The sequence below is a fragment of the Pseudophryne corroboree genome (genome assembly GCF_028390025.1).
Source record: "Pseudophryne corroboree isolate aPseCor3 chromosome 3 unlocalized genomic scaffold, aPseCor3.hap2 SUPER_3_unloc_54, whole genome shotgun sequence".
Classification (NCBI taxonomy): Eukaryota; Metazoa; Chordata; class Amphibia; order Anura; family Myobatrachidae; genus Pseudophryne; species Pseudophryne corroboree.
Genome location: NW_026967546.1, coordinates 724,066 through 796,154, shown reverse-complemented (window position 1 = coordinate 796,154; position 72,089 = coordinate 724,066). Strand labels below are relative to the sequence as shown.

Here is a 72,089-nt window from a genome sequence, read left to right as displayed (position 1 = left end):
CCACCACAGAAGAGACACCCTTGTCCTCGGAGACAGGGTTATCCGCTGATGCATCTGAAGATGCGATCCGGACTATTTGTCCAGCAGATCCCACTGAAAAGTTCTTGCGTGAAATCTGCCGAATGGAATCGCTTCGTAAGAAGCCACCATTTTCCCCAGGACCCTTGTGCAATGATGCACTGACACTTTTCCTGGTTTTAGGAGGTTCCTGATTAGCTCGGATAACTCCCTGGCTTTCTCCTCCGGGAGAAACACCTTTTTCTGGACTGTGTCCAGAAACATCCCTAGGAACAGCAGACGTGTCGTTGGGATCAGCTGCGATTTTGGAATATTTAGAATCCAGCCGTGCTGTTGTAGCAGTACCCGAGGTAGTGCTACTCCGACCTCCAACTGTTCCCTGGACTTTGCCCTTATCAGGAGATCGTCCAAGTAAGGGATAATTAAGACGCCTTTTCTTTGAAGAAGAATCATCATTTCGGCCATTACCTTGGTAAAGACCCGGGGTGCCGTGGACAATCCAAACGGCAGCGTCTGAAACTGATAATGACAGTCCTGTACTACGAACCTGAGGTACCCTTGGTGAGAAGGGCAAATTGGGACATGAAGGGAAGCAACCTTGATGTCCAGGAACACCATATAGTCCCCTTCTTCCAGGTTCGCTATCACTGCTCTGAGTGACTCCATCTTGAATTTGAACCTTTGTATGTAAGTGTTCAAAGATTTCAGATTTAGAATAGGTCTCACCGAGCCGTCTGGCTTCGGTACCACAAATAGTGTGTAATAATACCCCTTTCCCTGTTGTAGGAGGGGTACTTTGATTATCACCTGCTGGGAATACAGCTTGTGAATTTCTTCCAATACGCCTCCCTGTCGGAGGGAGACGTTGGTAAAGCAGACTTCAGGAACCTGCGAGGGGGAGACGTCTCGAATTCCAATCTGTACCCATGGGATACTACCTGTAGGATCCAGGGGTCTACTTGCGAGTGAGCCCACTGCGCGCAGAAACTCTTGAGACGACCCCCCACCGCACCTGAGTCCGCTTGTAAGGCCCCAGCGTCATGCTGAGGACTTGGCAGAAGCGGTGGAGGGCTTCTGTTCCTGGGAAGAGGCTGTCTGCTGCAGTCTTTTTCCCTTTCCTCTACCCCGGGGCAGATATGACTGGCCTTTTGCCCGCTTGCCCTTATGGGGACGAAAGGACTGAGGCTGAAAAGACGGTGTCTTTTTCTGCTGAGAGGTGAGTTGGGGTAAAAAGGTGGATTTTCCAGCTGTGTCCACCAGGTCCGAAAGACCGACCCCAAATAACTCCTCCCCTTTATACGGCAATACTTCCATGTGCCATTTGGAATCCGCATCACCTGACCACTGTCGTGTCCATAAACATCTTCTGGCAGAAATGGACATCGCACTTACTCTTGATGCCAGGGTGCAAATATCCCTCTGTGCATCACGCATATATAGAAACGCATCTTTTAAACGCTCTATAGTCAATAAAATACTGTCCCTGTCAAGGGTATCAATATTTTCAGTCAGGGAATCCGACCAAGCCACCCCAGCGCTGCACATCCAGGCTGAGGCAATCGCTGGTCGCAGTATAACACCAGTATGAGTGTATATACTTTTTAGGACATTTTCCAGCTTCCTATCAGCTGGTTCCTTGAGGGCGGCCGTATCAGGAGACGGTAACGCCACTTGTTTTGATAAGCGTGTGAGTGCCTTATCCACCCTAGGGGGTGTTTCCAAACGCGCCCTAACTTCTGGCGGGACAGGGTATAATGCCAATAATTTCTTAGATATTAGCAGTTTTTTATCGGGGTTAACCCACGCTTCATCACACACTTCAATCAATTTTCTGATTCAGGAAAAACTACGGGTAGTTTTTTCACACCCCACATAATACCCTTTTTTTTTATTTTTGTGGTACTTGTAGTATCAGAAATATGTAACGCCTCCTTCATTGCCGTGATTATGTAACGTGTGGCCCTACTGGAAAATACGTTTGTTTCTTCACCGTCGACACTGGAGTCAGTGTCCGTGTCTGTGTCTATGTCGACCGACTGAGGTAATGGGCGTTTTAAAGCCCCTGACGGTGTTTGAGACGCCTGGACAGGTACTAATTGGTTTGCCGGCCGTCTCATATTGTCAACCGACCTTGTAGCGTGTTGACACTATCACGTAATTCCATAAATAAAGCCATCCATTCCGGTGTCGACTCCCTAGGGGGTGACATCCCATTACAGGCAATTGCTCCGCCTCCACTAACATCGTCCTCATACCTGTCGACACACACGTACCGACACACAGCACACACACAGGGAATGCTCTGATAGAGGACAGGACCCCACTAGCCCTTTGGGGAGACAGAGGGAGAGTTTGCCAGCACACACCAAGGCGCTATAATTATACAGGGACAACCTTATAGTAAGTGTTTTCCCTTATAGCAGCTTAATATATATTAATATCGCCAAAATATGCCCCCCCTCTCTGTTTTAACCCTGTTTCTGTAGTGCAGTGCAGGGGAGAGGCTGGGAGCCTTCCCACCAGCGGATCTGTGTGGGAAAAATGGCGCTGTGTGCTGAGGAGATAGGCCCCGCCCCCTTCACGGCGGGCTCTTCTCCCGGTTTTTTCTGTAATCCTGGCAGGGGTTAAATACATCCATATAGCCCAGGGGCTATATGTGATGTATTTTTAGCCAGTAAAGGTAATTACATTGCTGCCCAGGGCGCCCCCCCCAGCGCCCTGCACCCTCAGTGACCGCGGTGTGAAGTGTGCTGAGAGCAATGGCGCACAGCTGCAGACTGGGAAGTCTTCAGCCGCCGATTTCTGGACCTCTTCTCTCTTCAGCATATGTGATCGTCCCTCTGGAGCTAGTGTCCAGTAGCCTAAGAAGCCCAATCCATCCTGCACGCAGGTGAGTTTGCTTCTTCTCCCCTTAGTCCCGCGTTGCAGTGAGCCTGTTGCCAGCAGGACTCACTGAAAATAAAAAACCTAACAAACTTTTATTCTAAGCAGCTCTTTAGGAGAGCCACCTAGATTGCACCCTTCTCGGCCGGGCACAAAAATCTAACTGAGGCTTGGAGGAGGGTCATAGGGGGAGGAGCCAGTGCACACCACCTAGTGGTCAAACTTTTAATTTTGTGCCCTGTCTCCTGCGGAGCCGCTATTCCCCATGGTCCTGACGGAGTCCCCAGCATCCACTTAGGACGTCAGAGAAATAATAATATCATTACCTGCTGCCAGACACAGCAATGGCTGCTCTCTGCTCCTGCTGCCTTGTGGGAATGATAGAAGGAAGGCAGAGCTCAGACCAGGGGAAAATGGCCGCCGCTTCTGACGTCACTACATGGCCAGGGAACCTATTGCTGCTGCCGAACTGGTCTACAAGAAAATGGCCGCCGGCCTCCTGCACTGAGGTCATAAATGGTAATATTCATTACAGAGGCCAGGGTGTAGGAGGGGAGGAACCAGTCCCTAGGAATCAGCTTGTGCCAATCACTATTTACTTCCGGCCTGTGCGTTCCACCTTATTTCCGGATTGTGCGTTCCACATACAGGAAGTTCGTTTTCATCGACTGCTGCAGCCTCGCAGTGTCCGCGTGGAGATCAGGTAATGGCGTCTTACTATACAGGGGGAGCAGCCTGTGGTGTCCTGTTATTATTACTATACAGGGGGAGCAGCCTGTAGTGTCCTGTTATTATTACTATACAGGGGGAGCAGCCTGTAGTGTCCTGTTATTATTACTATACAGGAGGAGCAGCCTGTGGTGTCCTGTTATTATTACTATACAGGGGGAGCAGCCTGTAGTGTCCTGTTATTATTACTATACAGGGAGAGCAGCCTGTAGTGTCCTGTTATTATTACTATACAGGAGAAGCAGCCTGTGGTGTCCTGTTATTGTTATTATACAGGGGGAGCAGCCTGTGGTGTCCTATTATTATACAGGGGGGAGCAGCCTGTGGTGTGTTGTTGTTGTTATTATTATTATATCAGCTGCAGAGCATTACTCCACCACCGGCAGTGTGACAGCTGCAGAGCATTACTACACCACTGGCAGTGTGACAGCTGCAGAGCATTACTACACCACTGGCAGTGTGACAGCTGCAGAGCATTACTACACCACTGGCAGTGTAACAGCTGCAGAGTATTACTACACCACTGGCAGTGTGACTGCTGCAGAGCATTACTACACCACTGGCAGTGTGACTGCTGCAGAGCATTACTACACCACTGGCAGTGTGACAGCTGCAGAGCATTACTACACCACTGGCAGTGTGTCAGCTGCAGAGCATTACTACACCACTGGCAGTGTGACAGCTGCAGAGCATTACTACACCACTGGCAGTGTGACAGCTGCAGAGCATTACTACACCACTGGCAGTGTGTCAGCTGCAGAGCATTACTACACCACTGGCAGTGTGTCAGCTGCAGAGCATTACTACACCACTGGCAGTGTGACAGCTGCAGAGCATTACTACACCACTGGCAGTGTGTCAGCTGCAGAGCATTACTACACCACTGGCAGTGTGACAGCTGCAGAGCATTACTACACCACTGGCAGTGTGACAGCTGCAGAGCATTACTACACCACTGGCAGTGTGACTGCTGCAGGCTGAGCCCCCTCATTGCCGCCCCCCCAGCAGTCACGTCACTATAATGGTGTAAAATGTGACATTCCCGCTAGGAGGGCGCCACACGTATAACGACGGCCATCTGCTGTAGAGACACCGGGTTGTATTATATAATGCCAGTATCAGAAGAGACTGACGTCACGTATGTAACAAGAGTTTCTGCAGCATCTGTGCCTTGCGTTTACTATTATTCTATAGGCAACCTATTATTTTGTATACGTGCCAGCAGCCGGCTGTTACTGTGCCCCATGCTGTGTGCAAATGTGGGGAATACCAGGGAGGCGCTCTATCCAAATGATGCAACCATAACATAAAAACAATATAAACCGTAATATAGAGCAAAACATATACTAATGGGTGTTACCCTGAGGTGTATGATATCTCTGGTATAAATGATATACACAATGAGTATACACAAAGGTATCACTGATAAAATCAATGTAAAAGGAAAACGCTGATCCTTCTACATAGGAGACTCTCAGAGGTTTTGTCAGTCTCTTATAGTAAATTAGCAGCGCACAGTGTGAGTGAGAAGAAATCCTCCAGCTCTTGGAAAAGCTGCCCGGTGTACCTTGTATCATGTATTTTGTAACCGTTGTAACAACAAAGTGAGTATACATGTGTATAGATGTGATGGTAGTTAGTAGTCACTGCACCAGTTTTGGTAGTCCTTGCGGCACAAAGTTGATAATGCAGACCCGCTGTTGTGTGTAATAAACAGTGTTTTTCATTATTTTTTTGGCTGCATCATTTGGATAGAGCGCCTCCATGGTATTCCCCACATTTGTCTCTGTTTGAGGAGGCCGGCTACCCCTCTCGAGGTGGCTGCTAATCCTAAGGTGTATTCCATCACAGACCTGCCCAGCGCCAACAGACCTTGTTTTTTCATGCTGTGTGCGCTGCCAACATCTGCACCCATGCAGCAAGTAGGGGAGGGCAGCATCTAGAAGCAGGCACAGAGAGAGCGGCACTTACTCCTCCAGGGGGCTTCCTCGCTCACCCGCCTCAGGGGGCTCCCAGCAGCTCATCCTTCCTAGGCTGCAGAGGGTGTGGGTAGGAGGCAGGGGGCTGCGGGTGTAGCATGGCAGGAGCCTCTGGTATGGGAGGGCCGGGTTATAGGCTGCAGGCAGCTGGCACTGTACCCCGCTCGTGGCTGCTGCTGCTGACCCCGTCCGAGCTCCATCTCAAGTTACTCCATGCGGCTGCTCCCCTGTCTGTCTCCTGCCGCCTTTCCCCTGTCCGTCTCCGGCTGCCTTTCCCCTGTCTGTCTCCGGCTGCCTTCCCCCTGTCTGTCTCCGGCTGCCTTCCCCCTGTCTGTCTCCGGCTGCCTTCCCCCTGTCTGTCTCCAGCTGCCTTTCCCCTGCCTGTCTCCTGCCGCCTTTCCCCTGCCTGTCTCCGGCTGCCTTCCCCCTGTCTGTCTCCGGCTGCCTTCCCCCTGTCTGTCTCCGGCTGCCTTCCCCCTGTCTGTCTCCGGCTGCCTTCCCCCTGTCTGTCTCTCCGGCTGCCTTCCCCCTGTCTGTCTCTCCGGCTGCCTTCCCCCTGTCTGTCTCTCCGGCTGCCTTCCCCCTGTCTGTCTCTCCGGCTGCCTTCCCCCTGTCTGTCTCTCCGGCTGCCTTCCCCCTGTCTGTCTCTCCGGCTGCCTTCCCCCTGTCTGTCTCCGGCTGCCTTCCCCCTGTCTGTCTCTCCGGCTGCCTTCCCCCTGTCTGTCTCTCCGGCTGCCTTCCCCCTGTCTGTCTCCGGCTGCCTTCCCCCTGTCTGTCTCCGGCTGCCTTCCCCCTGTCTGTCTCCGGCTGCCTTCCCCCTGTCTGTCTCCGGCTGCCTTCCCCCTGTCTGTCTCCGGCTGCCTTTCCCCAGCCTGTCTCCTGCCGCCTTTCCCCAGCCTGTCTCCTGCCGCCTTTCCCCAGCCTGTCTCCTGCCGCCTTCCCCCTGTCTGTCTCCGGCTGCCTTTCCCCTGCCTGTTTCCTGACACCTTTCCCCTGTCTGTCTCCTGCCGCCTTTCCCCTGTCTATCTCCTGCCGCCTTCCCCCTGCCTGTCTCCAGCTTCCTTCCCCCTGCCTGTCCCCTGCCACCCCTTGCCTATCTCCGGCCGCCTTTCCAGGAGACCCTGTCCCTTCACAATGTACTGCACATCAGTTCATTGTGACTCCACCCACAATAGAGCTACACTCTAGATCAGGCCCACTATGCAATACAGCCTTATGGGGCTGGGTCACAGGAACCTTGGAGACACTGACCAGGACTCTATGGTTGTGGGGAAATAGGAGATTAAGTGACCACTCCATTCCACATTTACTATGTTACATGTGCAATATGTTTTATGTGTTATATTTATTCCAGGAACTCCAGCTGTGGGGAACGGAGTCTTTATTACACATCACACGTTCTGTATTATCTCTGATTGACGGAGCATGGACAAGGACAGTAGTCACAGGACTGAGAGGATAATAAAAATCACCCTGGAGATCATCTACCTGCTTACTGGGGAGGTGAGTGGATCTGGGAGCGTCACAGTGACCTCATATCTATAGTAATAATACAGGGACATGACTGGGGAGGTGAGAGGATGTGGGAGTGTCACAGTGACAGCACTTATATCTATAGTAATAATACAGGGACATGAATGGGGAGGTGATAGGATATGGGAACATCACTGTGACCTTATATCTATAGTAATAACTCAGGGACATGACTGGGGAGGTGAGGGATTCTGGGAGCACTACAGTGACATCACTTATATCTATAGTAATAATACAGGGACATGACTGGGGAGGTGAGGTGATCTGAGAGCGTCACAGTGACATCACTAATATCTATAGTAATAATACAGGGACATAACTGGGGAGATGAGGGGATATGGAAGCGTCACTGTGATGTAACTTATGTCTATAGTAATAATACTATAATAATAATACAGGGACAGGACTGGGGAGGTGATGGGGGGTCTGGGAGTGTATATATTGATATTTGATGTCTCCTCCATTACACAGGATTACACAGTAGTGAAGAAGACATCCAGTGAGTGTGAGATACTCAACAGCCATCCCCGTGTGTCAGGAGGACTGGGTAGAACCCAGAGCCCCATCCCAGTGCCTCACCCTCACTCACTAATACATAAGAGACACAATGACCAAAAGATCCTGGAACTCGCCAACAAGATCATTCAGCTGCTGACTGGAGAGGTGACTTCTGGGAATGGGGCATTATACAGTAACACCAGGGGACGTGTCCGGTGATGACTGGGGAAGTAACTGCTGCGAATAGGACATTATACAGTAACACCAGGGAATGTATCTGGGTGATGACTGGAGAGGTGACTGTTGGGAATGGGGCATTATACAGTAACACCAGGGGATGTGTCTGGGTGATGACTGGAGGGGTGACTGCTGGGAATGGGACATTATACAGTAACACCAGAGGATGTGTCTGGGTGATGACTGGAGAGGTGACTACTGGGAATGGGGCATTATACAGTAACACCAGGGGACGTGTCTGGGTGATGACTGGAGAGGTGACTGCTGGGAATGGGACATTATACAGTAACACCAGGGGACGCGTCTGGGTGATGACTGCAGAGAATGGGACATTATACAGTAACATCAGGGGACGTGTCTGGGTGATGACTGGAGAGGTGACTGCTGGGAATGGGACATTATACAGTAACACCAGGGGACGTGTCTGGGTGATGACTGGAGAGGTGACTTCTGGGAATGGGACATTATACAGTAACACCAGGGGTTGTCTGGGTGATGACTGGAGAGGGGACTGCTGGGAATGGGACATTATACAGTAACACCGGGGGACGTGTCTGGGTGATGACTGGAGGGGTGACTGCTGGGAATGGGACATTATACAGTAACACCAGGGGATGTGTCTAGGTGATGACTGGAGAGGTGACTGCTGGGAATGAGGCATTATACAGTAACACCAGGGGATGTGTCTGGGTGATGACTGGAGAGGGGACTGCTGGGAATGGGACATTATACAGTAACACCAGGGAATGTGTCTGGGTGATGACTGGAGAGGGGACTGCTGGGAATGGGACATTATACAGTAACACCAGGGGATGTGTCTGGGTGATGACTGGAGAGGTGACTGCTGTAAATGGGGCATTATACAGTAACACCAGGGGATGTGTCTGGGTGATGACTGGAGAGGTGACTGCTGGGAATGGGACATTATACAGTAACACCAGGGGGTGTGTCTGGGTGATGACTGGAGAGGTGACTGCTGGGAATGGGACATTATACAGTAACACCAGGGGACGTGTCTGGGTGATGACTGTATCACTGTGTGTGTCAGGTTCCTATAAGTTGTCAGGATGTCACTGTCTATGTCTCCATGCAGGAGGGGGAGTATATAGAGGAACACAGGGGTCTGTACAAGGACGTGATGATGGAGAATCACCGGCCCCACACATCACTGGGTAAGAGGAGACTGTCATGTATTGTACAGGGTAGAGCAGGTATGGGGACCCCCTATATACACACATCATCTGATAATCACATATATACACTGTACTCAGTCACTGTGTGTCTCCTACAGATGGACCCAGTAACAGAGATACCCCAGAGAGATGTCCCCGACCACTGTATTCCCAGGATTGTACAGACGAGAATCACAGGATCCCACAGGAGGATCAGGTAGGAGGGATTTAGGGTCTTCCCAATAAACCAAAGTGACTGTCACTATATTTGTGTAGAGGAGCTGTGTGTCATTATATTTGTCTTGTTTACATAGGGTGAAGCCCAATTAAATAATATTAAAATCAAAGATACAGAGGGAGAAGAAGAGACATATGTGACTGATACAAAGGCAGAAGATACAGAGGGAGAAGAAGAGACGTATGTGACTGATATGAAGGCAGAAGATATAGAGGGAGAAGAAGAGATGTATGTGACTGATATAAAGGCAGAAGATATAGAGGGAGAAGAAGAGACGTATGTGACTGATATAAAGGTAGAAGATATAGATGGAGAAGAAGAGACGTATGTGACTGATATAAAGGCAGAAGATATAGAGGGAGAAGAAGAGATGTATGTGACTGATATAAAGGCAGAAGATATAGAGGGAGAAGAAGAGACGTATGTGACTGATATAAAGGCAGAAGATACAGAGGGAGAAGAAGAGACGTATGTGACTGATATAAAGGCAGAAGATATAGAGGGAGAAGAAGAGATGTATGTGACTGATATGAAGGCAGAAGATACAGAGGGAGAAGAAGAGACGTATGTGACTGATATAAAGGCAGAAGATATAGATGGAGAAGAGGAGACGTATGTGACTGATATAGAGACAGAAGATACTGAGGGAGAAGAAGAGACGTATGTGAGGGGTGATCATCAGTCTAAGGAGGAGGAGATCCCTACAGATATCAGCACAGGTGAGTAATAAACACTTATTACAGGAAAGTGTCACATATTCTCCTTCCTCAGTCACTACAGCAATCTCTTATCCTACACCCTCCTCTGTCAGTAAAAACTAATGAGGAATTTGTTTTTCCCCAGTGTGGAGTCAGGAGCCATCAGCCCCTATTATACTCCTGCTCTCCCCTCACATCATGTCACTGTGTGTTACCAGCCCAGAGATCTGACCAGTCTCCTTCCCACACTCTCTGGTGTATCTTATACATCAGGAGACATCAGCCCCTATTATCCTCCAGCTCTCCGCCTCACATCATGTCACTGTGTATTACCAGCCCAGAGATCTGACCAGTCTCCTCCCCACACTCTCTGGTGTATCATACATCAGGAGCCATCAGCCCCTATTATACTTCTGCTCTCCCACTCACATCATATCACTGTGTGTTACCAGCCCAGAGATCTGACCAGTCTCCTCCCCACACTCTCTGGTGTATCTCATACATCAGGAGCCATCAGCCCCTATTATACTCCAGCTCTCCGCCTCACATCATGTTTGTGTGTTACCAGCCCAGAGATCTGACCAGTCTCCTCCCCACACTCTCTGGTGTATCTCATACATCAGAAGACTTAAGCCCCTATTATACTCCTGCTCTCCCCTTCACATCATGTCACTGTGTTACCAGCCCAGAGATCTGAACAGTCTCCTCCCCACACTCTTTGGTGTATCTCATACATCAGGAGCCTTCAACCCCTATTATACTCCTACTCTCCCCTTCACATAATGTCACTGTGTTACCAGCCCAGAGATCTGACCAGTCTCCTCCCCACACTCTCTGGCATATCTCATACATCAGGAGCCATCAGCCCCTATTATACTCCTGCTCTCTCCCTCACATCATGTCACTGTGTTACCAGCCCAGAGATCTGACCAGTCTCCTCCCCACACTCTCTGGTGTATCATATACATCAGGAGCCATCAGCCCCTATTATACTCCTGCTCTCCCCCTTCACATCATGTCACTGTGTGTTACCAGCCCATAGATCTAACCAGTCTCCTCCCCACACTCTCTGGTGTATCTCATACATCAGGAGCCATCAGCCCCTATTATACTCCTGCTCTCCCCTTCACATCATGTCACTGTGTGTTACCAGCCCAGAGATCTGACCAGTCTCCTCCCCACACTCTCTGGTATATCTCATACATCAGGAGCCATCAGCCCATATTAATCCCATAGTCTTCTTATCATGTCACTGAGGTCAGGTAGGATTTGTTTTCTGTAACTAACATGGTGTTGAGTCTCAGCAATAAGAAGGCAAGCTGAGAACTGAGCTCTCTGCCCTAGAACGCCAGTCTCCTTTTTCGAGTAGGTCGTGACATTGGTCTTCAGCACACGGATGAGTAATGCATAATAGGAAGTCACTGGATTCAGTGAACCATGCTTTAATTAAGAATTGGAACCTCTTAATAGTTATTTTCTAAAGCAGAGTAATGGGAAGTGTATGTGACAGGATGGTCTTCATTCCTTAATATAGGTACTCCATTCCTAGTATGTCTGCAAGTAGAGACCTCATAGATAGAAAAGTTCATACTTCATGAGCAAACAGATTGATTATGGGGAGTGATATTCTGTACAGATGTCCTGGAGAAGGTATCTAGACAATCCCTGTTATACAGAGTGGAGATCATGTAAAGAGGGATAGACACCTTGATAGAAGAATGGTCTGGTTACGCCCCTTGGCTAGAGGATCGGTCCTGTTACGTCCCTTGGCTAGAGGATCGGTCCGGTTTTGCCCCTGGGCTAGAGGATCGTTCCGGTTTTGCCCCTGGGCTAGAGCATCGGTCCGGTTTTGCCCCTGGCTAGAGGATCGTTCCGGTTTTGCCTCTGGGCTAGAGCATGGGGTCCGGTTTTGCCCCTGGCAGGAGGAACGGTCCGGTTTTGCCCCTGGCTAGAGGAACGATCCGGTCAGGCCCCTGGGCAGCAGGTGATCACTAAAAAAGCCTAGTTAATCTCCCATTTATAGCGGATCTTTCGTCTGGAGAAAAATTAAATGATACTAAAATTCTCTGGTGAAAATGTCTGTGTATCTTCATTCTCTATAACGTCCGCAATTTAAAGATCTAAGAAACTGTAGGTTAGTATGACTGTACAACAGGAGATTACGTAGAAAGCCCTTTCGAAACAAGTGTGTCGATCCATCAGTGCATTCGATTGTTGGGGAAAATGGTGGCGGCCTACGAGGCCATACAGTTTGGCAGGTTCCATGCCAGAGTTTTCCAGTAGGACCTGTTGGACAAGTGGTCGGGTTCCCACCTACACATGCACCGAAAGATAATCCTGTCGTCAAAAGCTAGGATTTCACTCCTGTGGTGGTTACACAGCTCTCACCTACTGGAGGTACGCAGATTCGGGATTCAGGACTGGCTCCTGGTGACCACGGATGCAAGTCTCCGAGGCTGGGGAGCTGTCACTCAGGGAGAAAGCTTCCAAGGGAAATGGTCTAGTCAGGAAGCCTGCCTTCACATAAACGTGCTGGAATTGAGAGCCATCTACAACGGCTTTCAACAAGCGGTACATCTTCAAGATCATCCCATGCAGATCCAGTCGGACAATGTAACAGCAGTCGCGTACATAAACAGGCAGGGTGGAACGAAAAGCAGAGCGGCAATGGCAGAGGTGACGAAGATTCTCCTCTGGGCAGAAAGACATCTAAAGGCTCTGTCAGCAATTTTCATTCCGGGAGTAGACAACTGGGAAGCAGACTTCCTCAGCAGACATGATCTCCATCCAGGAGAGTGGGGCCTCCACCAAGAAGTCTTCGCAGAGGTGACAAGTCTTTGGGGAGTTCCTCAAGTAGACATGATGGCATCTCGTCTCAACAAGAAGCTTCAGAGATATTGTTCCAGGTCGAGAGAACCTCAAGCATTAGCGGTGGATGCGCTAGTGGCCCAGTGGGTTTTCCGGTCAGTGTATGTCTTCCCTCCACTTCCGCTGATCCCAAAAAGGCTCAGGATCATTAGAAGAACAGGAGTTCGAGCAATCTTCATTGCCCCAGACTGGCCAAGGAGGGCTTGGTGCCCAGATCTTCAGGAGTAGCTCATAGAAGATCCTCTTCCTCTTCGCGAGGACCTGTTACAGCAGGGGCCGTGCGTGTATCAAGACTTACCGTGGCTACGTTTGACGGCATGGTTGTTGAGCGGCGAATCCTAGCCCGAAAGGGTATTCCCAAGGAAGTCATCCCCACTCTTATTCAGGCCAGGAAAGGAGTAACGTTGAAACATTACCACCGTATTTGGAGAAAATATGTATCTTGGTGTGAATCCAAGAAGGCTCCTATGGAAGAGTTTCAGTTGGGACGTTTTCTCCATTTTCTGCAGGCTGGTGTGGAGGCGGGCCTCCGAATGCGATCAATCAAGGTCCAGATTTCGGCCTTGTCAGTGTTCTTCCAAAAACAATTGGCCTCTCTTCCAGAGGCTCAGACCTTCGTGAAAGGGGTTCTGCACATCCAGCCTCCATTTGTGCCTCCAGTGGCACCATGGGACCTTAATGTGGTGTTGCAGTTCCACCAATCTGATTGGTTTGAGCCTCTACAAGAGATAGAGTAGAAGTTTCTCATTTGGAAAGTGGTGATGCTTTTGGCATTGGCATCCGCACGGCGGGTGTCTGAATTGGGGGCCTTATCTCACAAGAGCCCTTACCTGATCTTCCATGAAGATAGGGCAGAGTTGAGAACTCGTCAACATTTTCTTCCAAAGGTGGTCTCCTCTTTCCACATAAACCAACCTATTGTGGTGCCAGTAATTCCTGACACATTCACTGAGTCAAAGTATCTAGATGTGGTTAGGGCTTTGAAGATTTATGTCGCTAGAACAGCTAGAATACGGAAAACAGAGTCTTTGTTTGTCCTGTATGCTCCCAACAAAATTGGGTGTCCTACTTCCAAGCAGACTATTGCACGCTGGATCAGATGTACGATTCAGCAAGCTCATTCTATGGCTGGATTGCCGTTACCGAAGTCAGTGAAGGCCCATTCTACTAGGAAGGTGGGCTCCTCCTGGGCGGCTGCCCGGGGGGTCTCGGCATTGCAACTTTGTCGAGCAGCTACTTGGTCAGGGTCAAACACATTTGCTAAATTCTACAAGTTTGACACCTTGGCCGATGAAGACCTCAAGTTCGGTCAATCGGTGCTGCAGGGTCATCCGCACTCTCCCTCCCGCCCGTACTGGAGCTTTGGTATAAACCCCATGGTCATGAAGTGGACCCCAGCATCCTCTAGGATGTATGAGAAAACAGGATTTCAGCTGCGGGGTACACTGGGCTCCACAAGGATTGGACAATGGGGTGTAGAGTAGGCTCTTGATCCGAGGCACCAACAGGCTCAAAGCTTTGACTGTTCCCAGAATGCACAGCACCGCCTCCTCTATAACCCCGCCCCTCCGCACAGGAGCTCAGTTTTGTAAGTTGGTGCTGCCTGTAAGCAGGCAGTTAACAGAGGGGCTGCTCCAAGCAGCCCTGAGAAAAGGTTTTTATGAAGTAAAAAGTGAAGACTTCAAGGGCAGCGGCGATGGTAAATGTCTTGTGACATTCACTGCTGCAGCTCCAGCTCTCCCCAGCGGCGCTGTACACTCCCGAGCCCTGGTTGCCGGGTACCTACAGCGGAGGCTCCGGTTTTCTTCACGTTAGACACACACGGCTGGGTCTCTACAGGATCGCGTGGCTGCGCTTCGGGAGGTGGTAAGTGGGTCCCGCTTGCGGGACCCTGTCTTTATCGCGATCCGGCGCGGTCAGTGGGAGGCGGGCCGCGCACGCTGGCGGTGGACACTTTGGCAGTACAGGCAATCCCACTAGATCACCAGGGCATGGGCGCAGGTCAGGTTTTCTCTCTAAACCGGTTTTTATATCGCCCACAGTACCCGGTGGTTTTGCCAGCAGAGGGGATAAGGCTTAGACCTGAAGGCCCTCCCCCAGCCCTAGGGCGCCATTTCTAGCAAGTGTTCCCGCCCTGGAGCTGCATATCTGTCTTTTCCTCACTCCCTGTCAGTGTCTGCGGCGCCATTATCTCTCAGCTTCACTGTTCCTGGGACTGCTTGGGCAAATCCTCCTATGTAAAGCCGCCTGGTTGTCAGCGCTGTGACTTTACATGACACTTAAGTATTCTACCTGCCTTTTTAGACCATGATAGTTAAGAAAGAGTGCATTTAGTCAGTGTTTTATAGTACAATTACCCTGTGATATACATCCAGTTCTTACTGTGTAGTGTTATATCTATTGACTATTTAGCAATATAAACTAGTCCAGTGCAGTATTATTGTCAGTAATAACCTCTGCATTGTACAAACTGTGACTTTCTCTGGCTGGGTCCACAGGATAACATTGGGATATGGTTGAGGGACCTCGGAAATGGCACCAACACGGTCACAATCTTTCTGGCCTCCCAGGATGCATCGGGGCCTTCACCATATAGTCCCACCCACTGACTCAGTCAGATCAGTTTTTTGCTTGGTGCGGCAGGAATCCGCATGGTCACAGAGCTGCTGTGAGAATAGCCTCAAGCTTTTATTATTTCATTTTTATAGACTTACTATGTTTTTTTGAGCGACTTTTGTTAATAGCGTCTTAAACGCATGCTAGAAAGAGTCGCTCCAACAACTCCTCACCGGGTCGCAACAATGCTTACCTTCGGGTATTAGTGCTGTCTCGACGGGCGTCTGTGTCGGATGTTCTAGCAGGTCCAGCAGACGTAACCAGGCTGTGGCCGGAGCATGGGGAGACGGTGAGTCTATGGACTTTATCTTACTAGCGGGGTCAGGACACAGCTACGCTGAATTTGGTGGAGACTACAAATAGTGTGTTGATGCGCCGAACATCTTGAGTGCGACAGCGCTACGCTCTAGGGATCATAGGCGCCAGGACTAGGTAGAGGCCGCGATCCTTAGGGTTTAAGTCAACAGGGGGATTCAGACGCTCTCCTGGCTGCCCCTCCTCCGAGTTCATGACCAGTTTCCGCGCGTCTCTCGTTTCATGAATTGAATGACCTCACTTCCGGCTCAGACGCTACCACGTGGGTACTCGGTCGCAACTTAGACGCTGCGGTTGTGTACACTAGAGATCCCGCCCAGACCGAGTCGCAGGCCTTAGCGTCTGCATACACGTGGAAGTCGCTGAGCGTCCGTGTCCGCAGGAGCGACTGTGTCAGTTATCAGGAGCGGTAGTGTACACCAGTAGCGTCTGAATCCACTCAGCGTCTTGCGAGCGCATTTGCTTGGATATGGAAGTGTGGTGAGTCTCCCTGTATCCCGCTCTCTGAAGGCAGGGTATACAGTACTAAAAATTCTCTCTACTTCTTAGTTTGAATTGTTAATTTTTAGTACCTGTTGCATATGAGACCTGTATATTACTGTGTTTTCTGCATGTTATGTTGGAAAAGAACCAGTTAAAAACAGAAGTACAATTTTCCTACTTATGTATAAGTTGTTATGGAGGTTGTATTCTCATATGACAATGTCTAATGCTTTAACATGTGACTGACTGCTAGTATGTGTGCTGACTTTTCTGTGTAATGTCAGTCCTGTTCTGACCCTCAAATCAGGTGCACTGTGGTCAGATTGATCTCACTTTTGTATACTCATATATAGGTGACTTTCAGTCACAAATTGTGTAGTCATTAACAGATTATTACCATGTCTGTGAGCGGCAAAAGTGATGAGGAGAATTTATCAAGCACTCCTACATCCCTAACATGCTTATCTTGTAAGACAGGGTTAATTGATGTGGATCAATTAGTCTCTTATGAGGGCTTGTGTGCGAACTGTTTTGCTTTTCAGCAAAGTAAAAAACAGGAGTTGGTTCAACCACCAACAGAGCCACCATGGAATATGGTCACAAAGACTCTATCTTCAATAGCGGACAGGTTAGCTCCGGTAGCACCACCTCAAGGGTCAGGTTACACTATGAACCCATACATGCAGCTCCCTTCCTACGGCTTGGTTCCAGTAGCCTCTACAAGCAACCAAGGGACAGGTAAGACAGATGTGTCTATGTGGCAGACTACACAAGATGATAAAACAGATAATGATACAGTATATTCAAATACACCGTATGATGATCAGTCGCAGAGTTTTAGTTCAGAGGATATAGCTGAACTTATTAATGCTATGAAGGCTGTTCTCTCTTTGGAAGAGCCAGCTAAAACAGTGTTAAAATCTAAAGCACCTGTGTTTAAACGAACAAAATCAGTGAAAACTGAATTCCCAGCGTTAGACGAACTGACAGAAATGATGGATGAGTCTTGGGCGACGGCCAGTAAGAAATATAAGATTCCGAAAAGATGGAATTCTTCTTATCCATTTCCAGCTGCGGATTGTTCGAAAAGAGAAGTTCCTCCAAAAGTAGATGCACATGTTCTGCGATTGTGCATAAATCTGCTTTACCACTGTCATCTACCTCGCTAAATGATGTCACAGACAGAAGGGTAGATAGTTTTTTGAAACATTTATTTTCTCTAGTAGGAGCAGTGGTAAGACCTGCTATGGCTTCGGCCTGGGCAGCAAAGGCAATGGGCAAATGGATAGAGGAACTAGAAAATTACATCTTTTCTCCTACTTCGGAGCAAGAGTACCTTTTAAGCCGTTTGAGACAATCTGCCCAATACTTAGAACAAGCAGCAATTGATATGGGTACAGTTGCTTCTAAAGCATCAGCCTTGACAGTAGCCGCTCGCAGAGCAGTTTGGCTACGTACCTGGAAAGCAGATGCGGAATCCAAGAAAGAATTGGAAGCATTGCCTTTCATTGGTGATATATTGTTTGGGAAACCAATATCTGATATCCTAAAATCAGAGGCTGAATCAAAGAAGGTCAGATTTCTGGCTATTTATAACCCTAAGTCCAAGGGTTTAAGGTTTTGCTCATTTCGTTGGCAAAGTAAAGCGAAAGCTAAAGAGGAGTCTAAGCAACCCCAGTTCAAAACCAGGGGTAGGAAGCAGTGGGCTAGTAAAAAAAGCCAGCTTCCAAGCCTGAACAGAAACCATCAGCCTGAAGAAATGGGCCTCCGCCTGGAGGATTCCAGGGTTGGGGGCCGACTCCTTCATTTTGCACACATATGGCAACAGTCAACAACAGATGCTTGGGTGCAGAAGGTGGTATCTCAGGGGTATGGGTTCCCATTAAGGAGGCAGCCTCCTCGAAGATTTTTTTGCACCGTCTCGTATAGAGTCGAAGGCCAATGCCCTGCAAGAAGCAGTCCAAAAATTACTGCAGTCTGGTGTGATTGTCCCAGTACCTCCATCACAAAGGGGACAGGGGTTTTACTCCAATCTATTTCTGATCCAGAAGCCAAATGGGTCATATTGACCAATTCTCAATCTAAAAATGTTAAACAAATACATTTGGATCCTGAAGTTCCACATGGAGACGTTGCGCTCCATAATGTTGGCTATGGAACCGGGAGATTACATGGTATCTCTGGATATACAGGATGCTTACCTACATGTGCCTATAACACTGTCTCATCAGTGTTACCTCAGGTTTGCCATCCTCCAGGAACATTTTCAGTTCCAAGCTCTGCCCTTCAGGCTAGCAACAGCACCCAGGGTGTTTACCAAGATCATGGTGGTTATGGCAGCTTGTCTGCGCAAACAGGGGATAAGAATATTCCCATACATCGACGACCTGTTAATCTTAGCACATTCGCAAGATTTACTTTTGCGCCATCTTCAACAGACAATAGTTTGTCTACAGAGACATGGGTGGCTCATAAATTGGGAGAAGTCGTCTCTGAATCCGTCACAGCGGATGGTTCATTTGGGGGCCATATTGGATTCAGACCTACAGAAAGTGTCTTACCAGAGAAAAAGATAGTCAAGATGCAGGTCATGGCTCATCAGGAAGCGTTGCACGCCCAGACAATGTCAGTCCATGCAGCAATGCGACTGTTGGGTCTGATGGTATCAACCTTCGACATGGTGGAATATGCGCAATTCCACTCCAGACCATTGAAGCACCTTTTTCTGACCAAATGGAACGGAAATCGTCAGACGATAAAAAAGCAGATGATAAAGTTTCCAGTAAACGTAAAAAGGTCTCTAGCGTGGTGGCTACAGATAGACCATTTAAACAAGGGGAGACCCTTTTGGATAAAAGAGTGGCAAGTCCAGACAACAGATGCCAGCCTGCAAGGCTGGGGTGCGGTACTCGGAAGCCTGTGGTTCCAGGGAAAATGGCTAATAGGGAAAGTCGCCTGCCAATAAATCTGTTGGAAATAAGAGCCATTTATATGGCTCTACTTCAGGCAAAGGAAAGTCTGCGAGGAAGACCGGTCCAGATCCGCTCAGACAATGTGACGGCAGTAGCGTACCTCAATCATCAAGGAGGAACTCACAGCAAAAGATTAATGGAGGAAGTGACTCCCATTCTAAGATGGGCAGAACTCCATCTCCCAGCATTGTCAGCGGTGTTTGTCCCAGGTGTTCTGAACTGGGAAGCGGGTTTTCTCAGTCGACACACCATTCAGGAAACCGAATGGGCACTACACCCAGAAGTGTTTCAGACACTAGTGAACAGATGGGGTCTACCAGAGATGGACCTTATGGCGTCTCGTCTAAACAACAAAGTTCCAAGGTACGGATCGAGAACAAGGGACCCAGGAGCGGTCCTTGTAGATGCACTGTCAGTAGAATGGAAGTTTCATCTGGCATATCTGTTCCCTCCAATATCTCTGTTACCCAGAGTAGTGAGAAAAATAAAGCAAGGAAAGGGAGCGATAATTCTGATAGCTCCAGCTTGGCCAAGAAGGCATTGGTACACAGATCTGCTAAGAATGTCCGTGGAAGCACCGATACTGCTCCCTCAACGTCCAGATCTGTTAATGCAGGGTCCTTGTTGCTACAGTCATCTGGATCACCTGTCTTTGACGGAGTGTCTGTTGAAACCTCTATCTTAAAAGCTAGAGGATTTTCGGAACAAATAATCCAGACTATGCTTAGAGCAAGAAAGCCTTCTTCAGCGCGTGTGTATCATAGAATTTGGCAAGCCTATATTCATTGGTGGACTGGAAAAAATTTGAATCCAAGATCTTTTAAAGTATCCAGAATTTTGGATTTCCTTCAAGCAGGGTTGGATAAGGGTTTGAAGGTTGCTTCTTTGAGACTTCAAGTATCAGCATTAACTGTATGGTTTCAGCAAAAGATTGCTGAATTACAAGATGTACGTACTTTCTTTCAGGGAATGGTACATATTCAACCTCCATTTGTTCCTCCTGCAGCTCCCTGGGATTTGAATTTAGTTCTAAAATTCGTCCAGGGTCCTCCGTTTGAATCACTTAAGAGAGCAGATCTTAAGTGGCTAACGGCTTAAGTACTTTTTCTACTGGCATTGGCGTCAGCCAGAAGAGTGTCAGATTTAGGAGCGTTATCGTGTAAGTCTCCTTTCCTAAGTTTTTTTCCAGACAGAGCAGTTCTCAGAACGAGATCTGGTTATCTTCCAAAGGTGGTGTCAAAGTTTCACCTGAATGAAGAGATTGTAGTCCCAGCTTTTCAGGTATCGGGACTATCTGCGGGAGAAGCGTCGCTGGACGTAGTTCGGGCTTTAAGAATCTACATAGATCGTACTAGTGCCATCGGGAGAACAGATTCCCTCTTCATCCTCTACGGATTCCATAGAAGAGGATGGCCTGCTAGTAAACAGACGCTGGCGAGATGGCTGCGAATGGTAATATCAGAAGCTTATTCTCATGCAGATCTCCCTATTCCGGCTAATGTTTCTGCGCACTCTACACGTAAGGTAGGTCCTTCATGGGCAGCACAACAGGGTGCATCAGCAGAACAGATATGTAAGGCAGCCACATGGTCTTCCATAAACACATTCATTAGACATTATGCCTTGGATACTTTTGCCTCTCATGACGCAGACTTCGGGCGAAAGGTCCTCCTGGGTAATCAGGAGCGTCCCCACCACTAGAATTGGCTTTGGGAATCCCTATGTTATCCTGTGGATAATCCTGTGGACCCAACCAGAGAAATAGACGTTATGGTAAGAACTTACTGTTGATAACGTGATTTTTCTTATGTCCACAGGTATCCACAGGGATCCCACCCTGACGCACCTGATTTGAGGATCTAGGCAATCACTAAACCTCTTCCTTCTTGTATGGAAGGGTGTGCATGTGTGTTCTTATCACCTAAACATGTCTCTGATGCTCCTGCCTAAATCGCTGTGGAAAGGACTGATTTGACTGAGTCAGTGGGCGGGACTATATGGTGAAGGCCCCGATGCATCCTGGGAGGCCAGAAAGCACGTGACCGTGTTGGTACCATTTCCGCTGTCGCTCAATCATATCCCAATGTTATCCTGTGGATACCTGTGGACATAAGAGAAATCACGTTATCAACGGTAAGTTCTTACCATAACGTCTATTTCTGTGTGTGCATTTGATAGCTGAGTGGTGTCCATTTCGTGTCTTTCACTCAACTTGCGTACGTCAGGTGTTATCTAATATAGGATTTTCACAAAGATATACTGTATTACGTATTTCTCTGACGTCCTAGTGGATGCTGGGTACTCGTAAGGACCACGGGGAATAGACGGGCTCCGCAGGAGACTGGGCACTCTTAAAAGAAAGATTAGGTACTATATCTGTTGTGCACTGGCTCCTCCCTCTATGCCCCTCCTCCAGACCTCAGTTAGAATCTGTGCACGGCCAGAGCTGGATGCACCCTAGGGGCTCTCCTGAGCTTCCTAGAAAATAAAGTATTTGTTAGGTTTTTTATTTTCAGTAAGATCTGCTGGCAACAGACTCACTGCTACGTGGGACTGAGGGGAGAGAAGCGAACCTACCTGCTTGCAGCTAGCTTGGGCTTCTTAGGCTACTGGACACCATTAGCTCCAGAGGGATCGAACACAGGCCTCGACCTCGGTCGTCCGTTCCCGGAGCTGCGCCGCCGTCCCCCTTGCAGAGCCAGAAGACTGAAGAGAAAGTTTAAAATCGGCGGCTGAAGACTTCTGTCTTCATTAAGGTAGCGCACAGCACTGCAGCTGTGCGCCATTGCTCCCACAGCACACCACACACTCCGGTCACTGTTGGGTGCAGGGCGCTGGGGGGGGCGCTCTGGGCAGCAATTAGATTACCTTATTAGCAAAAAAGCACATAATACAGTCTAATAAACTGTATATGTTCAGTAACCCCTGCCAAATATGTATTAAAAACGCGGGAGAAGCCCGCCACTGAAGGGGCGGGGCTATCTTCCTCAGCACACCAGCGCCATTTTCTCTTCACAGCTCCGCTGGAAGGAAGCTCCCCAGGCTCTCCCCTGCAGTATCCAAATACACAAAGGGTGAAAAGAGGGGAGGGGGCACATAAATTTAGGCGCAAAATTAAATATACAGCAGCTACTGGGTAAACACTGAGTGGTAGTGTAATCCCTGGGTTATATAGCGCTGCGGTGTGTGCTGGCATACTCTCTCTCTGTCTCTCCAAAGGGCCTTGTGGGGGAACTGTCCTCAAATAGAGCATCCCCTGTGTGTGTGGTGTGTCGGTACGCGTGTGTCGACATATCTGAGGTAAAAGGCTCCTCTAAGGAGGTGATAGAGCGGATATGTGTGTGAGAGGGTGTCTCCGTCGACAACGCCGACACCTGTTTGGATATGTGTAAGTGCTAAGGTGAATTTATTGCACAAAAGGTTAGGGAACAGACAGGAAACCTACCTGTGTCTGTCCCTATGTCACAGAGACCTTCAGAGTCTCACAACGCTCACTATCCAAATTAACAAACACTGGTATCGACACAGAGTTTAACTCCACTGTCGACTACGATAATGCAAAGTTACAGCCAAGATGGCTAAAAGGTTTTCAATATATGATTATTGTAATAAAAGATGATTTGCATATCACTGATGACTCATCTGTCCCTGACACGAGAGTACACGTTAAGGGGAAGAATGCTGAGGTAAATTTCCCTCCTCTCATGAGGAAAAAGAGCGGGAATCTCCAGACAAGAGACGGCAGCTTCCCACAAGAGAATTCTCAGGCTGTATCCCTTCCCCACTAGGGCCAGGATGTGTTGAGAATCTTCCCCTAAGGTATTCTGTTTGCACAGACGGTAGCACTTGCTATTCTCAGGGATCCTGCAGATAGCGTGCACTTTCTAGTATACTACCCAGACCGGCGATTGTGTCGGCATGGGTTTATAGCGCTGTGGCAGCGTGGACAGGTACCTTATCAGCAGAGATTGAGACCTTAATATAAATATATTAAATATGCTGTCTTAAGTGATAGATATATAATTATAAAGCATGCCCAAAGAGACATGAGTATACTGGGTCCTAGAGTCAAAGCTATGTCGATCTCTGCTTGACGTGTCCTGTAGAATATGCATTGGACAGATGATGCCGACTTAAGAGGCATATGGAAGGCTGAGGATTGTGTGGAGAAGGGTTCTCGGGCCCGGTCTCCACAGCTATAGCTGGTAATTCTGCTAGTTTGCCTTATATTACTGCACAGCCTAAGAAAGCACGACATTATTAAATGCAGCCTTTCGAATAAAGAAACAAGAAAGTCTGACGTGCGTCCTTTCTTGTCAGAGCCGGGGACAGAGGAAAGAAGCTGCACAACACAGCTAGTTCCCAGGAACAGAAGTCCTCCCCGGCCTCTACAAAAATCCACCAATGTCGCTGGGGCTCCACAGGCGGAGCTAGGCCCGGTGGGGACACGCCTTCGTAAGTTCAGCCACAAGTGGGTTCACTCCCTGTTAGATCCCTGGGCAATAGATATTGTGTCTCAGGGATAAAGCTGGACTGTGAGAAGATGCCCCCTCACAGACGGCCCTGCAGGCTTCCCCCCAAGAGAGGGAGCCAGTGTTAACTGCAATTCACAAATTGTATCTTTAACAGGTGCTGGTCAAGGGTCCCCTCCTTCAACAAGAGGGTGTTATTATTCGACCATGTTGTAATCCCGAAACCAGACGGTTTGGTCAGATCCATATTGAATTAAAAATCCCTGAACATATTCCTGAGAAGGTTCAAATTCAAGATGGAATCACTATGAGCGGTCAGTGCAAGCCTAAAAAGGGGAGAATTTATCGTGAATCGGGACATAAGGGATGCATACCTTCATGTCCCCATTTATCCACCTCATTAGGTGTACCTCAGAATTGCGGTACGGGATTGTCGTTACCAATTTCTGATGTTGCCGTTTGGTCTCTCCACGGCCCCGAGAATATTCACCAAGGAAATGGCGGATATGATTGTGCTCCTGCGGAAGCAGGGTGTCACTATTATCACGTACTTGGACGATCTCCTCATAAAAGCGAGATCAAGAGAGAAGTTGCTGAACAGCGTACCACTTTCTCTGAAAGTGTAACGGCAACACGGCTGGATTATATATATTCTTAAGTCGCAGTTGGTTCCTACAGCTCATCTGCCTCTCCTAGGCACGATCCTAGACACAGACCAGAAAGGGGTTTATCTCCCGATAGAGAGAGCTCAGGAGCTCATGACACTGGTCAGGAATCTATTAAAACCAAAACAGGTATCAGTGCATCACTGCACTCGAGTCCTGGGACGGATGGTGGCATCATACGAGGCCATCCCCTTAGGAAGGTTCCATGCGAGGACCTTCCAATGGGACCTATTGGACAAGTGGTCCGCATCACCTCTTCAGATGCATCGGTTAATCACTCTATCCCCCAGGGCCAGGGTGTCTCTCCTGTGGTGGCTGCGGAGTGCTCGCCTTCTCGAGGGCCGCAGATTCGGCATTCAGGACTGGGTCCTGGTGACCACGGATGCAAGGCTCCGAGGGTGGGGGGCAGTTACACAGGGAAGAAATTTCCAAGGTCTGTGGCCAAGTCAGGAGACTTGCCTTCACATCAATATCCTGGAACTAAGGGCTATATACAACGCCCTAAGTCAAGTGGAGATCCTGCTTCACGACCAACCGGTTCTGATCCAGTCAGACCGCAGGGGTTCATGTAAACCGCCAAGGCGGAACAAGGAGCAGGGTGGCGAGGGTAGAAGCCACCAGAATTCTTCGCGGGGCGGAGAATCATGTAAGAGCACTGTCAGCAGTGTTCATTCCGGGAGTGGACAACTGGGAAGCAGACTTCCTCAGCAGGCACGACCTCCACCCGGGAGAGTGGGGACTTCATCCAGAAGTCTTCACACGGATTGTAAATAGTTGGGAACGGCCACAGGTGGACATGAGATATTGCGCCAGGTCAAGGGACCCTCGGGCGATAGCTGTGGACGTGCTAGTGACAACGTGGGTGTACCAGTCGGTTGTGTGTTCCCTCCTCTTCCTCTCATACCCAGGATACTGAGGATGATAAGATAGAGAGGAGTAAGAACTACAGGAGGTGATCTCAGAGGACCCAATGCCTCTGCCTCTCAGACAGGACCTGTTACAGCAGGGGCCCTGTCTGTTCCAAGACTTACCGCGGCGGCGTTTGGCGGCATGGCGGTTGAACGCCGGATCCTAACGGAAAAGGGCATTCCAGATGAAGTGATTCCTACGCTGATAAAAGCTAGGAATAATGTGACAGCAAAACATTATCACCGCATAGGGCGGAAATATGTTGCTTGGTGTGAGGCCAGGAAGGCCCCAACGGAGGAATTTCAGCTGGGTCGATTTCTGCACTTCCTACAGTCAGGAGTGACTATGGGCCTAAAATTAGGGTCCATAAAGGTTCAGATTTCAGCCCTATCTATTTTCTTTCAAAAAAGAACTGGCTTCACTGCCTGAGGTTCAGACGTTTGTTAAGGGAGTGCTGCATATTCAGCCCCCTTTTGTGCCTCCAGTGGCACCTTGGGATCTCAACGTTGTGTTGGATTTCCTGAAATCCCATTGGTTTGAACCACTTAAAACCATGGAGTTGAAGTATCTCACCTGGAAGGTGGTCATGCTGTTTGCCTTGGCTTCAGCTAGGCGTGTGTCAGAATTGGCGGCTTTGTCATGTAAAAGCCCATATCTGATTTTCCATATGCACAGGGCAGAATTGAGGACTCGTCCCCAATTTCTCCCAAAGGTGGTATCAGCATTTCATTTGAACCAACCTATTGTGGTGCCTGCGGCTACTAGGGACTTGGAGGATTCCAAGTTGCTGGACGTAGTCCGGGCCCTGAAAATCTATGTTTCCAGGACGGCTAGAGTCAGGAAAACTGTCTCGCTATTTATCCTGCATGCACCCAAACAAGCTGGGTGCTCCTGCTTCAAAGCAAACTATTGCTCGCTGGATCTGTAGCACGATTCAGCTTGCACATTCTGCGGCTGGACTGCCGCATCCTAAATCAGTAAAAGCCCATTCCACAAGGAAGGTGGGCTCTTCTTGGGCGGCTGCCCGAGGGGTCTCGGCTTTACAACTTTGCCGAGCTGCTACTTGGTCGGGTTCAAACACTTTTGAAAAATTCTACAAGTTTGATACCCTGGCTGAGGAGGACCTTGAGTTTGCTCATTCGGTGCTGCAGAGTCATCCGCACTCTCCCGCCCGTTTGGGAGCTTTGGTATAGTCCCCATGGTCCTTACGGAGTACCCAGCATCCACTAGGACGTCAGAGAAAATAAGAATTTACTCACCGGTAATTCTATTTCTCGTAGTCCGTAGTGGATGCTGGGAGCCCGTCCCAAGTGCGGACTCTCTGCAATACATGTATATAGTTATTGCTTAACTAAAGGGTTATTGTTATGAGCCATCTGTTAAATGAGGCTCAGTTGTTGTTCATACTGTTAACTGGGTATAGTTATCACAAGTTGTACGGTGTGATTGGTGTGGCTGGTATGAGTCTTACCCTGGATTCCAAATCCTTTCCTAATAATGTCAGCTCTTCCGGGCACAGTTTCCCTAACTGAGGTCTGGAGGAGGGGCATAGAGGGAGGAGCCAGTGCACACCAGATATAGTACTAATCTTTCTTTAGAGTGCCCAGTCTCCTGCGGAGCACGTCTATTCCCCATGGTCCTTACGGAGTACCCAGCATCCACTACGGACTACGAGAAATAGAATTACCGGTGAGTAAATTCTTATTTTCTCTTACGTCCTAGAGGATGCTGTGGTCCATTTTAGTGCCATGGGGTATAGACTGTCCCGCAGGAGCCTTTGGCACTTTAAGACTTTTCAACTAGTGTGAACTGGCTCTTCCCTCTATGTCCCTCCTCCAGATCTCCGTTTAGAAAATGTGCCCAGGAGACTGGACGCACTCTAGTAGAGCTCTACAGAGCTTTGCTAGTAAAGACTTTGTTAGGTTTATTATTTTACAGGGAAGCTGCTGGCAACAGCTTCCCTGCTTCGTGGGACTTAGGGGGGAAGTAGGAACCAACTTCTCAATTAGTTTAATGGTTCTAGTCTCCGCTGACAGGACACCATTAGCTCCTGAGGGAACTGAACACAGCTCACCCATGGCTCGCGGTTCACTCCCACAGCACTGCCCCCACCCCTTAACAGAGACAGAAGACGGGTGAGTATTCACCGGAGTCCGGCAGAGCGGTCCTCCGGTCATCGTGGCGGCTAATTAAGGTACCAGCGCGGCGGGACGCAGCATGCCATGTCTCTCACCGGGTGCAGAGGACGCGAGTGGTGTGGAGGGCACGCGCTCTGAGTGACATGTTACCTCTCTGCTGGCTTAAATACTGTATATATATACACACACACACACACACACACACACTCGTGGGAACACCCGGGGAGGTCAGTAAATTAATTCCCCTGCCTCAGGGGAAACGCGCCATTTCAGGGGGCGGAGCTTCTCCTCGGGCTGCTTCATCTCACTCACTCAGCGCCATTTTCTCCCTGCAGACGCTGCTCAAATCCCCTTGTGTTCCTCTACTGGGCCTTACTGTGGGTTTGTCCCCCTTAGCTCCTGTGTGTAAGGGGGCTGTGTGTATGTGACTGTACACGCGTGTGTCATGTCTGACAGGGGGGGTGGGGGGGGGGGGGGGGGGGGGGAGAGTCCTTTCCGGAGGAACCTATTATGGATGCACAAGTGGGTACTGTAATGGCTCTTCCATCCCAGAAGGAGCCAGAGTGGGTTAAAAGATTGCAGAGTAATATTTCTATGTTAGCACACAACTTTTCTGACTCTGAACAGCAGACTATTTATTGGAGACAGTCTGTAGAGGATGCCCTGTTTTAATGATCCTTCAGGGTCATCTACAAAAGTCCCCCCAGGCTCCCAGAAACGGTCCCTTGCACAGATTATGAAGGGAGACACTGACACGGATTCCGACACGGATGACACAGGGGATTTAAGGGGGGTAGATCACAAGATGGCTAAAAGCATACAATGTATGATTGTTGCTATTAAAGAGGTGTTAGAGTTTCGTGATAGTACACCTACACCTATGGAAAAGGATATAAAAACAAAAGAATCAGCAGCGCAAAATATCAGGGGAAAAAACAATGAAGAAATAGGAGAGCCGATGTATATAGAGTAGATTTATTAACCATGGATAAAGATAGCTAAGTTGTGACAATAAAACATTAAAAATATTTTAAAAAGCACACCTTAACTCAGTATATCCAATTCAATAGACACCAGCTGTGTCAGTTCTCTAAATAAAGGTCCACATGAAATATGGAGTCCAGCTGATATTTAGAGCAATAAGTGGTGATAGCCGCAAAGCTGGATGCTGGAATCACAGTGAATAATCAGTTGGATGAATGTCCCATATCATCAAATTGCGGCCTGCCCAATGCTCATTTTTTTCCTGCTGATTACGTTTATCTTTTTGCACATGTGTCAGATTTTGACAGCTGTTGCTGTTACGTTATACATGCTGGTTGGCTTGAGTTATGTTAAAGGCCATGTTAGCCGTCAGTTTTTTTGTGTATGGTGTGAGCTGGTGTGAATCCCGCCACAAGTTTAATAGTAATTCTTCGCTCGAAAATGTCCGTCTCCTCGGGCACAGTTCCTATACTAAGGTCTGGAGGAGGGGCATAGAGGGAGGAGCCAGTTCACACTATTAAAATGTCTTGAAGTGCCGAAGGCTCCTGCGGAACAGTCTATACCCCATGGTACTAAAATGATGTCCTAGAGGATGCTGGGGTCCATATTAGTACCATGGGGCATAGACTGGCCCACCAGGAGCCACCAGCACCCCAAGAGTCCAACAGTGTGGGCTGGCTTCTCCCTCCACTCCCCCCACACCAGGCCCAGTTTAGACAATGTGCCCGGAGGAGCCGGTCACAGCTAGGGGAGCTCTACTGAGCTTCTTTAGTAAAAGTTTTTTTAGAGGTGTTTTTTTTTTTTTTTTTTACAGGGATGATGCTGGCAACAGCCTCCCTGCATCGAGGGACTGAGGGGGGAGTAGTGTCCGCCCTGCGGGGTCTGAGCCACTATCTCCTCTGACTATACACTGAGCTCCAGGTGGGTTTGATCGCTCCCCGCCACTGGGGAACGTTCACCCCGGCAGCATGCCGCCACCCCCTTGCAGAGCTGAAGAGTGGCGAGTGAGTCATCGGCCCCTGGCAAGCGGGGAGCTGATGTGAAGATGGCGGCAACAGGGTAGGAGCGCAGTACTAACTGTGCTCCGTGGCTCAGCAGCCCTGTGAGGGGCGCCCTGAGCCAGCGCCTACACCCTATATTGACCACACAGCCTGTCGGGGTCCCTGGATCTCAGCCAGCACCAAAAATCCTCAGGCCAGTATAATCTTCAAGAGCGGGAAGACAGCACCATTACGGGGGCGGAGCTTCTCCTCAGAGCGGACCCAGCAGCCTTCAGCGCCATTTTCCTGTCTGCATCCATGCTGCCTGTGAAGAGCAACTCCAGCTATCTGTACGGTAGAAGGGAGGCTGTATATAGGCAGGGTCACATATTAAGGGACACAGTGGTTTGGGGTCTCCTTATACCTGTGAAGTGCTGTGTGTGGTTGGGCTCCAATCTCTGTGTATCTGCCGTCTCTGCCATTCTTGGTGGGGGGACGGGACTCTGTCTACCTTTTACTCTGTGTGTATGTGGGGTGTGCAAGCAAACATGTCCAGAGACTCTGTCTCCTATGTTGCAGAGGATATATCTTCTCAGGAAAATCCCATCCCATGTAATCAGGATTGCACTGTTGTAGCGCAGATCTAGGGAGTCTGAGTGGTTAGCCTCTCTTAGGGGGACTATTTCTCATATTTCCGAAAGGGTTGCTAGGACTGAAACTGCAACTCGGGTATTACAGTCCTCGATGGCTGTATGGCCTGGTCCTGTTCCCTCGGGGTCCCCTGCTCATTCTCACAAACGTGATCTTGCCCACATTACGCAGGGTGACACGGATACCGACTCTGACATGGCAGACGGTGATGGGGATGTGTCGAGGGGGGCGGCATCACTTGCTAAGGGGGTGCAGTTGATGATTGAGGCCATGCGGGATGTGTTGAATATTGCTGGCACAACCCCTGAGCAAGCTGAGGAGGCCTTTTTCACAGATAGTAAGAAAGCCCCGCTCACTTTTCCTGCATCTAAGGAATTTAATGCTATATTTGAAAAATCCTGGGAAAACCCGTAGAAAAAAATCCAGATCCCTAAAAGGGTCCTGGTTGCTTTTCCCTTCCTGGAGGATCATAGAAAAAAATGGGAGACCCCGCCTATAGTGGACGCGTCTGTCTCCAGGCTGTCAAAGCAGGTGGTCTTACCTGTCCCGGGATCCACCGCGTTGAAAGACCCGGCAGATCGCAAGGTAGATGCTACGCTCAAATCCATTTACACGGCTACGGGGGTGATCCTGCGGCCCACTATTGCCTGTGCATGGATTTCAAAAGCAATAGCAAAGTGGTCAATCACTCTGCAGGAAGACGTGACTACGATGGATAAAGGTGACGTTGATTTGTTTTTACGTAACATACAGGATTCTGCAGGGTTCCTGGTAGAATTCATGAAGGATCTGGGTTCCATGGCTGTGGGGATCTCCGCCATGTCCATCTCTGCTCGCAGGGGTCTCTGGCTGCGCCAATGGTCTGCGGACGCAGAATCCAGGAAAAGTGTGGAGAGCCTACCCTATACAGGACAGGCTCTTTGTGGGGAGGCGCTGGATGCGTGGATTGCCACAGCTACCGCGGGTAAGTCTCCTTTTCTTCCCTCAGCTGCACCGGCTACGAAGAAACATTTTACTCCCAACACGTCACGGTCCTTTCGGCCCGCTAGGACTAGAAAGAACAAACCCTCTCACACCTTCTTTAGAGGTGGTCGAGCCAAATCCAAGAAACCTGCACCCGCAGGTTCCCAGGACCAGAAGCCTGCTTCTGGTGCCTCAAAATCTGCAGCATGACGGTGGACCGCTCAGCCTGGAGGTCGGTCAGGTGGGAGCGAGACTCCGACATTTCAGCCACGTCTGGATGTCGTCCAGCCTTGATCCCTGGGTACTGGATATTGTGTCCTGGGGGTACAGGCTGGAGTTTTCAACTATTCCACCTCACCGATTCTTCAAGTCAGGCTTGCCGGCTTTGCCGGGAGACAGGGAAATCCTTCTGGAAGCCATAAAAAATTGGTAATGCCAGAAGTCATTGTTTCAGTTCCGCCTCATCAGCTGGACAAGGGTTACTATTCAAACCTTTTTGTGGTACCGAAACCGGAGGGTTCAATCAGGCCAATCTTGAACTTGAAATCATTAAACCCTTATCTAAGAGAGTTAAAGTTCAAAATGGAGCCTCTGAGAGCTGTGATCTCAGGTCTGGCGGAAGGGGAGTTCCTGGTGTCCCTGGACATCAAGGATCCGTACCTCCACATTCCGATTTGGTCGCTGCATCAGGCTTATCTCAGGTTTGCACTGTTAGACGATCACTATCAGTTTCAAGCACTGCCATTCGGTCTCCACGGCACCGAGGGATGGCAAAGATGATGGTTCTCCGCAAGCAGGGGGTGAACATAATTCCATATATGGATGACCTGCTGATCAAGGCATCGTCCAGAGAGAAGTTGTTAAGGTCCATTGCTCTCACGACGCACCTGCTCAGGGAGCACGGTTGGATCCTGAACCTTCCAAAGTCTCATCTGGAGCTGACAAGGAGGCTGTCTTTCCTGGGGATGATCCTCGACACGGAGGTGCAGAGGATGTTTGTCCCAGTGGAGAAAGCGTTGGTGATACAGTCAATGGTCCGGGATGTCTTGAAGCTTACCCGGGTATCGGGTCATCAGTGCATCCGCCTTCTGGGGAAGATGGTTGCCTCCTACGAGGCTCTGCAGTACGGAAGGTTTTTTGCTTGGTCCTTTCAACTGGATCTCCTGGACCCGTGGTCAGGATCTCACCTACTCATGCACTAAAGGATACGTCTGTCGCAGAAAGCAAGGATTTAACTCCTCTGGTGGCTGCAACTGCCTCAACGTCTGGAGGGCCGAAGGTTCGGGGTTCAGGACTGGATCCTTCTAACCACGGATGCAAGTCTCAGAGGCTGGGGAGCAGTCGCTCAAGGGGAAACCTTCCAAGGAAGGTGGTCAAGACAGGATTCCCTTCTTCCAATAAACATCCTGGAGCTAAGAGCCGTGTACAACGGCCTTCTTCAAGCAGCACACCTTCTACAGGATCGGGCTGTTCAGGTGCAGTCGGACAACGTGACCACCGTGGCCTACATAATCCGACAAGGCAAAACGAAGAGCAAGGCTGCAATGTCAGAGGTGACAAGAATCCTCCTCTTGGCAGAAAGACGCGGTGGCGATGTCGGCAATCTTCATTCCTAGGAGTGGACAACTGGGACGCAGACTTCCTCAGCAGACACAATTTCCATCCAGGGGAATGGGGCCTCCACCCGGAGGTGTTCGAGGAGGTAACCGGTTGGTGGGGGGTTCCCCACATAGACATGATGGCCTCCCACCTCAACAAGAAGCTGCGGAGGTATTGTTCCAGGTCGAGAGACGCACAAGCAGTGTCGGAGGAGGCACTAATAACACCGTGGGTGTTCCCGTCAGTGTGTGTGTTCCCTCCACTTCCTCTCATTCCAAGAGTTCTACAGCTTGTAAGAAGAACAAAGGTTCTGGCAATCCTCATTGCTCCAGACTGGCCAAGGAGAGCTTGGTACGCGGATCTGCTGGATCTACTGCTGGAAGATCCAAGGCCTCTGCCTCTTCGGGAGGATCTTCTAATACAGGGGCCGTTTGCTTATCAGGACTTACCATGGCTACGTTTGATGGCATGGCGGTTGAGCACTAGATCTTAGCTCGGAAGGGTATTCCAAGCGCAGCTATTCCTACCCTGATACAGGCTAGGAAGGGGATAACGTCTAAACATTACCATCACATTTGAAAAAAATGTGTCTTGGTGTGAATCCATGAAGTTTCCTGCAGTGGAGTTTCAACTTGGACGGTTTCTCTTATTCCTGCAAGCAGGACTGGATATGGGCCTGAGATTGGGATCCCTCAAGGTCCAGATTTCTGCTTTATCCATTTTCTTCCAGAAACAATTGGCTGCCCTCCCTGAGGTTCAGACCTTTTTGAAAGGGGTTCTGCACATCCAGCCTCCCTTTGTGGCGCCGATGGCACCCTGGGATTTGGACGTGGTGTTGCATTTCCTGCAATCAGAATGGTTTGAGCCTCTACAGGAGGTTGAGGTCAAGTTTCTCACGTGGAAGGCTGTCACTTTGTTTGCCTTAGCTTCTGCGCGGCGTTTGTCGGAATTGGGGGCTTTGTCCCTATTTGGTCTTCCATGAAGATAGGGCGGAACTCAGGACATGTCAACAGTTCCTTCCTAAGGTTGTGTTGGCTTTTCATATCAACCAACCTATTTTGGTGCCAGTGGCTACTGTCTTCTCAATTGCTTCAAAGGCCTTGGATGTTGTGAGGGCTTTGAAGATCTATGTGAAGAGGACTGCTCGACACAGAAAATCGGACTCTGTTTGTCCTGTATAATCCCAAGAAAATTGGGTGTCCTGCTTCTAAGCAGACGTTTCTCGCTGGATCAGGTTCACTATCCAGCATGCATATTCTACAGCAAGATTGCCGTGTCCAAAATCTGTTAAGGCCCACTCTACTCGTAAGGTTGGTTCTTCCTGGGTGACTATCCGGGGTGTTTTGGCTTTGCCGAGCAGCTACTTGGTCTGGATCGAACACGTTTCCTAAGTTTTACAAGTTCGATACTTTGGCCTCTGATGACCTCAAGTTTGGTCAAGCAGTTCTCCCGCCTGTTCTGGGAGCTTTGGTACATCCCCATGGTACTAATATGGACCCCAGCATCCTCTAGGACGTAAGAGAAAATAATAGGATTTTAATTACCTGAACGATAAAACCTTTTCTCGTAGTCCATAGAGGATGCTGGGTGCCCGCCCTGTGCTCATTTTCATGCATTGGTTTTATAGTTCAGTACTGCCTGGTTCTGTGTTCTTTACTGTTTCAGCTGTTGCTGAGTTAGCTGGATTTTACTGTTGTGTGAGCTGGTATGAATCTCGCCACTATCTGTGTACAGGTTGAGCCTCCCTTATCCAAAATGCTTGGGACCAGAGGTATTTTGGATATGGGATTTTTCCGTAGTTTGGAATAATTGCATACCATAATGAGATATCCTGGTGATGGGACCTAAATCTAAGCACAGAATGCATTTATGATTCATATACACCTTATACACACAGCCTGAAGGTAGTTTTAGCCAATATTTTATATAACTTTGTGCAGTAAACAAAGTGTGTCTACATTCACCAAATTCATTTATGTTTCATATACACCTTATACTCACAGCCTGAAGGTCATTTAATACAATATTTTTAATAGCTTTGTGTTTTAAACAAAGTTTGTGTACATTGAGCCATCAAAAAACAAAGGTTTCACTATCTCACTCTCACTCAAAAAAGTCCGTATTTCGGAATATTCCGTATTTCGGAATATTTGGATATGGGATACTCAACCTGTATTTCCTTCTCTCGAAGTATGTTGTCTCCTCGGGCACAGTTTCTAGACTAAGTCTGGTAGGAGGGGCACAGAGGGTGGAGCCAGCCCACACAATTAAACTCTTAAAGTGCCAATGGCCCTGGTGAACCCATCTATACCCCATGGTTCTAATATGGACCCTAGCATCCTCTACGGCCTACGAGAATTTTTTTTACCAGTAGGTAACAAAAATCCTATTTCTCTAAATTACAACAATGAAACCCTGCAAATAACAAGTTATACTCAGTTACAGTAATAGCAAGAATAAATTGGAATACTCAGCTCTTATCTCAGATGTTTCATGATCCTAGATGATGGTCATCGATTAAGTAGTTTAAATAATGGGATGCAGTCAGTTTACCTCCAATCAAAATACCGACGTTCAAAATCCCAACACCAATTGACCGATGGTCAAAATCCCGACAAGGTCAAAATACCGACACGGACCAAATACCGACATTTAAAATGCCGACAGGTCAAAATACTGACATGAGTTTTTCATGATTTTTTTCATTGAAACCGACTTGTTCATACTTTACCATCCCAGTGGACCTGTAGGGGGAATATAATAGTGCGCGAGGCACCGTGCCCGAAGCATGACGAGCGCAGCGAGCCATGCGAGGGGACGCGGTACACTTTATATGGTGTCCATGTTGATTTATGTCGACATACACACAAAAAACATCAAAAAATGCATGTCGGTATTTTGACCTGTCGGCATTTTACATGTCGGTATTTTGACCTTGTCGGTATTTTAAATGTCGGTATTTTGTCCGTGTCTGTATTTTGACCTTGTCGGGATTTTGACCATCGGTCAATTGGTGTCGGGATTTTGAACGTCGGGATTATGATTGGATACCGATCCCTAAATAATATAGTTCAGTTGCCCTCAAGGTCACTTTTTAATAACTCTGTCTGAATTTATTAAACTGAGGTGGTTTATAGAAGTCTATATCCGCTGCAGACAGACCTAGCTTCAATCAGAACTAAGCTGCTATGTGTAAGTCTCTAGGCTTTATATCCTGCAAGGATACGCTAAGATTGTCTTTCCAGATATTACATTCAGGGTGTGATGCTGGGTGCAGTAGTCCTTCAGTATAACATCATTTATCTTATCCTGGCCAACTGTCCCCTTTCACCTACTTATGAACACAATACCCCAAACATCTTACCAGACCGTTTCCATCTGAGATACTGATAATAGGAAGATATATTTATTATAATCAGCCAGCCTAAAAGCTGTGTATATTTTTCCCACTCACTATGTCCTTCACACTCGGTCAAAGGTCAAATTCAGCTAATAAAGGGAGCATGAGGAAGATAAGGAACGGGCGGCATTACTGGTCTGTTCATCAGTAGTGGAGGATCTATCAAGATGAGGGTCTGGAGCAAGAGTAACATCTCCCATAAGGAGAAGTGCAATTTCTTGTAGCTTTTGAAAAAAATATGTAAGAAATCGGGGCTGTCTGGCATGAGGGGCATAGAGAGAAGTGAGGGTGACATATTTATTATGAATTTTCCCAACTAGAATCCAATATCTACCATTGCATTCCACCCACTTGCTTTCCAGGTGAAAGGGGCAGGATCTATTAGAAAGGATGGCTACACCACAGGAGATATAGCATGTTGGGTAGTTATTGGTAAACCGAGGGTAAGAGTGCAATGGAACATGTGAGTCCTGAATGGCTACCACCTTCTGGTCAGCTAAATATTTTATTGCAAGACGTCTCTTATGAGGAGAATTGAGACCTTTTACATTAAGTCTTAAAAATGTCACCGTGATAGAGAGAGATCAGATCATGGTATGAAACATCTAGGATTATCTGTGTAAAGTCCAATAGTGTTATGATTCTAATACTCAGGTCTGGGGTGATCTTATATGAAGGGACCTGAATACCAGAACGTAATGCTGGGAATGGGGAAAGGAATGGGAATAGCCCCTGGCACCCTATCTCCGTTGTCTTGCCCGTGCTGTCAGTACACTCTTGCGAGACTATGGTTTCTTGGGCCCATGGCAGCCGCGTTTGAAGGGCGGATTACGTCTGCCCAACTCCGATGCCCCCCTCAGGTCTTAATGAGAGACAAAGAGTGAACCGAGACAGGGTGATAACAAGGGGCCCTCTAACTAAACAACAAGGCCAGGGGCTACTAACAAACCTAAAACTAAAGTATGCACGGATTACCGCCAGGGAAAAGAACAACCAAAATACTCCACTTGTCCACTCTCCTACACGGCACCGCCGAGTACCGGAGAGGACTGTGGAAGCGGATACCTCCGCAAATGCTCCAAAACCAGAAAACAATATGAAGCGGCCAAGGCTGCAGCACGCAGCAGAGCCGCCACTCACGAAACCAAACGAGATTCTCTATAGACTGTCACAGGTAACTGAGGACCAGGAGAACTCCTTGGGATGAGATGACAAACACCATGACTCAGGAACTCAGAGGACTGGAACGACCGGGCACAGCAGACCAGGAACAGACGTTCACCAAACATGAGCAGCATGCAGGAAACTATCACCGGCGTCTGTGTGAGATCCTGAGAAGGCATTTAGCAGGGAATACTCCAATCAGAGTACAGAACCTGATTACAATAAATGTTGTGCAGCTGCCTTGCTGCACGACCAGAGAAACGTGTGCACACTAATTAATTAACCCAGCAACGGGGAACACGGTCCGCCTGTGGCATCCCCATTGCTAAGGTCTCGGCGCGCCTGGCATCCTAGCGTTGCTAGGGTCCCGGCGGCTCAGCACGCACGGTGTCCTAGCGTTGCTAGGGACCCGGCGGCTCAGCGCGCACGGCGTCCCTAGTTGCTAGGTGCCGGGCAACGCGGCGCCTAACAAATAGAGTCTGTAGGGCATGTGCATACTTCAAACTATCAAATAACAGAAACAATAAAATAGGGAACAAAAATGGGAGATGAACAGAAATAGCGTCCATAAAGGAGCTAGAGATTCCGTCACTAGGGTACCGTGACAGAAAGGTAGAAAAAGGTGGGGTCCGGGCCTAAAAGGGAAACCCACCGACTACCCCAAGTAGCCATACGAGAGTGCAAAATATAGTCATCGTAGCAACAATTGTAGAAAGAAATATCAAATATACTGTAGCATAACATAGTACTATTCTTAATCTCAATATAACCAAAGGAGGTAAAGTTCAGGAACCCCTTCTGTTATCCAATTTTGTTACTACCAACACAGTTATAAGTGCAACCGGATGTTAGACGAATCAGTCATGCTTTGCCTAAACACCCAAACATTCTAGAAAGGTATAACGAAACGTAACACTGGAAAGAATATCAGTCCATATACCATATAGCAATTAAATAGCACAGGAAATAAAGAGAAACAGACACATTTTAAACCCATAACAAGAACAAATAAATCTGGCCCAAAAATAGACCCATGCCCAGTAACTTAGTCCCAGTTGCCACATGTTACATTAGGAAACAAACTCTGAGTGTCTGCAACAGTCTTACTCCTTTATCATATCACTTCAAGACGTAAAAAACTCCTCCGGGATTGGTTTAGGTAAAGTGTCATGAAGGACTGCCAACAGGAATGTCCCACTTTTTCAGAATAGCAGGGCCATTCTCGGGTGAAGGTATCACTGTGAAGGCGCCGTTTCGCATTACAATAAGCTTAGTAGTAAAGCCCCATTTGTATTGTACATTTCCTTGGGTGGAATAGACGCCTTTTGGCCAGCGTTGCAGGAGAAATATCCGGAAATATCTGAGGATTATCCAGGCACTCACCGGTGGATGAGGAAGGCAAAGCAGCCTGTAGAATGCGTTCTTTAATATGAAAAAAAGTGGACCCCGAGCAGAGTTTCCTTCGGTGCTTGGATAGGGGCCTGTTTAGACTTTGGGTGTCTATGGATCCTATCAATAAGAAGGTCCGCGGCAGAAGCCTTCGGTGAAAGTTTCTGAAAAGAGTACCGTGGCATAATCATAAAGCTCAGCATTTGTAGCAGAATCCGGAACGCCCATTATTCTGATATTATTTCTCCTAGACCTGTCTTCTAAATCAATGACTTTATCACAAATAGACCGGGTCTTCCTGAAGGGTGTCATGTGCTGAAATCAGATCTTTGTGAGACGCATCAATCTCTTTTATCTTAGTCTGTACGAGTGCCAATCTCACTGATATCGGACCTCAAAGCTTGAATATTAGAGTTAAGTTCTGAGGTTATTTCAGTCCTTAAATGTAGATAACAGAATGTATAGAGCGTAGAGTAACAGGACCATCTAGAGTGTCTTAAGACGTCTTCAGCCATTACAGCTGGTATGTGCGTCTGATAACAAGAAGCAGATGATATAGCGATCTCAGAAATACCACCTGAATTTGAGGTACCAAAGGGATGGACAGGGGGGGCCGATTTTGGTACCTTTTAACCTTTTTAGAGGCATGGTAAGCCGGCTCCAAAGAGACGGACCTCTCAGAGATAGGAAAATACAAACCATGTAGAAATAAAAGGAGCAGTAGTAAGCTGTCAGGAGGTTACATCAAGATGACTCCGTTCAAAATGACATTCTTAGTCGGGGTGACGGGGGTATCCAAGCCAAAATTTAAAGTAACAACATGATGTAATGCAATTCAAATAACACAGTAATGACCGAGAAATTCCACTAGAGGTCAGCGTGATCACAGATGTGAAGTACTCAGCACAGTGAGACACAAATGGCAAAATATATTCAGTGAATAAATCCACAAAATAATACACTGTGAAGTTGTAATCAGAGTGTAATGAGCTGTAGTCAGACGATACGTGATACTGGGCTCTGCATGTAGACTGAGAGGAAGTAGATTATAGTGGTACCATATAAATAGAAGTTAGTTTCACCTCCAGGGAAATGCTTCAATTTAGTGTAGTAACCCCGGTCCAGCCGTCAGGACACTTATTTAGCAGCTTATATCAATTTTAAACCTTACTGAAGGCAAAGCATGCGATGGCTGGGTACCAAGATCCAAAATGGCAGCCACCTCCCTTCCCAATAACACCACCGGGCTCCGGTGATTGTGGGCAGCCAGTTCTGTCCCCAGCAGTAGCGGGAGCTGCGCACCCGTGCTATCTGGAGAGCAAGTACTCCCACCTGAGGCAAAAGCTCCTCCAAGTCAGATGTCCGGAGCGTGCAGGAAAGACTGGACACACTTAGCCTTTGAATACAGCCCGTGACTTCAGCTGTGTCACTAGGCTGCAGCAGTGAACGGTGCCCGGAGTGAGCGGCTTTAGGGCAGGAGGAGTGGTGGACTTAATAGATTGGGTCTTGGTCCCAGCGGCCTCTGAGTTATCAGGTAGGGTAGATAAGAAGCCACTTAGTGAGATCTCCAGAAAGCATGTCTGGATGGACCACACCCCTCTTATTTATTATTTTATATACTAACAGGAGTGACAGGTGTGGTACATCCCCTCAAAGGCAGATCCAATCTCTTTCTCATCAGACTCTGCTGTCTTCCCTGCACTCTCACTCAGATGTTCACTGCTGCCAGTAGCACACGTATGAGAAGCAGAAGTATGGAGGTAGCTGAAACGATTCTGATATTTAATTCTCTGTATCATACTTACCGTACAAACATCATCCTTATTACTTAGTTCTCAGGAAGGTGGACACAATAATAGTCTGAGACACAACATTATAAAGCCTTCATTTAAAGTTTTGATTTAATATTCACACATATTTACAATTAAGTGTCCCAGAGAGTCGTCTTCTATTGTTTACAATATTAATATTGTTACAGAAAATTTCATATTTCCATAATGTATTTTATTTCCAGCAGATGGACACACAAGCAGGAATAGCTCAGAAGGACATCTAATGTTCACCCCGGATTGTGAAATAAAAGATAATGACAGTAGACAGGATTCTCCAGGAGCTAACCCCATTACCCCAATTATACATCCAGCTCTATCAGCTGATCCCTCTGATCCTGGGAAATGTTCTCCTGATCACTCTGATATTGGAGCATCTGTTACAGCTCTGAGAGTAGATACAGTGTTTCCCTGTTCTACAGATGCCAAATATTTTACACAGAACACAAAGCTTATTACCCATCAGACAAGTAAGGCAGGGGAGAGGCCACTGACATGTTCTGAGTGTGGGAAATGTTTTGCACACACATCAGATCTTGTTAGACATAACAGAAGTCACACAGGTGAGAAGCAATTTTCTTGCTCTGAGTGTGGGAAATATTTTACGCGGAAATCACAACTTGTTACACATCAGCGAAGTCACACAGGTGAGAAGCCATTTCCATGTTCTGAGTGTGGGAAATGTTATACCTACAAATGGCATCTTGTTAGACATCAGAGAAGTCACACAGGTGAGAGGCCATTTCCATGTTCTGAGTGTGGGAAATGTTTTGCATGGAAATCACAACTTGTTACCCATCAACAAATTCACACAGGTGAGAATCTGTTTTCTTGCTCTGAGTGTACAAAATGTTTTACTCGGAAATCAGATCTTATTACACATCAGCGAAGTCACACTGGTGAGAAGCCATTTCCATGTTCTGAGTGTAGGAAATGTTTTACACGGAAATCAGATCTTGTTAAACATCAGAGAAGTCACACAGGTGAGAAGCCATTTTCTTGCTCTGAGTGTGGGAAATGTTTTAGACAGAAATCATATCTTGTTAAACATCAGCAAAGTCACACAGGTGAGAAGCCATTTCCATGTTCTGAATGTGGGAAATGTTTTGCACAGAAATCACATCTTGTTAAACATCAGAGAAGTCACACAGGTGAGAAACCATTTCCATGTTCTGAGTGTGGGAAATGTTTTGGAGAGAAATCAGATCTTATTATACATCAGAGAATTCACACTGGTGAGAATCTATTTTCTTGCTCTGAGTGTGGGAAATGTTTTACATGGAAATCAGATCTTATTACACATCAGCGAAGTCACACAGGTGAGAGGCCATTTCCATGTTCTGAGTGTGGCAAATGTTTTGCACACAAATCAGTTCTTGTTATACATCACAGAATTCACACAGGTGAGAAGCCATTTCCATGTTCTGAGTGTGGGAAATGTTTTGTACAGAAATCAGATCTTATTACACATCAGAGAAGTCACACAGGTGAGAAGCCATTTCCATGTTTGGAGTGTGGTAAATGTTTTGCACACAAATCAGATCTTGTTAGACATCAGCGAAGTCACAAAGGTGAGAGGCCATTCCCATGCTCTGAGAAATAAGCTCTTGTACACAATAGACATCACTCAGGTGAGAAACCATTTTAATCTTCTGAAGTATACATGTCATTGCCATGTTTTGTTCAAGATTCTGTATATTTTTGCAATATACATGCTACAGCAGGGTGAAATAATCAGATGTCGTGCCCTCATCTACCACTGCTATGCCGATGACCTGTCTTTTGCTTTGGATATTGAGTACCAATCCTAAATGTCTAGCTGAGCTCCAGGTCTGGTTGATGCCAGTTGGCTGTGACTCGGTCCTACTGAAACAGGTCCTTCTGATAGAAGCTCACCAACAAAGCGCAAGTCCACAGCTCAGCTTTGCAAATCAACCAATTGTACGCTTGGGGGTTCAGGGTAACAAAATGCTGATCCTGTGCAGAATCTTGGTATCCTGGATGGTGGAGTGACACTTAGGGGGTATTCAGTTGTTTGAAAAGTCAGGTGTCTGTTTTTTCCTATCTAATAGACAGGAAAAAACAGACCCCTCCCAACCGACTTTTCACCCTTAGACATCAAATATGAGCAACAATCAGATCCTTCTCTGAGGAACATATCCAGACTCCAGCACTTTTCCCTCAGAAGATCTACCTACAGTCATACATGTACTTGTAGGATCATGCATAGACTACTGCAATGTCCTATACCTGGGTCTCCCAGCAAAAGAATTGCACCACTTGTAACTTGTACAGAATGCAGCAGCCAGTCTGTTACCCAACTAGCCCATTCCTGCCACATAACACCCATTCTCTGCTTCCTGCACCATCTGCCTGTAAGATGGTGACTATTACATAATCTGCTTACTGGCTCTCCCAGGCCTACATGATCAGGGTCCATGGTACCAGAAGCAGTGCCCTGTTTGGTTCCATCTGCAGATGAAGGACTGTTACCAGCAGTATCATAATTCCACAAGCAGGGCTGAGATGTCGGGTGAGACAGGGTAGGCGGTACCTTTGCAGTTGTGAGGGCTACCGGAGCAGTGTCTACATAGGTAATATTGTCTCCAATCAGCGCTGAGGTGTCAGGGGAGACAGGGCAGGTGGCAGTAGTGGGGGGAGACAGGGCGGGTGGCCGCAGTGCAGTACCAGGGGCTGCTGGAGACCGTAAAGAGGTGTATGGGTCCCGCACAGAACCAGTTGATAATTAGACTTAATGATGATTATGCTTCCTTATTTCTAATTAATCCCTTGTATGTGTTACTGTTATTTGCTGTGTCAGCCTTTATGTGTGTTCTGTGTAATAATCCTGAAAGTAGTGCTGCTACCAATCTCACATCATTTGTAGTAACCTGGAAAAGATGAGATATGAGGTGCACTCTGGAAGCTTATAGGGGGTTAATCAGATATGAACGCAGATGTGACATCACGCAACCCCACAGAAAATGGTCCTGGACAGCCTCATTTACCCCTCAGGGATGTGGCCGCAATGTGTGTGTCTGCTTGGCTGCTGCGCATGTGCATTTTGCCACCACCAGCAAACTGCTGCGGGCCGCTATTGCGGCTGGGTCCGAATGACCCCCATAGGCTTGTAGCTCCTGAGATATATGTTTTATTTACCTGCAAAACTGAAACATAACCTGAATTGTTTCTGTGCTTTAAAGGATATTTCTCTTGCGTCCTAGAGGATGCTGGGGTTCCTTTTAGTACCATGGGTTATAGACGGGTCCACTAGGAGCCATGGGCACTTTAAGCATTTAATAGTTTGAGCTGGCTCCTCCCTCTATGCCCCTCCTACCAGACTCAGTTTAGTTTATGTGCCCAGAGGAGCCGGTCACAGGTAGGGGAGCTCCTAGGAGTTTTCTTAGTTTTATTGTTTTCTAGAGAGTTATTTTACAGGAGGCTGTTTGGAAACAGTCTGCCAGCTTCGTGGGACTTAGGGGGGAGAATGGACCAACTTAATACAGAGTTACTGGCTCCATTACTCCGCTGACAGGACACTGAGCTCCTGAGGGAAATGTCCGCAAGCCCCTCCACGGCGACCGCACACTCCCGCAGCACGCCGCCACCCTTAACAGAGCCAGAAGACATGAAGAGTGGTGAGTACAGCATCGGCGTCCCGGTTAGCAGGTCTCTGGCGGGTATGGCGGCACAAGGGTGGGAGCACAGCTCTGGTTGCAGGCTGCGCTCCAGGAAGGTTCAGCAACATTTTACCTGTATGTCAGCGCTATGAGGGGCATTCTGGGCCAGCAAGACTACCCTACACTGGTCTGACGGGCTATATCCCACTGTCAGACATGATACCACATGGCCAGTATAAAAAAAAGGGCGGGAAGCTGCGCGTCATTACAGGGGGGCGGGGCTTCCACTCAGAGCAGATCCAGCAGCTCACCAGCGCCATTTTCTCCCTGCAGATCTCACTACAGCAGGGCTGGCCAAACCAGTCCTCGAGATCTACCAACAGTTCACATTTTTTCAGACCACCTAGCTGGTGCACAGGTGTAGTAATTTCTAATTAAGATGTACTGCATTCACTCCTGACAATTATACAGATCTCCAGGAGGCCTGGAAAACATGAACTGTTGGTAGATCTCGAGGACCGGTTTGGCCAGCCCTGCACTACAGGATGCTGACAGGGAAGCGCTGCCCCTCCAGACAACTCCAGCATACCTCTGCGGTACCAGGGGGTTATAGAGGGGGGAGTGTAATTAAATGGTACTAGCTGCCCTATTAAAGGTAGCTGGTCAGTGCCGGGCTTTTATCATACTCTGACTCTGAAGGTGCTCTGGGGGAAACTGACATTTTCATGTGTGTGTGTGCGCATATATCTCACATTACCATGGCAAGGCACTGGGGATCATTCTGAGTTGATCGCTCGCTAGCTAGTTTTAGCAGCTGTTGAAACGCTATGCCTCCGCCCACTTGGGAGTGTATTTTAGCTTAGCAGAAGTGTGAACGCATGTACAGCCGAGCTCTGCAAAAACAGTTTGTGCAGTTTCTGAGTAGCTCTGAACCTACTCAGCGCTTGCGATCACTTCAGCCTATTCGTGTCTGGATTTGACGTCATACACCGGCCCAGCGAACGCCCAGCCACGCCTGCGTTTTTTCAGACATGCCTGCGTTTTTGCAAACACTCCCTGAAAACGGTCAGTTGACACCCAGTAACGCCCCCTTCCAGTCAATCTTCTAGCGGCCGCCAGTGCAAAGAAAAACTTTGAAAAACCTGAGCACAACCGCAAAGGGCTTTGTACCAGTACGTCGCATGTGCGCAATGCGGGGCATGCGCAAGAATGCAGTTTTTCACCTGATTGATGCGCTGCGAAAATCGTCAGTGAGCGATCAACTTGGAATGACCCCCTGTGTGTCGTGTACTGCAGAGTGTTATCTTCTCCAGGGGAGTCTCTACCATGTACTCAAGACTGTACAAATTCTCAGGCTTCTTGGTCCGAACCCCCTTGGGTGGACTCCATAAAGGGTATGATATCAAATATCTCTACCAGATTATCCCATACTGAGAAAGAGACGCAGGTTTTGAGAAAGTCTGTGGAGGATCTGATGAATAGGGATTTAGCCCCCACAACTGCGCCTCTCACCCCACCCACGTATCCACAAAAGCGTACACTGGCCCAGATAATGCATGCTGACACTGATACCGACGCCTCAGATACAGGGGATGGTGAGGTGGATCTGGGGGAGATGCAGCTCCTGCCCGAGGGGTACAAGCTAAGATTGCGGCCATTAGGGATATTTTGCAGATAACTGAGAAGATTCCTGTTCAGGAAGAGGAATCTTATTTTAATGTAAAAAAGAAATCCTCGGTTACCTTCCCTGCATCAAAAGAGTTAAACTCCCTATTTGAAGGAACCTGGGAAAACCCAGAGAAAAAATTCCAAATCCCTAAAAGGCTGCTCATTTCTTTCCCTTTCCCTCAGGAGTATAGGAAGAAGTGGGAAAACCCACCTATTGTGGATGCCTCTGTGTCTAGATTGTCAAATGAAGTTGTTTTACCTGTTCCTGGTACAGCCTCCTTATAGGATCCGGCTAACCGCAAGATTGAGACTACGCTCAAATCACTATACACTGCTACAGGAGTGGTTTAGAGACCTACTATTGCTTGTGCGTGGATTTCTAGGGCCATAGTAAAGTGGTCAGGCACCTTACTAGATGATTTAGATTTCATGAATAGGAGTGACATTTACGTGTTTTTACATCACATACAGGATTCCGCAGGCTTCAAGGTGGAGGCCATGAAGGAAATTGGCCTGCTTAATGCAAGGGCCACAACTATGGCAGTTTCGGCATGCAGGGGACTGTGGCTTTGCCAATGGACTGTGGACACAGAATCCAAGAAATGTGTGGAGATCCTGCCCTTCACAGGTGAGGCCCTGTTTGGGGACACACTGGATATGTGAATATCCAAGGCAGCTGCAGGTAAGTCGACATAGGTTAATAGATTTCAGTCACATCTGGGCGACATCATGCCTAGACCCCTGGGTAAAAGATATTATTGACCAGGGGTACAGACTGGAGTTTCAAGAACTCCCACCTCACAGATTCATCAAATCAGGCTTACCAGCTTCTCAGGAAGACAGTACAATCCTGCAGAAGACTATTAAAAAATTGGTACAAACACAAGTCATTGTTCCAGTTCCACCACAACTACAGAACAGTGGTTATTACTCCAATCTGTTTGTGGTACCGAAACCGGACGGTTCGTTAAGACCGATATTGAACCTAAAATCCTTGAACCCTTACTTGTGGGTATTCAAATTCAAGATGGAGTCTCTGAGAGCGGTAATCTCAGGTCTGGAGGAGGGGGAATTCCTAATATCCCTTGATATCAAGGATGCACACCTTCACATTCCGATCTGGCCGCCTCACCAGACTTATCGAAGGTTTGCACAACAGGACTGTCACTATCAGTTCCAGGCACTGCCATTTGGCCTCTACAGCACCGAGGGTGTTCACCAAGGTCATGGCAGAGCTGATGCTCCTCCGCAAGCAGGGAGTGAACATAATTGCATATCTGGATGATTTACTGATAAAAGCATCTTCCAGGGAGTGGTTATTGCAGAGTACTACTCTCTCAACTCATCTACTTCAGGATCATGGATGGATTCTGAACCTTCCAAAATCACATTTGGAGCCGACAATGAGACTTCCCTTCTTGGGGATGATACTCGACATGGAAGTTCAGAGGGTGTTTCTTCCATTGGAAAAAGCGTTGGTGATCCAGTCAATGGTCCGGGATATCCTGAATCCAGCCCGGGTATCGGTTCATTAGTGCATTTGCCTTCTGGGGAAGATGGTAGCCTCCTATGAGTCACTGCAGTACGGAAGATTCCATGCAAGATTCTTCCAGCTAGATCTCCTGGACAAGTGGTCCAGATCAAATCTTCACATACACCAGCAGATACGCCTGTCGCCAAAAGCCAGAATTTCACTTCTCCGGTGGCTGCAGACTTCTCACCTGATCGAAGGCCGCAGGTTCGGGATTCAAAATTGGATTCTTCTACCCACAGATGCAAGTATTAGAGGTTGGGGAGCAGTCACCCAGGGGGAAAACTTCTAAGGAAAGTGGTCAAGACAGGAAGCCATCCTTCCAATAAACATTCTGGAACTAAGGGCCGTATACAATGCCCTTCTACAAGCGGCACATCTGCGAGATCAAGCCATTCAGGTTCAGTCAGACAATGTAACGGCGGTGTCCTACATAAACAGACAGGGCGGAAAGAAGAGCAGAGCTGCACTCTCAGAGGTAGCAAGAATTATTCTCTAGGCAGAAAGACATGCATTGGCGCTGTCGGCAATCTTCATTCCGGGAGTGGACTACTGGGAAGCAGACTTTCTCAGCAGACACGGTCTCCATCCAGGAGAGTGGGACTTCCACCCGGAGGTCTTCGCGGAGGTAACAAGCAGGTGGGGAGTACCTCAGATAGACATGATGGCCTCTCGTCCCAACAAGAAGCTCAATAAAGGTCCACATTTCAGCCTTGTCCATTTTCGTCCAGAAACAATTGGCTGTTCTCCCTTAGGTTCAGACATAAGGGGTTCTGCACATCCAACCGCCCTTTGTGTTTCCTACGGCACCTTGGGATTTTAATGTGGTGTTACAGTTCCTGCAATCAGATTGGTTTCAGCCTTTACAGGAGGTAGACGTAAAGTTTCTTACGTGAAAGGCTGGCACACTGTTGGCCTTGGCATCAGCAAGACGTGTGTCAGAATTGGGGGCATTGTCGCACAAAAGCCCCTACTTGGTTTTTATGAGGATAGAGCTGAGCTCAGAACGCTTCAGCAGTTTCTTCCTAAGGTCGTGCCTGCATTTCATATCAACCAACCTATTGTGGTGCCAGTGGCTACTGACACCTCAGCTTCTTCAAAGTCATTGGACGTTGTGAGAGCTTTGAAGATATATGTGAAGCGGACAGCTAGTCACAGGAAATCGGACGCGCTGTTTGTCCTTTATGATCCCAATAAGATTGGGTGTCCTGCTTCTAAGCAGACAATTGCTCACTGGATCAGGTGTACTATCCAGCATACTTATTCCACGGCAGGATTGCCGGTTCCAAGATCCGTATAGGCCCACTCTACTCATTCAGTTCTTCGTTTCTTCCTGGGCAGCTGCCCGGGGTGTCTCGGCTCTACAGGTTTTTCGAGCAGCTACTTGGTCAAGTTCAAACACGTTTGCTAAGTTCTACAAGTTCGATACTTTGACCAAACGTTAGGTCCTCAGAGGCCAATGCTGGACCCTCAGCATTCTCCCTCCCATACAGGGAGCTTTGGTACATCCCCATGGTACTAAATGGAACCCCAGTATCCTCTAGGACGTAAAAGAAAATAGGATTTTATTTACCTACCGGTAAATCCTTTTCACGTAGTCTGTAGAGCAGTGTTTCCCAACCACGGTCCTCAAGGCAAACTAACAGTCCTGGTTTTAGTGATATCCAGGCTTGAACACAGGTGACTTAATTAGCTCAGTTATTTTAATTTCTCTAACGTCCTAGAGGATGCTGGGGACTCTGTAAGGACCATGGGGAATAGACGGGCTCCGCAGGAGATAGGGCACTTTAAGAAAGACTTTGGATACTGGGTGTGCACTGGCTCCTTCCTCTATGCCCCTCCTCCAGTTTTACACTGTGCCCAGAGGAGAATGAGTGCACTGCAGGGAGCTCTCCTGAGCTTCCTGCTTAGAAAGCATTTTTGTTAGGATTTTTTCTCTTTCAGGAAGCACTGCTGGCAACAGGCTCCCTGCATCGAGGGACTGGGGAGAGAGGAGCAGACCTACTTAAATGATAGGCTCTGCTTCCTTGGCTACTAGACACCATTAGCTCCAGAGGGGGTGAACACAGGTTCGTCCTGGGCGTTCACTCCCTGAGCCGCGCCGCTCTTCTCTTTACAGAGCAGAAGAAACGAAGACAGAAGACGTCTCAGGCGGCAGAAGCCTTCGGTGCTTCACAGAGGTAACGCACAGCACTGCAGCTGTGCGTCATTGCTCCATACACCTCACACACTCCGGTCACTGTAAGGGTGCAGGCGCAGGGGGGCGCCCTGGGCAGCAATATAACACCTCTCCTATGGCAAAAAGTATATATACATGTACAGGTGTGCACTGTACATGTATATAAAAGAGCCCCCGCCTTTTTATCATAAGTTTGAGCGGGACTGAAGCTCGCCGCCGAGGGGGCGGGGCTTCTCCCTCAGCACTCACCAGCGCCATTTTCTCTCCACCGCACCGCTGAGAGGAAGCTCTCCAGACTCTCCCCTGCTTTACACACGGTGAAAGGGGGTTTGAAAGTAGAGGGGGGGCACATTATTGGCGTTCTATACATTTCACAGCGCTACTGGGAAAAACATTCTGTGTTTGTCTCCAGAGGTATATTGCGCTGGGGTGTGTGCTGGCATACTCTCTCTCTCTGTCTCTCCAAAGGGCCTAAGGGGGAACCTGTCTTCAGAAAAGAGATTCCCTATGTGTGTGAAGTGTGTCGGTATGTGTGTGTCGACATGTTTGATGCGGAAGGCTCATCTAAAGAGGAGGGGGAGAGCATGATTGTCAGGTCGCCGTCAACGCCGACACTGGACTGGGTGGATATGTGGAATGTCTTGAATGCAAATGTTAATCTATTGCATAAAAGGTTAGACAAGGCAGAAGCTAGGGATCAGTCAGGTAGCCAGTCCATACCTGTCCCTGTGGCGCCAGGGCCTTCGGGGTCTCAGAAGCGCACCATATCCCAGATCACTGACACAGATACCGACACAGATACTGACTAGTGTCGACTATGAGGATGCAAAATTACAGCCAAAGGTGGCGAAAGGTATTCGTTACATGATTATGGCCATTAAAGAGGTTTTGCATATCACTGAGTAACCCCCTGTCCCTGACACGAGGGTACACATGTATAAAGGGAAAAAGCCTGAAGTCACCTTTCCATCCTCATTTGAACTAAGCGACTTGTGCGAAAAGGCCTGGGAATCTCCGGATAGGAGACCACAAGTTCCCAAAAGGATTCTCATGGCGTATCCTTTTCCACAAAAGGACAGGATACGATGGGAATCTTCGCCGAAGGTAGACAAGGCGCTGACACGCTTATCCAAGAAGGTGGCACTGCCTTCTCAGGATACAGCTTCCCTCAAGGATCCTGCTGATCGTAAGCAGGAGGTTACCATGAAGCACATTTACACACATTCCGGTACTATCGTTAGACCGGCCATGGCATCGGCCTGGGTTTGTAGTGCTGTCGCAGCATGGACAGATTCCTTATCAACGGAACTTGACACCCTAGATTAGGATACCATTCTAATGACCCTAGAGCATATCAAAGATGCTGCTTTATATATGAGGGATGCTCAAAGAGAGATTTGTTTACTAAGCTCCAGAATAAATGCTATGTCTATTTCTGCTAGGCGACTCTTGTGAACCCGACAGTGGATGGGGGATGCCGATTCAAAGCGGCATATGGAGTCGTTGCCTTACAAGGGGGAGGAGTTGTTTGGAGAAGGCCTCTCGGACCTTGTCTCTACTGCTACGGCCGGTAAATCGAATTTCTTACCGTATGTCCCCCCGCAGCATACTAAAAAGGCACCTCTTTATCAAATGCAGTCCTATCGTTCCAATAAAAGCAAGAAGGTACGGGGATCGTCCTTCCTTGCCAGAGGAAAAGGCAAGGGAAAAAAGCTGCATGCAGCTGGTTCCCAGGAGCAGAAGTCCTCCCCTACATCTGCAAAGTCCACCGCATGACGCTGGGGCTGTCTTCGATTTTTCAACCAGGTCTGGGTTCACTCACAGGTGGATCCCTGGGCTATAGAGATTGTTTCTCAGGGATACAGGCTGGAATTCGAAGACGTGCCTCCTCGCCGGCTTTTCAAATCGGCTCTGCCAGCTTCCCCGTCATAGAGGGAGTTAGTGTTGACTGCAATTCAAAAATTGTATCTTAAACAGGTGATAGTCAAAGTTCCTCTTCTCCAGCAAGGAAAGGGGTATTACTCAACCCTGTTTGTGGTCCCGAAACCGGACGGTTCGGTCAGGCCCATTTTGAATCTAAAATCCCTGAACTTGTACCTGAAAAAGTTAAAGTTCAAGATGGATTCGCTCAGAGCGGTCATCGCCAGCCTGGAGGGAGGGGATTGGATGGTGTCCCTGGACATAAAGGATGCATACCTTCATGTTCCGATTTTCCCTCCTCACCAGGCGTTCCTGAGATTTGCAGTACAGGACTGTCATTACCAATTTCAGACGTTGCCGTTTGGGCTTTCCACAGCCCCAACAATTCCCTGGTCTGGAACCTATTAAAGCTAAAAAAGGTTTCAGTGCATCACTGCACGCGTGTCCTGGGGAAGATGGTGGCATCATACGAGGCCATCCCCTTCGGAGGGTTCCATGCGAGGACCTTTCAATGGGATCTACTGGACAAATGGTCCGGGTCCCATTTACAAATGCAACAAAGGATCACCCTGTCTTCCAGAGCCAGAGTATCTCTCCTGTGGTGGCTGCACAGTGCTCACCTCCTAGAAGGCCGCAGGTTCGGAATTCAGGACTGGATCCTAGTGACCATGGACGCAAGCCTCCGAGGTTGGGGAGCAGTCACACTGGGAAGAAATTTCCAAGGTCTCTGGTCAAATCTAGAGACTTGTCTCCACATCAACGTCCTGGAGTTGAGGGCCATATACAACGCCCTACGCCAAGAGGAGGCATTGCTTTGGAACAAACCGCTACTGATTCAGTCAGACAATGTCACAGCAGTGGCTCATGTAAACCGCCAAGGCGGCACAAGGAGCAGAGTGGCCATGGCAGAAACGACCAGGATTCTTCGCTGGGTGGAAGGCCATGTAAGCGCCCTAGCAGCAGTATTCATCCAAGGGGTGGACAACTGGGAAGCGGACTTCCTCAGCAGACACGACCTGCATCCAGGAGAGTGGGGACTTCATCCAGAAGTCTTCGCAGAGATCGTGGGTCGGTGGGGACTGGCTCAGATAGACATGATGGCGTCCCGTCTCAACAAAAAGCTAAAGCGGTATTGCGCCAGGTCAAGAGACCCTCAGGCGGTAGCGGTGGACGCTCTAGTGACACCTTGGGTGTTCAGGTCGGTCTATATGTTCCCTCCTCTGCCTCTCATACACAAGGTGTTGAGAATAATAAGACTAAGCAGAGTCAGAACAATCCTCATTGTTCCAGATTGGCCACGAAGGACTTGGTATCCGGATCTGCAAGAGTTGCTCACAGAACATCCGTGGCCTCTTCCTCTAAGACAGGACCTTCTGCAGCAGGGGCCCTGTCTGTTCCAAGACTTACCGCGGCTGCGTTTGACGGCATGGCGGTTGAACGCCGAATCCTAGCGGAAAAAGGTATTCCGGAGGAGGTCATTCCTACGCTAATAAAGGCTAGGAAGGACGTGACATTGAAACATTATCACCATATATGGCGAAAATATGTTTCTTGGTGTGAGGCCAGGGCTGCTCCTACGCAGGAGTTCCATTTGGGTCGTCTGCTTCACTTCCTGCAAACAGGAGTGGATTTGGGAGAAATTTCGACCTTGTCCATTTTCTTAAAAAAATAATTGGCTTCTCTTCCTGAAGTACAGACATTCGTGAAGGGGGTGTTGCATATTCAGCCTCCTTTTGTACCTCCGGTGGCGCCGTGGGATCTTTCTGTGGTATTAAGTTTCCTCAGGTCACCTTGGTTTGAGCCACTCAAAACAGTGGAGTTGAAATATCTCACTTAGAAAGTGGTCATGTTGTTGGCCTTGGCTTCAGCAAGGCGTGTTTCGGAATTGGCAGCTTTGTCACATAAAAGCCCCTACCTGGTTTTTCACGTGGATAGGGCAGAGTTGAGGACGCGTCCTCAGTTTCTGCCAAAAGTGGTCTCATCTTTTCATATGAACCAACCTATTGTTGTGCCTGTGGCTACACGGGACTTGGAGGACTCTTTGAGTCCCTGGATGTGGTCAGGGCTTTGAAGATTTATGTGACCAGAACAGCTAGGATCAGGAAGACTGAAGCTCTGTTTGTTCTGTATGCAGCCAACAAAGTTGGCGCTCCTGCTTCAAAGCAGACTATTGTTCGCTGGATCTGTAACACGATTCAGCAGGCGCATTCTACGGCAGGATTGCCATTGCCTAAATCGGTTAGGGCCCATTCCACTAGGAAGGTGGGCTCTTCTTGGGCAGCTGCCCGAGGGGGTCTCGGCACTACAACTATGCCGAGCTGCTACTTGGTCGGGGTCAAACACCTTTGCAAAGTTCTATAAGTTTGATACCCTGGCTGAGAAGGACCTCCTGTTTGCTCAATCGGTGCTGCAGAGTCATCCGCACTCTCCCGCCCGTTTTGGAGCTTTGGTTTAATCCCCATGGTCCTTACGGAGTCCCCAGCATCCTCTAGGACATTAGAGAAAATAAGATTTTACTTACCGGTAAATCTATTTCTCGTAGTCCGTAGAGGATGCTGGGCTCCCGTCCCAAGTGCGGACTTCTTCTGCAAGACTTGTATATAGTTATTGCTTACATAAGGGTTATGTTATAGTTTCATTGGTTTGAACCGAGACTATGGCCCTCATTCCGAGTTGATCGCTCGCAAGGCGAATTTAGCAGAGTTGCTCACGCTAAGCCACCGCCTACTGGGAGTGAATCTTAGCTTCTTAAAAGTGCGACCGATGTATTCGCAATATTGCGATCACAAACCTCGTAGCAGTTTTAGAGTAGCTCCACACTTACTCTGCCTGTGCGATCAGTTCAGTGCTTGTCGTTCCTGGTTGACGTCACAAACACACCCAGCGTTCGCCCAGGCACTCCCACCGTTTCTCCGGCCACTCCTGCGTTTTTTCCGGAAACGGTAGCGTTTTCAGCCACACGCCCCTAAAACGCCGTGTTTCCGCCCAGTAACACCCATTTCCTGTCAATCACACTACGATCGCCGGAGCGAAGAAAAAGCCGTGAGTAAAAAAACTATCTTCATAGCAAAATAACTTGGCGCAGTCGCAGTGCGAACATTGCGCATGCGTACTAAGCGGAATTTCACTGCGATGCGATGAAAAATACCGAGCGAACAACTCGGAATGAGGGCCTATGTTGTTGTTCATGCTGTTAACTGGGTTGTTGTCACAGGTTATACAGTATGATTGGTGTGGCTGGTATGAATCTTGCCCTTGGATTAACTAAAATCCTTTCCTCGTACTGTCCGTCTCCTCTGGGCACAGTTTCCCTAACTGAGGTCTGGAGGAGGGGCATAGAGGGAGGAGCCAGTGCACACCCAGAATCCAAAGTCTTTCTTAAAGTGCCCTATCTCCTGCGGAGCCCGTCTATTCCCCATGGTCCTTACGGAGTCCCCAGCATTCTCTACGGACTACGAGAAATAGATTTACCGGTAAGTAAAATCTTATTTTAACCATCTGTGCTGAAGCCTGGATATCACTAAAACCTGCACTGTTGGTGTGCCTTGAGGGCCGCGGTTGGGAATGCCTGCTGTAGAGGATACTGGGCACCCGCCCAGTGCTTCGTATTCCTGCATAGTTACTTGGTTAAGTATTGGTTCAGCTGTTGCTGTTCATGTTTCATGATTTGTTGGCATGGTTTTCCTTTGGTTATGTGTGAGCTGGTTCAAATCTCACCACTGTCCGTGTATAGCCTTCTCACAAAGTATGTCCGTCTCCTTGGGCACAGTTTCTAGACTGAGTCTGGTAGGAGGGGCATAGAGGGAGGAGCCATCCCACACTATTAAACTCTTAAAGTGCCCATGGCTCCTAGTGGACCCGTCTATACCCCATGGTACTAAATAGAACCCCAGTATCCTCTACGGACTACGAGAAAAGGATTTACCGTTAGGTAATTAAAATTTATTTTTATCCATGTTCTGCAGAGTAAAGTATTTCAGTTTAAAATATAGAGAAAAATCTGTGTATTAAAGATATGAAATAAAGTCGTTTAAAAACAAAAGATTTCCGTTGAGTCTTTTTATGTGTCTGTGTATCATCTTATTATCAGATAATTGTCGCTATGGTGACAGAAACAATTTCCTGTTAATGTGTCACTTGTATTGTTACTTTTGTGTCCACATAATATCAGTGTTGCTGTGTATAAATATCCCGTCTTGTGTGTAAAGGTGGGTACACACGCTGCCATTGTGACTGTGCGATTCCCCTTGAACTGCCCGGAGCCCAGAACCACCAATAGTGACTGTATGTACTTGTGATTGTGGCTATGTGCGATTGTGACAGCTCATGTGAATAGTGGGTGACATTACGGGGTGGAAGTCTCTTTATGTGTAACTAAATAGTGGCAGACATTTTATATCAGTGCATTTATGTGGAGTGGGGGCAGTGGCCTGGCAGGAAGCTGAAATTATATCATGTGACTTCCTCTGGTTTCCATATTCCGCAGCCCTTGGATGGGGGGGGGGGCAGCCTCGGGCTTCACCCCTGGCCCTTGGGTGGCTGGAGGGGGTCCACTTGATTGAAGGGGTCCCCACTCCTCCAGGGTACCCCGGCCAGGGGTGACTAGTTGGGGATTTTATGCCACGGCCGCAGGGACCGATATAAAATTGTATAAATATCGATAAAAATAGAGGAATTACTTAACTAGCGCTCTCTGATGTTCTGTTCTTTGCTGAACTTCAACAATTATTTCCTCATTACGGAATGGTCGAACCAGATATGCAAAATGAAAAAGGTTCGTATAGTGTAATACAGTTTAATACATATATAACATACAGGATAAAAAATAGATTAAAAATAACAGTTCTAAATGAATTAGTGCAGTAGCCCCTTTAAGAATGGGCAATAAGTCAGATGTCCGATCAGGAGAACAATTACCGGAGGTGTTGGAACTGTGAACAGTTCAATATCAGCATGAAAGTCCGTGGGAAAAAAGATTCCCGGGATAGTCCCCACAGGCAAGCAGCTGTCCAGGTAATCGTCACAGTTTTCGGATAAGCTGAAAGTGTCAGGTGTCCACCAACGCGTTTCTACCCTTGGCTAGGGTCTTTTTCAAGACTTGTGTATGCGAGTGGCTCTTAGCAGATAAGCTGATAATAACAAGTGTTTTGAACCTAAACATGATATGTTTCTACATATGATAACAAAAATACTGCAAAATATTTTAAAATGCCGAAGTGGTAACTGATTTGTGTTTCTATACAATAAACATCTGAGATAGGACTCTGTTCAAGATGTGGCATAGAACAGATGATTCGTATTGCTGGTTAATATATCTTTACACTTTACCATATGATTCATGTATATACAAGCCCGGACATGTATTATATATATACAGTGGGGCAAAAAACTATTTGGACAGCCACCGATTGTGCAAGTTGACCCACTTAAAAAGATGAGAGAGGTCTGTAATTTCCATCATAGACTTCACCTGTGAGACAGAATCTGTAGATCACATTGTATGATTGTTACACTATTTATTTGTTTATTCTGATGGAAAGTAAATATTTGGACAATAAAAAAGTTTAACTTGATACTTTGTAATATAACCTCGGTTGGCAATTACAGAGGTCAAACGTTTCCTGTAGCTCTTGACCAGGTTTGCACACACTGTAGCAGGTATTTTGGCCCACTCTTCCATGTAGATCTTCTCTAGATCTGTCATGTTTTGCGGCTGTCGCCGGGCAACACAGACTTTCAACTCCCTCCACAGATTTTCTATTGGGTTGAGGTCTGGAGACTGGCTAGGCCACTCCAGGACCTTGAAATTCTTCTTACGGAGCCACTCCTTAGTTGCCCGGGCGGTGTGTTTGGGGTCATTGTCATGCTGGAAGACCCAGCCACGTTCCATCTTCAATGCTCTTACTGAGGGAAGGAGATTTTTTTTCTCAAAATCTCACGATACATGGCCCCATTCATCCTCTCCTTAATACGGATCAGTCGTCCTGTCCCCTTTGCAGAAAAGCAGCCCCAAAGCATGATGTTTTCACCCCCATGCTTCACAGTGGGTATGGTGTTCTTGGGATGCCATTCATCATTCTTCTCCCTCCAAACACAGCGAGTGGAGTTTATTCCAAAAAGTTCCATTTTGCTCTCATCTGACCACATTACATTCTTCCAATCCTCCTCTGGATCATCCAGATGGTCACTGGTAAACTTTAGACGGGCCTGGACATGTGCTGGCTTAAGCAGGGGGACCTTTCGGGCGCTGCAGGATTTCAATCCATGATGACGTAGTGTGTTACTAATGGTAACCTTTGTGACTGTGGTCCCAGCTCTCTTGAGGTCATTGACCAGGTCCCCCCATGTAGTTCTGGGCTGATTCCTCACCGTTCTCAAGATCATTGATACCCAGAGGTGTATTGGCCATAGGTTTCACAGGGAAGATTCCCGGTGGGCCGATGCACCCGTGGGGCCTGTTTTGTTTGAGGACATGTGGTCCTTTTTATAGACATAATGAATAAGATGCAAAATAATTTGCATATATGAAAATGACTTTGCCACTTAGCCTGTGATTGCAGATGATCTAGTGTATGCTCTGTCTGCCTGCTTGGCTGACATATAAGATTGAGTGAATAGTGATTGGAATACGGTTGGTGTGATAAGCATGAAAATATATCTTTCTAAAGAATTATATAGTTTCCTAAATGCTGAAGGTGTATCATATAATGTGCTCATAATAGTTAATTTTATTTATTTTTAACTTCCCCCTTGATGCTGGACATGCCCACTATCTGGAAAGTCTTGGGGGGAGGGTGCTGCTGCCATGGCCCATGGCTAGACCTTACACCTCTGGTGCTGCCCTTGTGAGGCCACTAGTACAAATTTTGCCAGGGCCGCTTTTTGTTCCCAATTCGCCCCTGTTGATACCCCATGAGGTGAGATCTTGCATGGAGCCCCAGGTCGAGGGAGATTGTCAGTGATCTCGTATTTCTTCCATTTTTTAATAATTGCTCCAACAGTTGATCTCTTCTCACCAAGCTGCTAGCCTATTGTCGAGTAGCTCATTCCAGCCTTGTGCAGCTCTACAATTTTGTCCCTGGTGTCCTTAGACAGCTCGCTGGTCTTGGCCATGGTGGAGAGGTAGCAGTCTGACTGTTTGAAGGTGTCTTTTATACAGATAACCAGTTCAAACAGGTGCCATTAATACCGGTAACAGGTGGAGGATAGAAGAGCTTCTTAAAGAAGTAACAGGTCTGTGAGAGCAAGAAATCTTCCTGCTTGTTAGGTGTCCAAATATTTATTTTCCACAAGAATATACAAGTAAATTGTTTAAAAATCATACAATGTGATTTCTGGTTTTATTTTCAGATTCTGTCTCTCACAGTTGAAGTGTACCTATAATGGAAATTACAGACCTCTCTCATCTTTTTAAGTGGGTCAACTTGCACAATCGGTGGTGCTCCTTTAAGTCTGTTCCATTCCAGTCCAGATAAACAGACATAATGGGGGTAATTCTGAGATGATCGCAGCAGCAAGTTTGTTAGCAATTGGGCAAAACCATGTGCACTGCAGGGGGGGCAGATATAACATTTGCAGAGAGAGTTAGATTTGGGTGGGTTATTTTATTTCTGTGCAGGGTAAATACAGGCTGCTTTATTTTTACACTGCAAATTAGATTGCAGATTGAACACACCACACCCAAATCTAACTCTCTCTGCACATGTTAAATCTTCCTCCCCTGCAGTGCACATGGTTTTGCTCAACTGCTAACTAAATTCCTGCTGCGATCAACTTGGAATTACCCCCAATGTAAGAGAGGGCACTCGATCCATCACAGAAAAACGCTTACTTATTATACTCACCCATATTGGGCATTCAAGAAATGAACAAGTCACTGTGGCTCAGCATGGGTTATCAAAAAACATCATATCCAACCAATGTGGCATCCATAATGCCTACACAGTACTTCCACAAATATACTTTAGGACAAAGAGGGTTCAGAAGGTAACTTCTCAGTCCGTCGACCTCGGTCACCGAATGACCGTTGAAGACTATTGCATCATGTCATTGCCCCTGCTTAGTGTGGAGCCATCTGTGAGTGAACAACCACAACACATCACCTAAATACCCATACAAAGTACAACTACTTACAGGTGAATCGGCTGTCCGCCCCGCTCCCCCCAGCGTGCGTTCCACCCCTCTGCGCATGCCTCACCATCCAGGTAGTGCACTCCAGTTCAGCATATCTCATCCACGTTCCACCGGGCTCTCTACTTCCTGGTTTTGCATCTCAGATGCCGCTACGACACTTCCGGTGATGAGCGCTGGGCACACCCAGACCAGTAGTTTGTCCAAATCATCTCCATGGATACAGGGCGCCGTGAGCGTCAGACTACTGCCCGCACATCACTGCCCCGACTTCCATCATGTATTATAGCAGCAATATAATATGCCCACGTGGAATATATATAAACTAATTATTTTTCAATTATTGGTATTCATATTGAGGATCCATCTCGGAGTGTTATTCACCACAATCTAGTGCAGCACAGTCAAGGGACACAACAACAACAACAACGGGGTTGCTGAGGACCTCCCACTCCAGTATCAACTGAAGTTGTATTGCCTCAAGTTAATATCCAATATCAAAGTACATAAATATAAAAAAAGTGCAAGTTGTAGTCATTTCCAAGTGATTGGTCTGGTGCTGATTGTGATTATTAATACTAGGATTTTTTATTAGATCTGAAGTAGTGAACTAATTCCTCTACTAGTTGGGCTTTAAGTATGGGATTAAGGAGGACCTTATCATTTAAGCGCCACGAGGGCTGGCGAGCGGAAACTAGAGGCCCAGGAACATCCACCGTAATTGGGCCATGGTCAGACCAAGTGCTGGGGTGTATGGAGGTATCCAGTATGCATTGGGCTAGTTCGGTACTGAAAAAGATCATGTCTAGCCTAGTATATATGTCATATATAGGTGTAATCTCTGGCAGTGGGTTCCTTCACTCTCCAAGCGTCAGAAGAGCAATTGCTCTTCACCAGGCTTAATAAATCTGCATCTGAGTGTGCCTGTAGCTGCTGTGTGGTCTCCATTTCGTGTATCCCACCTCTTGCTATCACTATATTCTGTACCCTGGGGGGCTAGGTGCATCAGGGTCCATTAGTTATATAGTGCTACACAGCAAATATGATTTCTGGTATTTATTCTGTGTTTTCAGTCACCTCATACACTTAAATCCTCTGTTGTGCTCGTATTTACTAACGCATAACTCAGGGGGTTATTTGCTGGTATTATATTTGTCTGGCTCTATTGTACTGTTACGTCCTAGGGCTACATTTATAATAATGTCTGCCACAGAGGATGGGAAATCCACGGACACTCCTGCATCATGCAGCGCTAGTGCCATGTATTTACCTGAGGGGGAAGGTTTAATTGATGGTTCAGGCACTGGGTGCCATACGCCCTCCAGTCAACCCGCAACTGTTGTTGCCAATCAGGAACCACCGTGGGCAGCATTCTCAAGTATGCTGAATACACTAATGACACGTCTTGCGCCCCCTGTTGGACCTCCTGTGTCATTGCAGCCACATATTGTCCCTGTAGTTCAGATACCCTGTCTACCCAATTGCAACAATTAAATCAATCTCTGGTTAGACAAAAGCCTGCTCCACGCCCTACAGGGGCCACCTAAGCGGGCAATTTCCTCCTCACAATCCACAAATATTTCAGATAATTCTGAGAAGACGGGTAATGTACGGATCTATCAGACACTGATACAGTTGCTTCTGATGAGGATTCTACAACTCAGATTGATGTTTCTGATCTAGTGGAGGCTATCAAGCTGATTTCCCAAATAGATGATGAGATTGAGCCCACTACTGTGTCTAAGAAACCTGATAAGTTCAAACATCAGAAGGTTGCTAAAGTAGTCTTACCACATTCTAACCATTTAATTGAAATACGTCAGGAACCCTGGTCATCTCCAGGTAAGAAATGTTCCCTGTCCAAGAAGATGCTAGCTCGTTATCCTATCCCTGCAGAGTTGAGTAACAAGTGGGAAACTCCACCGCTGGTGGACTCTCATGTTGCCTGTCTTGTGGTATCATCTACTCTGCCGGTCACCACCATCACCGCACTAAAGGAACAGACGGATAAGCGTGTGGAGTGTTGCCTGAAATCTATTTACACTCTTACTGGTGCTGTACATAGACCCACTATAGCAGCCTCCTGGGCCGCAAAAGGAATTGAAGCATGGGTTCAGGCAATTGAGGAGGAGCTACCTCAGGATTTTTCTGACACTGCCAGACAATACCTGACTTATATCACCAAAGCCTCCCACTATATACAGGAGGCGGCCTCTGAGGCAAGTGTAATGGCCGCCACAGCGTCTACTACGTCTATATTGGCTCCCTGAATTTTGTGGTTAAGGTACTGGAAGGTGGACCTGGATTCCAAAAAGACTTTGGAGGTTCTCCCTTTTAAGGGGACATCCTATTTGGGGAGGATCTAAACAAGATTGTCACTGACTTGGCGTCTGCTAAGACTCTATGTCTCCCAAGTACTAATCCTTCTGCTCCGAAGGCTGAGTACCATTTTTCGCTCCTTTTGACTTACAGGGAAAGTGAAGGGTCAGACGTACATGAGGCAGGCTTGTGCTTCCAAGAGCACTAAGCCCAAACCTAAACAATCCTGGGCCACCTGTCAGCCTGCTTACAAGCAAGATAAGCCTGCTGCATGACGGGGCGGGCCTCCCCCTGGGGGACCCCAGGGTGGGAGGCCGACTTCTGCAGTTCACCCAGGTCTGGTTAAAGACCACTTTGGACTCCTGGGTGCGGGAAGCTGTCTCTCATGGGTAAGCAATCTCTTTCCGGAGACGTTCCCCTCACCAGTTCTGCTCAACGGTTATCCCTTTGGCTCCACTGAAAGCGCAAGCTCTACACTTTGTTGTGCAATCCCTCCTGGATACAGGAGTGGTAGTACTGTTACCTCTGCCACAGAGAGGCAAGGGATACTATTCGACCCTGTTTCTCGTTCCAAAGCCAAATGGGTCCTTCCGGCCTATACTCAACCTCAAATCTTTGAACAAATGTGTGAGAGTATCCAAATTCCGGATGGAAATGTTGTGCTCTGTTATACTGGCCATGGAACCCAAAGACTATATGGTATCCCTGGACATACAGGATGCTTATCTGCACATACCTATTGCCATATCACATCTGCAATATCTGCGGTTTGCTATTGGCAACCTACAATACCAATTCCAGGCTCTGCCATTTGGATTGATCACGGCTTCTCGGATCTTCACAAAGGTAATGGCCAAGATGACGGATCATCTCCGCCATCAGGGAGTCAGGATCCTACCGTATCTGGACAATTAGCTGATCCTGGTGAACTCCCAAAATGTTATCCTCAGTCATCTGGAACTGACAGTCCAATTCCTACAAGCCCATGGTTGGCTCATCAACTGGAAAAAGCCCTCTCGGGTCCCTGCTTGGAGCATGGTGCACCTGGGAGCTCTACTGCACACACACAGTCAGAGATTGTTTCTGTCTCCAGAGAAAGTCCTGAAACTCCAGGACAAAATCAGATACTTCCTCTCTCACCCAGGAGTGTCGATACACTCGGCGATATAAGTACTAGGCCTCATGGTGTCGGCTTTCGACATGGTGGAGTACGCTCAATTTCATTCACGCCCTCTACAGAGGTTAAGCCTCTCCAAGTGGTATGGCCAGCCTCACGGGTCAGGTCTCACATGATCTCCTTGACTCCGGAGGTCAGTCTGTCACTGAGCTGGTGGTTACAGGACCGACAGCTGAGCTGGGCCCGCCTTTTCTGGATCTCAAACTGGGTCCTGCTGATAATGGATGCCAGTCTGAGAGGTTGGGGCACTGTGTTGGAGCAACACTCTCTCCAGGGTCAGTGGACCAAAGAGGAATCTCTCCTCCCCATAAACATTCTAGAATTAAGGGTAGTGCGCTAACACTTGCCCTGCCTCTGGTACAGAACAGGCCTGTTCTGGTACAGTTGGACAACGCCACCATGGTGGCATACAGAAATCATCAAGTTGGCACTCGAAGCCGCATGGCAATGCTGGAAGTATCAAAAATCCTCCACTGGGCGGAACGCCATCATCCAGCAATATCAGCAGTGTTCATTCCCAGAGTCCTCAACAGGGAAGCGGATTTCCTCAGTTGTCAGGATGTTCATGCTGGAGAGTGGAGTCTTCATCCAGAGGTCTTTCAACTCCTAGTAGACAAGTGGGGCCTACAAGATGTGGACCTGATGGCGTCTCGACACAATCACAAGGTTTCAGTCTTCAGATCAAGGGATCCTCAAGCAGCGCTTGTGGACGCACTGGCAATTCCATGGAACTTTCAGCTGCCATACGTGTTCCCTCCAGTGTCACTCCTGCCCAGGGTACTATGGAAGTTCAAGCAAGAAAATAGGATTTTTATTACCTACCGGTAAATCCTTTTCTGGCAGTCCGTAGAGGTTGCTGGGGTCCACATTAGTACCATAGGGTAAAGACGGGTCCACTAGGAGCCACTGGCACTTTAACAATTTAATAGTGGCTCCTCCCTTTATTTCCCTCCTACCAGACTCAGTCTAGAAACTGTGCCCGAGGAGACGGACAACTTCGAGGATATTACACAGATAGTGGCGAGATTCACACCAGCTCACACAAACAAGGCAAATCCAAGCTAACTAGCCTGAAAACTCAGCAACAGCTTAAACATTACTGAACCCAGTAAAAAAAATGCAGTACTTAACTAGTAACAAAGCAGTACTGAACCAAGTAACCACTGCAGGATAACGAAGCGCTGGGTGGGCGCCCAGCATCCTCTTCGGACTACTAGAAAAGGATTTACCGGTAGGTAATTAAAATCCTATTTTCTCTTACGTCCTAGAGGATGCTGGGATCCACATTAGTACCATGGGAATGTACCAAAGCTCCCAGAATGGGAGGGAGAGCACGAAGGCTCCTGCAGAACTGATTGACCAAACTTGAGGTCCTCAGAGGCCAAAGTATTGATCTTGTAGAACTTAGCAAATGTGTTTGACCCCGACCAAGTAGCCGCACGGCAAAGCTGCAAAGCCAAGACACCCCGGGCAGCCGCCCAGGAAGAACCCACGTTATGAGTAGAGTGGGCCTTAACAGATTTTGGGAACGGCAATCCTGCCGTAGAATATGCATGCGAGATAGTGAACCTAATCCAGCGAGAAATCGTCTGCTTAGAAGCAGGACACCTAATTTTCTTGGGATCATAAAGGACAAACAGAGAGTCCGATTTTCTGTGACGAGCAGTCCTCTTCACATAGATCTTCAAAGCCTGCACAACATCCAAGGACTTTGAAGCAATTGAGGAGTCCGTAGCCACTGGCACCACAATAGGTTGTTTGATATGAAAAGCCGACACAACGTTAGGAAGGAACTGTTGACGCGTCCTGAGCTCCACTCTATCTTCATGGAAGATTAAGTAGGGGCTTTTACAGGACAAAGCCCCCAATTCTGACACACTACGCGCAGAAGCCAAGGTCAACAATGTGACAGCCTTCCACTTGAGAAACTTGACCTCAGCCTCCTATAAAGGGTCAAACCAATCCGATTGCAGGAAATGCAACACCACGTCAAGATCCCAGGGTGCCGTTGGTACCACAAAGGGAGGCTGGATATGCAGAACCCCTTTCAAAAAGGTCTGAACCTCAGGAAGGGCAGCCAATTTTTTTCTGGAAGAAAATGGATAAAGTCGAAATCTGGACCTTTATGGATCCCAACCGCAGGCCCATATCCACACCTGCTTGCAGGAAGAGGAGAAACCATCCAAGTTGAAACTCCACCGCAGGAAATTTCTTGTATTCACACCAAGACACATACCTTTTCCAAATTCGATGGTAATGTTTAGACGTTACTCCTTTCCTAGCCTGTATCAGGGTAGGAATAACCTCGTTCGGAATACCCTTCCGAGCTAAAATCTGCCGCTCAACCTGCATGCCGTCAAACGTAGCCGTGGTAAGTCTTGATAAGTGAATGGCCTCTGTTGCAGAAGATCCTCCCGAAGAGGACTTTTTCAGTAGTAGATCCAGCAGATCCGCGTAACAAGCCCTCCTTTTCCAGTCCGGAGCAATGAGGATCGCCTGAACTCTTGTTCTTCTTACAAGCTTTAGAATTCTTGGAATGAGTGGAAGTGGAGGGAACACATACGCTGTCTTGAACACCCACGGCGTTACCAGGGCATCCACCGCCACTGCCTGTGGGTCTCTCGAACTGGAACAGTACCTCCGAAGTTTCTTGTTGAGACGCGAGGCCATCATATCTATTTAAAGCACACCACAACGACTGGTCACCTCTGTGAACACCTCCGGATGGAGGCCCCCTACACCTGGATGGAGATCGTGCCTGCTGAGGAAGTCTGCTTCTCAGTTGTCCACTCCCAGAATGAAGATTGCTGACAGCACCACTGCGTGCCTTTCTGCCCAGAGGAAGATTCTTGTCACCTCTGACATTGCAGCTCTGCTCTTCGTTCCGCCCTGTTGGTTTATGTAGGCCACTGTCATTTACATTGTCCGACTGTACCTGAATGGCCTGATCTTGCAGAAGTGGTGCTGCTTGTAAAAGACCATTGTACACGGCTCTTAGTTCTAGGATGTTTATTGGAAGAAGGGATTCCTGACTTGACCACCTTCCTTGGGAGGTTTCCCCTTGGGTGACTGCGCCCCAACCCCTGAGACTTGTATCCATGGTTAGAAGGATCCAGTTCTGAACCTCAAACCTGCGGCCCTCCAGAAGGTGAGGCAGTTGCAGACACCAGAGGAGTGAAATCCTTGCTTTCGGCGAAAGACGTATCCTCTGGTGCATGTGTAGGTGAGATCCCGACCACTTGTCTAGGAAATCCAGTTGGAATGACCGAGCATGAAATCTTCCATACTGTAGAGCCTCGTAAGAGGCAACTATCTTCCCCAGAAGGTGCATGCACTAATAAACTGATACCCTGGCAGGCTTCATGACATCCCAGACCATTGACTGTATCACCAACGCTTTCTCCACTGGTAGAAACACCATTTGCACTTCCGTGTCGAGGATCATCCCCAGGAAAGACAATCTCCTTGTCAGCTCCAAATGTGACTTTGGAAGGTTCAGGATCCAACCGTGTTCCCTGAGCAAATGAGTCGTGAGAGTAATGGACTGTAACAACTTCTCCCTGGACGATGCCTTTATCAACAGATCATCCAGATATGAAATTATGTTCACTCCCTGTCTGCGGAGAACCATCTTCTCTGCTATAACCTTGGTGAAGACCCTCGGTGCTATGAAGAAATGGTTTCTTCATAGAAGGCGGAGCTGAGCGAAGAAAAGGGGACTTACCCGCGGTTGCCGTGGAAATCCATGAATCCAACACTTCCACAAATAGAGCCTGACCTGTGTAGGGTAGGTTCTCCACACTTCTCCTGGATTCCGCGTCGGCAGACCATTGGCGTAGCCAGAGCCCCCCGCGAGCTGAGACAGACATGGAAGATAACCTTGCATTCAGCGTACCCAGATCCTTCATGGATTCCACCATGAACCCCGCAGAATCCTGTATGTTGCGTAAAAACAGTTCACTTCTATCCATTGTATCTAAGCCCTCTAGTACCATGCCTGAACACTTTACTATAGCTTTAGAGATCCATGCACAGGCAATAGTAGGCCTTAATGCCCCCTGAAGCAGTGTATATGGATTTGAGCGTAGTGTCAATCTTATGATCAGCCGGTTCTTTCAATGCAGTAGAACCAGTGACAGGTAAAACCACCTTTTTTGACAGTCTGGAAACAGAGGCGTCAACTTTGGGTGGGGTCTCCAAACTTTTCCTATCCTCTTCAGGGAAGGGAAAAGCAACCAGTACCCTTTTGGGGATCTGGAATTTCTTCTCCGGGTTTTCCCAGGATTTAACTTTGGACACAGGGAAGTTGTAATGGCCTCAATCATCAGCTGCACCCCTTTTGCAAGGGATGCCGCCCCCCTCAGCACATCCCATCACTGTCTGCTGTGTCAGAGTCGGTATCTGTGTCATCTTGCATAATCTGGGCAAGCGCACGTTTCTTTGGGTATACGCTAGGGAATTTAGAAGGGTTGTAAATGGAACCGGACCAAACTGCCATAGACTCCTTTAGTTTCAGTCTCAGTATGGGCTTCCCTTGTAGAGATCTGAGAGATCATTCCCTTAATAGAAGTCAGCCATTCTGGCTCAGAAACAGGAATCTGAGACAATACATTATATTCCTGGGTACATGGAATGGACTCCTCTGTAGAAGCATCCTCTGCAGCATAAGATATGCCGGACATGGGTCAGTGAGCAAGCATACACCCACACTCACACAGTAAAAATGTCAGACACAGTTCCCCCCCAAAATCGTTCAGAGAAGCACAGAGGTTGGAGCCAGCGCTTATTTAGGCAGTATATCCCACCTGGCGCTGACTGTGTACCCTTCATAGACTACACAGCAATACACAGCCTCCCCCCCTTCTGCAACCCCTTGGTACCGCACAGGATAGCTGGAGTCGTGTGGAGGGACTGTCCGCGTCTCTGGAGCTACATCTGCAGGGAGAAAAAGGGCGCTAAACGCTGCTGGGTCCACTCTGAGGAGAAGCTCCGTCCCCTGGAAATGATGCCTCTTCCCGCACTTTCAAAGGATTATACTGGCCTGAGGATTCTGCTAGCAGCGTTACCGAGGTCCCTGATAGCCTTGATGACCAATGAGGGTATCTGCGCTGGATCAAGGCGCCCCTCAGTGCCACACTGTGTACCACTGAGCTCTCCGGAGTGGTTAGTACTGCGCTCCTACGCTGTAGCCGCCATTCACATCAGCTCCCCTCCTGTCCAGGGAGCTGGTGACTCACTCGCCACTGGAAACTTCTGGCTCCATTAGGGGGTGGCGGCATGCTGCGGGAGTGAGCGGTTGTCTCGGGCGGCTAACGATCATCACCCTTAGGAGCTCAGTGTCCTGTCAATAGAGATAGTGGCCATTAACCTCTCAGGGTTGGACACTACTGCCCCCCTAAGTCCCACAAAGCAGGGAGGCTGTTGCCAGCAGCCTCCCTGTGCCTAACACTAAGAAGAAAAAAAACTAGAAAAATTCCTATGGAGCTCCCCTAGCTGTGACCGGCTCCTCCGGGCACATTTTCTAAACTGAGTCTGGTAGGAGAGGCATAGAGGGAGGAGCCAGCCTACACTATTAAACTCTTAAAGTGCCAGTGGCTCCTAGTGGACCTGTCTATACCCCATGGTACTAATATGGACCCCAGCATCCTCTAGGATGCAAGAGAAAATAAGATTTTAAATACCTACCGGTAAATCCTTTTCTCGTAGTCCATGAGGGATATTGAGGACAGGCAACAACAAGCCAGGTGCAGGACGCAAGCTCCCGGGGAAGTCTGGAACAAGACCAACCGAGGACGCAGGCACGGTAGACAGAGCGGAGTCAGCCCGGAGCCCCTGTGTTCATCCTGAACAATGTCCGAGTCCCACCGTCTGAGACGAACGGTCGCAACGGTAGCGCTGAAGACTACACAGACTTGTAGCCACTGTAGAGACACGGGTCTCTGGTCTCTAGCACCGATAGTGATCATTGGATATCTCATTCATCTACGCATTAGATGCTGAGTGCACGGAATTTTCTCATGAACTGAGTGATTTTTGCACCACGGTACTTTATATATTTGATTCATACAATATTGATTTCTGCATTAATGCACTGTATATGTATGCCTACTCCATTTCATATAATCATAAGTAAAGGTTCCAGAACCGGGTCAGGATATTGCATTTCATTGGCAGATGACAATCATTACACAACAAATGGTTTAACAAGCCAGACTACAGGCATCAGACTCCGAGGGGCGATAGCGCAGGGAGGATAAACCAACCTTATCCCAAGTATTTATAAAGGGGAGTGGACATCCCTTATAACTGCAGCACACCCAGTTCACATTAACTCAGTGCGCAGACCTTTCCATCCCTTCACATGTGAGATAACGCCTCCTGTCAGGTGCTGTCTCCCAAATGTGCCCCCACCCACCTACCAACATCACCAACCCATGCAATATGCGATGGGAAACCCCCAACAGATGAGCTGTTTTCTGCCGGGACCCACACAGCCCGGGGTGGGCTGTGTGTCCCGGCAGAAAACAGCTCATTCCAGTGCGTCGTCCAGTGGTACGTACCTTAGCTGTGTACACACGGTGCGATATTTCTTTCGATTTTCACCATATAGTCAAAATCATAAGAAAATATAGTGCATATCGCACCGTGTGTATAGTCCTTGTGGTGCCGATGCGCGGGATCAGCATCGCAAGGAATAATAGACTGTGCAGGCAGTCCAACATTGACTATATTTGCGCGCGCCATATGTACACAGTCTTAGACATGCTGAGTTCACAGTCCTCTGTACTGGACGGTTCTCGATTTTTTAATTAATAATTCGTTTTTTTCAAACAGGATTTTCAGTTGTGTTTAAAAAAATTGTTGCTGCCCTTACCCCAGTCTCTTGCTCCTAGTGATCTGTATTGAGGTCATTAGTACCACAGCGTTGGTTTCTTGACCTCATTGTCCCGGACTTCTGATCATTGTGATCTATGCAATTCTTGTGTTCCTTCTAAAAGCACTGTTCAGAAATCTGCCCTTTATCTTCTCTCCCCCATGTATGGTGGCAGCGCTGATATTCTGTGGGATACGCCTGGTTCCTCTACTGCAGGGCTGGCCAAACCGGTCCTCGAGATCTACCAACAGTTCATGTTTTCCAGGCCTCCTGGAGATCTGTAGAATTGTCAGTTAGGAATGAATGCAGCACATCTTAATTAGGGGTGGTCTTCTGTATACCGGCGGTCGGGCTCCCGGCGCTCAGTATACCGGCGCCGGGAGCCCGACCGCCGGCATACCGACACTTATTTTCCCTCGTGGGTGTCCACGACCCCCATAGAGGGAGAATAGAATAGTGTGGCGCCCGTAGCGTGGCGAGCGCAGCGAGCCCGCAAGGGGCTCATTTGCGCTCGCCACACTGTCGGTCAGCCGCCGGCCAGCCGTAGTGAACCCCTTAATTAGTAATGACTACACCTGTGCACCAGCTAGGTGGTCTGGAAAATGTGTACTGTTGGTAGATCTCGAGGACTGGTTTGGCCAGCCCTGCTCTACTGGTTACTGTTGGCATAGTCCTTGCTAAAAAGTCTCTTGTTCTCCTGATAGAGTCAATGAGTCCAGACAAGAATTGGTGAATTTCTTTAAGTTTTTGTATCTAAAGATTTTTTTTTTAAATTGTGTTGTGTTTTTCTAGCCTAATTAATAGTTGTTAATGCAAATGTCATTTTGTGTAACATATTTTTGCAAAAATCAGAATGTCAGTGAGACGTTATGGAGCCAATGTATCAGTTCATATTTGCTGCTAATTCCCCCAAAACAACCGTACTTCCCAAATGTAAGTAGGAGGGACTTCAGCAGGTATCTCCCATACCTTCATACATGGACATTTCCAGGAAAGGGTCAGGTAAGTTATTTTTTTAAATACAAAAAAACCTAATTCACCTATAAGTAAAATAAACAACATTTGAACAGACATAATTTATTTAAAACCAACAAATGATAAAACTATTTACACAGAGAGACCCCTCCATCCCCCGTAATATCATCCAACTATTTAGATGAGCTGTTAAAATCGGACACAGCCAAAATCACACCGGAAATCTTTTGTTTTTTAACGATTTTATTTCATATCTTTAATACACATATTGTTGTCTATATTTTAAACTTAAAAACTACTTTACCCCCTGCACAACAGCCTATGGGGGTCATTCATAGTGGCCCGCATCACAGTTTGCCACGGTTGCAAAATGCACAGTGGCTGCGCGGACACACACATTTCGGTTCCATCCCCGAGGGATTAATTAGAAATAAGGAAGCATAATAATTAACTCTAATTATCAACTGGTTCTGTGTGGGACCCATACACCTCTTTACTACCTCCAGCAGCCCCTGGTACTGCACTGCGGCGTTCCACCCTGTGTCCCCCAACTACAGCCACCTACCCTGTCTCCTACTACTGCCATCCGCCTTGTCTCTCCCCCACTACTGCCACCCGCCCTGTCTCCCACCCGCCCTGTCTCCCCCCACTACTGCCACCTACCCTGTCTCCCCCCACTACTGCCAACTGCCCTGTCTCCCCCCACTACTGCCACCCGCGCTGTCTCCCCCCACTACTGCCACCCGCGCTGTCTCCCCTCACTACTGCCCTGTCTCCCCACACTGCCGACCGCCCTGTCTCCCCCCACTACTGCCACCACCAATACTGCCAGCCACCCTTTCTCCACTATTGACAGCAACTGGCATCACCAACACCTGGAGCTCAGCAACCATTTAGGATTGGTACTGGGTTCTCAGTACCCAGAGCAAGAGACAGGTCATCTGCATAGCAGTGGTAGATGAGGACAGCTGATTATATCAAAAGAAATTGATGCGGCTATTGTGCCGATTTAAATTCCTGTTACCAATCAATAAATTCTGGCTGAATGAAGATGCAACACTTTAAGATGAACAATCAATATCTTAATTTTTACATTTTTTGTTTTCCACATAAAAAATTATTTTCAACACAATGGTCACACACATATATATACAGGTTGAGTATCCCTTATCCAAAATGCTTGGGACCAGAGGTATTTTGGATATGGGATTTTTCCGTATTTTGGAATAATTGCATATTATAATGAGATATTATGGTGATGGGACCTAAATCTAAGCACAAAATGCATTTATGTTTCATATACACCTTATACAC

The 72,089-nt window shown here is 47.9% G+C and overlaps 1 protein-coding gene across 1 annotated transcript; it reads left to right on the top strand.

The window, feature by feature from the left end:
• Window positions 1–40,884: 40,884 nt before the first annotated feature.
• LOC134984434 (oocyte zinc finger protein XlCOF22-like) lies at window positions 40,885–62,024 on the top strand (the record flags this gene model as incomplete). The annotated part of the gene is made up of 4 exons (XM_063950014.1): window positions 40,885–41,617; window positions 41,786–41,953; window positions 61,114–61,443; window positions 61,903–62,024. Coding segments are annotated over 4 exons (1,353 nt in total), but the record flags the coding sequence as incomplete, so codon positions are not given.
• Between the last annotated feature and the right edge of the window lie 10,065 nt (window positions 62,025–72,089).